Here is a 72,089-nt window from a genome sequence, read left to right on the forward strand (position 1 = left end):
CGGTGTTAAACATTCATTAGAAGTTAAAGTTTACTGATCTTTGAGAATATGTTCTTGTGTTTTTGCCAGTACCAATATGTTGGTCGAAAATGGTCTCAAAACAACAACGTTATCGTTCATCGCGATAAACTCTGGAACGATTTATCGTCCAGCAGAATTTATTGTGACAGGCCTACTGACATGTTGTACAGAATGGGCACATTTTTCAACAATCATGAAATTAAAATAAATGGGAATTCTTTAAAGACCATATATAATGCAGAAATTCACCGTCTAGAGTGAAATGTCATAGCATAGATACGTGTCCTTATTTTCCACCATGTTAGGCTTTAATGTATGACAGTGAAATTATGCTCCTTGGAGTTTACACCACCAAGTCATACTTCATTATTGAGTTATTGTGACAAGGAAAAGCATGATTTCATTGACCCAGAAGAGCTTTCTGATGGTATCAGGTCTGAACTTACTGGTAACAGTGAAAAGAGTTGGACTGTCACCTTTGGGGATCAATGGAAGCCCGACTGATCCGTCACAATCTCAAGGTTATGGATATAATTAGGGCTTCTAGAAGAGAACGACACTGAAACGGTGTAGTGGAGACATAATGAATGTGGGAGACATTAATCACCGGATGCTTGGTAATCATCACAAGGTGATTGAGACTTGAGGCTCAGATCCTTACTCACCTGCACTATTCTGCAGTTTGTATTACGACTGCTTTTATTTACTCAATTTTTATTTTTTTTTTACAGAAAAGGCTTATTAAACTCATTGTGGAAAGTTAAGTCTTCCTCAGAGGTTTTTGTGCTGATTCCATCTGTAATTCGTGATGCAGCGCCACCACAGGCGAGGGGGTGAAACGTTTTGTTTGTTTGTTTGTTTTAAATGCAGTGTGAAAGCGAACCGCACCTGCTGAAAATGAAACAAACTCCCCAACTGAACCGAGTCCATCAGCCTTTCAGGTGTGAACACACCCTCAAGATTCTCAAGCCTCCAACATGTCCAATTGTTGAAGGTTTCTTCATGCATCCCCCCGTCCTCCGCCTCTGCAGCGGCGGCTCATACGGCGCGGTTTAGAATTGATTAATGGCATTTGCTGAACTGGAGCTCAACAAGCCTGAGCAGGGGCAAAAGGAGTAATGACTCCCACATGCTGGCTGGCTGGAAGATAGCAGCAAGTGTCTCCATTAGCTGGGGACGAAGGAGTCAGTGATGCACTTTGGACATTATTCCCAGCAGTAAATCACATTTACAGGAGACAGGAGGGAGGAGGAAGGGGTGGATGGGTTTCTGCTTCATTTATAGTTGGTTTATTAAAGAAGCAGCTTTGACATTCAGCAATGACACAGAGAAAGAATGACACGCGGCTCGAGATGCAGCCATTCGCAACGTGTTCTCCCAGGAAGATTTATGAAAAGGCTGACGTGCGTCCACGCACGGGGCTCGCTCGCAATCTGAACCGAACCTTCTCAACCTTGACACCGGTTGTCCATTTCCCAAAATGAGACGCATTAGAGTCGTGAGTCATTACAGGTGTAATCAGCTGGAGTGCGTCGGCATCATCAGATAGAAGAGAGGAGGGGGCGATACACACACACACACACGAAGAGTTAATGAGGGTCTGGAGGGAAACGGCGATAGGAGAATGACCTCAGAGGGTGCGCTGTAGCAACCAACGGGTCACACAAGCTGGGTCTGATGAACCGCGTCCTGTCCGAAGCGCAGGACGCCTCGGTCAAAGGGCCGCTCGGATTTTCTCCCAGAGTTCCCATCCGTGTTTGGGCGAGCAGAAAAATGGCTTTAAATCTCGATTTCGCACAAGGAAAATGGTCAGATTCCATAAACGCAGAATGTGTTTGAAAGGATTTTCACCGTCTTGGAGTTAAAGTCCATCAATCTAAACTCTGACGGTGAATCCCAAATGGATTCATGAACCTTTAATGCACATTTTGTCACCTTACGTCCATAAGCAGAACAACAGAAAATAGCACATGATTATGAAGTGCATAGAAAATCATACAGGGGAGACTGTATGATTTAGTCACCCCTTGTTGCTAGGAAACGGTAAAAACCACTGATCAAATGACCAAATACTTAGGAGGAAGTAATTTAATGAAGTTTGTGAAGGTAAGAACCTCATGGTTAAAGCAGTTCGACTTTTATTTCTTAAACGTTTTTCCGCTCCTTAAAGTGAATTTAGTCTTTCAGCTTCATAAGAATTGTGTTTAGACTATAATCAATATTTTTATTTGAACTACAGCATGAGGTCATGAACCGTGGGCACAAATAATTTGAGCCATGAGGCAACTTTTCTTGGCCACGCTATATCGTCCAAACAGCTTCATTCAAACCATCTCTGATCGTTTGAATGGAGGCTCAACATCCTGAAATATGTGCAGATATGTAAATTAGCAAACTAAGGTCGCCCTGATGTAGAGATCCTAAATATGAAACATCTCATTATCTTCTTTCAACATTTTGAGCAAAATAATCTTGAACATTTACCAGACAAATGGAATCAAACCGTCTGATGCACTTAATAAAATCCAATGGAAACCAGCTGCCTTCAGAAGTTTCCTAATTGGTAAACAGATGTGTGGCACGAGGCAAATAGCATTTTTCAGTACATTTTTGCCATCGAATAAGGTTTTAAATTGTCACAAAGCGACACAGACTCATCAACCACTGTATTTCCAATCAAATATAGTTCTTTGCATGTTGCAGACATATTGAAACAGAACCACTGCGGCGCTCACCGATGGATAAATACTGGGGCAGGAGAAGGGAATATGCTGAGTGAGGAAAAACTGCAAGTAAAACTTAGAAAATGGATGTTTCTGGTTACAAAAAAAACCCTTCTTTCAGTGCATGCAGGCTGGATTTGTTGGGGAGAAGCACCTGTAGAGATACTGCAGAGATCAGCATTTTCCTTTTGTTGAACTTTTCAGAGATTTGCAGTCTGTAAATGCAACGGGCATAATTGATTCCTTGTAAAGGCCTCCTGGCTTTTTAATCAAAAAGAAAGGAGGAAGAAGAAATCCCTCTTGGTGCTTATTTGTATTTATGGCAGGAAAGTCCTTTTCAAACCAAGCCGTTGGCTTGCCGATACATTAGTCATAGCAGCAGAATTCAATCAACTCAATGAAGGTAAAGGTATTTTACATCGTCACAGACTTATTTAAAAGAGGCTCTTAGATAATTGTAGAAAAAGTTGTCCAGAAGAAATCTATACCCCTGACTATTGGTCTCCCTGGTAATGGTTTCATTATGCAACTCTGGCTGCTGCTTTTACAATCCAGTTGAAATTAGAGGCTGCGGTAAAGTTTGAATTAACCTACAATAAAATGTGGATGTCCCCAATCCTCTCCCATTTCCTTTATTATTCCAATTTGTCGACGTAGAAGCAACGGGCCAGCGTTCTCCATGGGACATTTCACACGATCGTCACATTCGTCCCAATTTGGTTGATAATGGAAGACCTCAAAGTGTTGAATTTATTATTTAAAGCCTCAGAGGATTCACACTTAACAGAAAATATCCCCTAAACTATCACACCTCTGACATTATTGACTCAAGGCAGGAAGGATCTATACTTTCATTTTGTCAATGTAAATGTTGAGACAAAAAGAATCGAGACTTCTTGGAAAAAATGTTCTCGCAACAAAATGTGCCTGTGCAGTTTTTCATTGAGAGTCTGACAGGAACGGACAACAAATAACCGCTGACCTGCTGAGGGCAGAGCAGCAGTTTATGTCGGCAGCGGCGCAGGTGAAAGCAGGTGAGGGAGGGGCAGCGAGTCAGGAAACATGGAAGTCATGCCATCAATATAGTTGGAGTAGTTTGGTTTTGTTTTTATTATTATTATTTTGTTTAGTTAATAAATCTTTGTAATATATATTTAGCTTCATCATTCACACTCCTTGCCACTAGGAGGCGGTAATGCACAAAAAACTTTGCTTGCTAACCGTCAATAAAAGGAAGGCGACGAACTTTTTTTAAACACATTTTTCGATAGTAGTTTTTGATTTAGCATGAGGTGGGTTTTCAGTCATACTAAAATGAATGTATTTCACAAAACTGCAATGGAACCACTTTTCTCTCATCACAAGAGTCACGCGATCAACAGCCAGATGTTGCTACCGGCGGAAAAGACGAAGACGACGACAGGAAGTGGCAGGAGCATGGTGTGTTTTTCAATGACTTATCGCGTGAACAAACTTATTCATGTGTGATTTTAATTGCATTTCTTATTTAATAGAAAAGGCATAATTGAGAAATTCTGTGATTTGTTTTTGGTTTGTATTGTTTGACATTAGGAGAATATTGGTAAAGGTTTGTACACATTTGTAATGGAATCTCAGCTACTGAGGCAACCAAGGTTTTTAGAGGCTGTTCTGGTCTCCTGGATGAGTCGTTGATGCTCTGTTGGAGTAGTTTGGGTTCACTGGTTTCTGCTTGGATTGATTTCTCTATTATTGCATATTGTTACTTAATGTCTTCAACCGTGGTTTGCTCAAGTCCCAAAATCTTAGAAACTGCTTTGTAGTCCTTTCCAGACTGAGATGCTGATGGCTTCGTTGTCGTTTCTTGAATTTTGTGATGTTTTCTGTTCTGAGATCTGTCCGCCTTCTTCATGTCGTCAGATTCTATTAAAGTTATTTCTGTCTTCCTAGGTTCTGGCAGTGACCAGGTCAGTGTGTGGCAATGGAAATTTAACAAAATACTATGGTGAACGACATTCACAATGGCAATGGTTATATTTTCACAAATTCACACAGCAGCAGGTTAGTTAGGATATAATTTCTTCCCTTACTAAATGGATCATCTGATTACTGCTTTCCTTGTGTTGTCTTTGATATTAAACTAAATTGATCTGAAATATTTCAGTTCAGCCAAAAAAAGAGAAGCAAATACTTTTTCATAGCTCTGGAAATGATCTAATTTTGAAACACAAACATGGGTTTGATTGTTCCAGGTATTTCAGGTTGTAGAGAAACGATAGAGGCGGGATACGCTCTACACACAGGTGTCTTCATTTGAAAGGAGTGAGGTGTGGTTTCTCAAATGAATGATTAAACATCCGGCCCGCAGGCTGGGATTTATGAGATCTGAGACACGGGGGCCACAAAGGACAATCAGATCGGCTCCTGCTTTGAAGTGAAACAGAAACTGCTGATCTGTTTTCATGAATTCAGCAGTACAGTGTGAACGAAAGCTCATCGCAAAAGGCTGGCAGGACAACAAATGTCTCGCCATTTCAAACACAGAAACAAAAGCTAACAAATATGTAAGAGATTTGTTTTTGAAATTAAACTCAATTTAGTTTTAACACCTAGTCCAGGAGTTGTTTTGCCACTTGTAACGACGGTACATTCTGAATTTGGCAGGTTTGTCAGCGTATAAAAGCTAAATTTAAACTAAAGAAGTAAAGTACATAACAGATTGAGTTACTACCATGCAGCTATGCAATGGGATGGAAGGTTCCTCATGCGTGCGGTTGAAATGTTTGTTACCTTGTGGGTGTGTCGGTTGTGGCAGCCATCTTGGAACCCTGCTCAAACCCGGCTGTTTCATAGAAAGAGCAGTGATAAGAGCTAGAGTTTAATTGGTTGAAGCTTAAAGTAGTTAAAAGAATGAAATGTTTTCTAAATTGTGCATTTGCATACAGAAAACATCTGCCTGGTATGTTATTATTGATATATAATTGTTAGTGTTTACATTGTGTATGTGAACGTTAACTTTGTTTCCTCTTTTTTCCTCACTCTGGATGGCTGAGGTGATTGGCCGATGTAAATTGATTAGGCAGGATTTAACTGGTATATAGGTATATAACTGATGGAAGGGCTGCCATTTTGTAAATCTGCTGTGTTGCACCAGACTTAATAAAACATCTTTGTTTGCTGTATAGCCAAGATCGACTGACTTCTCTTTCCATACCAAACCTCTCACTATAACAGAAGGGTCATGTAATTGGTACCCAGCAGAGAAAACATCTAAGGATATTGTTAAAACAACTAACATTGAGTCAAGACCCGTCCAATATATTACTAAAAACTGGAAGGACCGTTCTGCAGAAGAACTGCAGAACAGGGGGGAAACAAACCCCTAAATGACCACAATAGGTGATCACTTAAACATTTGGCGCCATTTAAGAGTAACTGTTTCTACCATTGTTAAAGAACAATAATGGTAGCACTCAGGATTATGGGGCTGCACAGTGGCGCAGTTGGTAGCACTGTTGCCTTGCAGCAAGAAGGTTCCTGGGTTCGATTCCCGGCCCGGGGTCTTTCTGCATGGAGTTTGCATGTTCTCCCTGTGCATACGTGGGTTCTCTCCGGGTACTCCGGCTTCCTCCCACAGTCCAAAAACATGACTGTTAGGTTAATTAGTCTATCTAAATTCTCCCTAGGGTGAGTGTGTGTGTGAATGGTTGTTTGTCCTGTCTGTCTTTGTGTTGCCCTGCGACAGACTGGCGACCTGTCCAGGGTGACCCCGCCTCTCGCCCGGAACGTAGCTGGAGATGGGCACCAGTAACCCTCCCGACCCCATTAGGGACAAAGGGTGAACAGAAAATGGATGGATGGACTCAGGATTATGTCTAATAGTGAAAGTAGGAGCATTTCCACATCCACATTGTGAGAGGAACTCAAGGGTTTGTGACTGAACAGATGTGTAGTCATAAAACCACTACTCAGTCAGGTGAACTAGAGAACAAAAGCTTTTATTTGCAAAGCAGCGTAAAGATTGGACTCTAGAGAGATGGAAGAAGGGTCATGTGATCTGATGAGTGCAGATTTACCTTCTGCATAGTACCTGGCTCATCAAAGTAATCAAGAGAGGCAGTGATGAATCCATCTTGCATAATGTCTACTGTATTGGCTATATGATCTGCTGTTGCTGCATTTGGTCAGGGTCAAGGTTCAACAACACTATAAGATCACCCAACTTGAATGATCAGGTTATTTCATCAAAAGGTTGTTTCTTCTCTGATGACACGGGGATATTCCAGGACGACGATGCAGTTTCAACTGGCTGAAAGTGTGAGCAAAAGTTCAGACCTGAAGTCCATAGAGAATCTTTGTGATGTTTTGGAGAAGTTTTGCTCGATGGTTAGTCTCTCCCATCATCAGTACAAGATCTCGGTGAAAAATTAATGCAACACTGGATGGAAATAAATCTCGTGACATTGCAGAAGCTTATTGAAACAATGTTAAATGCTGTCCAATGAAATATTAGAGCGTGACCTATCTTTTTTTTTTTTTTTGGCCAAGCAGTGTACATCTGGTGGGATGTTACTGTCAAGTTATCTGAGATGCTTTACAAATGTAAAATTCTCATGTTGTCCACATCTGCATATGACCTGCGCCAGGAATGTCACCCTTCCACACTCGCATGCTGACTATGCAAACCAGGGACGATGGCACCTGTCCAGATCTCACCCCTCTGCCTCTGTTGCTTCTCCCAATGTGATTCTCAAGCGCGAGTCGCTCTGGTCTCAAGGTCATCGCGTTTGATGGGATTGTGCTTCTTCGCACGCCCTTGGAGTTTATCCTTCTCGAGCTTTAAGGTGGGATGCGTTGGCCCCTCTCAACGAGGCATTCCACACGGAGCGAATCCTCCTGTTTCTGTCCCACGGCAACAGCATAGATCATCCTGAAGGTGACGGCTAGCTTTGTATCGGGATAACAAGGCCTGGGGATGCACGCCGGACCAAACTGTGTGTCACGTCCATGATCTGTGGAAAGAGCCGGCCTGTATCGATTGTATCTTTGCCCCTGGGAGACATAAAAATGCGCGCGCACACCCAGCAAGCGAGGTTATGAGGAATGTTATGGGAAGCTGCAGCAGTGCATAAATCACTCTTATTAATTACAATGATAAAAGCTGAACACTGGGGGGGAAAAAAAATGATGGGGAGCTGAAACTGGAAGACAGTACACCGTGTTCCAAATTATTATGCAAATGATATTTTCCCAGATTTTTCTAAATGGTCAATCCAAATGATGGTCAGTATAATTTTCAAGTCATGAACTATTACAGTATAAATCAAATTTTACTGAACAAAGCTCCCCATGAGAACAGTATTTTTTTCAAAAGTAAAAAACTCAAAATGCAAAATGTTCCAAATTATCATGCACAGCAGATTTTCTAAACATTTTATGGATTATAAAGAACTGCAAACGGTCATTCTTTGAATATGCAGCATTAGGGTTAACCCTAAAGCTATTTCAATCAAAAACATCTTAACAGACAGAGTTACATGTTAACATAGGACCTTCTTTGATATCACAGCACAATTCTTGATCCGTTGAACTGGAGTTTCTGGAAAGTTTCTGCTTGAATTTCTTTGCAGGATGTCAGAAAACCTTCCCAGAGCTGCTGGTTTGATATGAACTGCTTTCCACCCTCAGATCTTCTGCTTGAGGAAACTCCAAAGGTTCTCAATAGGGTTGAGGTCAGAGGTCAGAGGAGGATGGTGACCCCACCATGAGTTTCTCCCCTTTTATACCCACAGCAGCCAATGACACAGTGGTATTCCTTACAGCATTCATTGTCATGCATGAGGATGATTTTGCTGCTGAAGGTTCGGCTCTTCTTTATGAACCATGAAAGAAAGTGATCAGTCAGAAAGTCCATATATTTTGCTGAAGTCATTTTCACACCTTCATGGACTCTGAAGGGGCCGACCAGCTCTCTCTCTCTCTCTCTCTCTCTCTCCACATGATTTCAGCCCAAAGCATGACTCCACCACCTCCTTGCTGACGTCACAGCAGTGTTGGGACGTGGTGGTCATCCACCACCAATCCACTACTGCATCCATCTGGACCATCCAGGGTTGCACAGCAGTCATCAGTGAACAAGTCTGTTTGAAAATTAATCTTCATGTACGGCTGGGCCCACTGGACCGGTTCTGCTTGTGATCTCTGGTTAGGGGCCCAATAGTAGGTTCATGCACCGCAAGCCTCTGGAGGATCCTCCACCTTGAGGTTCCAGAGGCTCCAGCAGCTTCAAATAACTGTTTGCTGCTTTGTAAGGGCATTTTAACAGCTGCTCTCTTAATCCGATGAATTTATCTAACAGAAACCTTTTATCTGTAGAAACCCATCTTTGTTCTGAATCAGCCACAAATCTCTTCACAGTACGATACGCTTCAGTTTTCATTAAATATCTAATGTTTTCATATCTTGTCATACGGCACTACACTATCTGATGATTTTCGTCAGCAGAGATCCTTTCTCTTTCCCATATTGCTTGAAACCTGTGGTCTGCTTAATAATGTGGAACATCCTTCTTAAGTAGATTTCCTTTAATTGAAAACTCACCAGACAAACTAATCAACCAGCTCTCTGAAATTAATTATAGTGATTCAAAGAGCCCTGACACACAATACCATCTAGAAATTTAATAGCACAACAAAAAATTTAATCTTTATGACACTTAAATCCAATTTGCATAATAATTTGGAACATGGTGTATAAGCTTGAAACGGCTGCTGCTGTTACTTGTTTACACTCTGTTAGTGCGTTTCTATATTTTGATGTTCAATAAGACCAACTTGAATATGTGTAAAGGTGAAATCGCAGTCATCACAGGTCAGGAGGGACACTTATGGGACTGATGACTTCCAGTCACATCCAAGGTAACAGCATTCAAGTCAAGAAGTTGGAATTTCAAAAATGGTGACACTCATAAACATTGTTTGCAATACCTCGTACAAACATAATTTACTTTCCATTGGCAAACTCCACTTTTAATTTGTTCAGTTTAAAGTTGCAGGCGCCACATTGACTTTAACGACACACTTACATGTGTATCTTATAAAATAAAAGTCTTTCCACCACGTTTTACTACTGTCGATGCAGGAGCGGCCATTTTGAACGTCGTAAGTGGGGGTAGTCTTAACTGTTCTCACTTTCCCAGTGGCAAATCTGACTTCGGAGGGCGTTCAAATTGATTTTTCAGACATAGAAATCAGAATTTCCCAGTTCCGAGTGCAACTGGAACACAGCGTGAGATTTGGGTTGAGAAATAAGCTCAGGAAAGGATTAGGGTTATGGTCCCTGTGAGCAAGACGCTTGAACCTTCCAGACAAGAATGTCCTCAAAAGAAAGTCATATTTTATAAATTCAAACATTATTGAAAAGTTCATTTATTCCTACATATTTTTTTGTTGGTCTTGGGTAATATTTTACTTTCCTGAGAAGCATATTTTTAGGTTCTTGTTAAATGTCAGTCATAATAATCGATATTAGCAGAAATAAGCATCCCTTACTGCAATGAATCCACTGTATTTAACATATTATTTTAAAGTTTTGACCAGAATTATTGCGATAAAGGAACATTTACATGATACATCGAAGCATGAAAAATTGTCCCAAACAGGACAATGCATATTTTCACCTTCACACACAGTTTCTCGACCCTCGTATCCTTCCTGTGCATCACTATGACAGACGGAAAACCGTCCTGCCCTCCCACATTTAATACCAGCACTGCAATTTCCTGGGTAGCAATTACAAAAAGCTGCTATCTGTCGGTTTACAGACCGATAAACTTTTGCTGTCAGCAGATAGTTTTTCTCCTGTTTACAGAACGACCGGCTACGGAGGGGAAATGGATCCAAAAATAAACCATAAATCTGGGCAGGGAAATGCACAGCGTCTCCAAAAGGCGTGCAGGTGAGACCACGATAAATCGTTTCAGAACTATTTTCCCACTTTTAATGGCATTTATTCGGTATGACTCAACTTTAAAAAATGCTGGAGGCGAAATATATATTAAAAAGTTGCGACAACCTGCTTGTATTTCATGATTGTACACACCTCTGAACTAAGACTTAGCCCAGTGTTTTGATTCTCGTTCAGCATTCAGGAATGTGTGTGAAGACGGGCAGCGTCTCGTTGCACTTTGACTTCTGTTTCTACTGTATACTGTCATACCTAAAAGGGAACATTATTTATTAAAGTATAAAAAGTAACAAAGTCAAGTTCAACTTAAAACATTTTGCAAAAATATTAATAAATTAACATTTTGCTTTTCCTCATTAATTGCAGGTGGAAACTGCAGTTAATGAAGAATGTGTGTGTGTGTGTGGGGTGCGTGTCGGTGTGTGTGTGTGTGTGTGTGTGTATTTCAACAATGAGTTTGTTTTATCCTGGCAAAATAGTTTTGCTTCTGACTTCATAATAGTTTGATAATGACTTAATAGTTACTCCGATAAAAGCGGGAAAGGAAACTGGCTCTTTTCCGGAACCAGTTCAGAACTGAATCCATACCAGCCCTGGTTGAAAACAGGAACCTCTTTGGTTCAAACTGCTGTCTGCAACCTTTCTGTAGTGCCGCCCCAATTAATAAAAAATCTAAATTACACTACAGTCCAACACCAATCGCTTAAAATGGTTGGTATACTAACCAATAGCAAGAGGTGCCGACTCCCAATTGAACACATGCATGTAAAACAATAGAAAACTTTTTTGGCCATTTTTGATGCGTTAATGAAGGGGGAGTAAATGCTTTAAATCAGCAACTCGATGTCATCTATTGGGTTTCGTTTGACGAAAATCTTTTTTAATCGTTCCATTAATCAGTGTCACTGCTTTTAAACTGTTTTGCAAATTGTTTTAAACTTGTGTTTGTGGTTTAATTTGTTAAACTTTTGAGCAATCAGGTTGTGTGGTGCAGAATTTCTGCCCAGGTCCCTCTTAGAAATGAGATTTGATTTTCAATGGGATAAATAAAAATAAATAAATATAAATAAATAACCAATCTCAACAATAAAAATGAATTTGAATGTATATATTATCAAACTGTATTGAATTGACTCATCTTGTAAATTGCCTTGATTCACTATGTGAATAAACTTTTTTTTTCATATCTGTTGCTTTTTGTGCCCCCATTCCCTCATGCCGCCCTGGACAACTGCCCATGTGACCCACATTAAAAATAAAATCACCGCTGGATGAGCTTGATGTTGGTTTTTAGTTGGCGACTGTAGGAAATATTGAACGTACATCCAATATTACACTAATAACCAGGACGGCAGTGGCACACAGGAGAGTCGTATGAAGCTCAGGATTGTGTTCGTGGGGAGGAAGGGGGGTGGAAGTGGGAGTGGGAGTTGTGGGGGCTACAATATGAGAAGTAACGTCGCTGGAGGAGCAGATGTGACGGCCGAACTGTTGGTAGCAGATGTTAATTAGCGGAGGAAACGTTAACGGGAATAACCGGATTATGAGGATTTGAGGAGGAGAAGTCGCCTGAACCCGGTGTCAAGCACACACACGGCGGGGAGGATTAAGTCCCGGGCGCCGTCGCTCCTCTCACCGCGCTCCGGGGGTGACTGTCATGGGCATCGACCGGCGGCGGAGAGCCTCCCTGGCTCTCACCTTGAACTTCCTCGCGCTGCTCCTGGCCGTGTCGGCTCTCACCACCAGCTACTGGTGCGAGGGCACGCGCAAGGTGGTGAAGCCGTTCTGCACGGGTCTGGTGACCACCAGGCAGGCGTTCTGCATCATGTTCAACAGCTCCAACATCAACGACACGCGGCTGGTGCAGTACATCTGGGAGACCGGCGAGGACAAGTACGTGATGAGGAAGTTCCACACCGGCATCTGGTTCTCCTGCGAGCAGAACATCAACATGACCGGTGAGTTCCGCCGGAAAGGCGAGGGGGACCTCCGCGCGCGCGGAGAGCGGTGCGTCACGGAGAGCCCGGCACATAACCGGAGTCGGACTTGTTAGACACGATTTTAATCAAAACAGTTTTGATCAGCCACATCTCTGACGAGATTTAGAGAATAATCCGAGAAAATGTCTTTGCGAATAGATGAAAATATTAGTGTTTAAAGTCTGCGTCTCAGTGTGGTGCTGCGGGTCATCCAGCAGAAATGTGGAAATTTGGCGGAGCAAGTTGTTTGGAATTTTGTTAAAAAGAATAAAATAAAACAAGCTGGTGTAAAACTTAGAGAAAAACATAAAACTGTTTATTTAAAAAACGAGACAACCTAATTATCCCCTTCATGCATATTGGTCACTATGACGTATGTGTGTCGCGTGCGTGTGTATGTATTGGTGGGTTATCTGGGTATAAATCACCTCATTTGATTGTGGTGTCCATCTGTACAAAGCCCCCTATTGGAAAACCAGTGTAAGTGCACAAAAACCACCCCAGACATTGAAGGCTGGTGGTCATCAGAATTGCTAATATATCGGGAATATATTGGCTGTTCTGAGATATGAGATAAGGACTAGTATAATTATTTTATTTTCGAGGTGTTGATAATATCTCAGTGCAATAGCTATTAATCATCTCCTCCTTAAAGTGAATATCATGCAGCACTGGTCCATTGTTCTTTAAATCAACGTGACCCATTCTAGTGTAAAGATACAGAAAGCTGAAATAGTTGAAGTTGATGAGGAAGCTCAAGATTTTCCACCTTACAGACGAAGGACAAAAGAAAGCATAATATAAAGTACTGAAAGTTGAAAATGAACAATATTATTTTGTTGTTTTTCATTAAATTATCTTGGAAAAATACACTGCAAAACAGGAAAGACGATTTAAAACACACAAAAAAATGTATTGACATGGAAATGGATTTTTTTTTTTTCCTCTGAAAAGTATACTCTAAAACAGTTTTTCATGAATAGGATGGAACACATTTTAGAAAACACATCAATGTAAGATGTGTTTTATAAGAATAAAGTGTCTCTTTATTCTTATGAAACAGTATTTTTGAATAAAGAGAATAAAGTGTCTCTTTATTCTTATACAGCACCTATTTGAAAGTGGGTTATCTGCAGTTTTTCTTTGTCTTCTTCCCTACTGTGTGGAAATCGTCCACTGATGACTTACAGGACAGTTCCTCAGAGGTGTCTAGACCTCCAGCTGTGACTCTATCTGACATTACAGAAAAAAACAAAAACATTTGTATCTTCAGAGCACCATAGAAGCATTTTGTTTGTATTGACTCTGTTTCTGTGCTGCAAACTTCCTCAAAAAGGGAGGATGGAGGCGGGAGGCAAATCTCTTGGCAAATTGGATCATTCCGAGATTTCTTTTTCTTCTTCTTCTTCTTTTCTTTATTTTTTATTTTCATGTCACAGTTTTATCCCCTCAAAGTCCACCTGTAGCTCTCTCTGTCGCAGTCTGGGAAAATGCTGGAATACAGATGAGGTCCCATTTTTATTTATCAGTGATGCGCAGGGGTGGCTGTGCTGTCACCGGGTGTCAATTAAATGTCTCATTTACATTGTTTTTCAGGTGAAAAATGCCGGAGTTTCATTTATGTGGCGCCGGCGAACGAGAGAGGTGAGGATATATGGACACGTTTTGAGTTTTATGGGAAAATTCAGACCTAGTTAATGTGTGTGTAACACCTTGAATGTGTGAGACACAGGATGTCTCTGCCGGCTTTATTCAGAGGCTGGATTTATTGCGCGTTCTGCTTTAAATGACACAAGTCCAAACACATTTTATCAAAAAGGCTCTATGAACATTACTCAAACTACTCTCACAGATTCTGCTCTTAATAAGCACATGGATTTACACTGACATTCCTACACAAATAGAGGTGGAAAGACGAAAAGGAGCTAGCTACTTTGAAAATGCAGTTTTTTTTCCTTGTAGAAAAACTTCATAATTAAACACTTCTTTTTGTTGGACTCTTGCATAAATTCCAACAAAAACACATTGTGGTTTTTTGGTATGATGTGACAAAATGTAAATTGTAACTTCCAGGTTATCTGCCTTCTTTTTGCCCCACCAAACCGTTGGTTATAATTGGACTTTAAGGCAGAAAATCTGAAAGCTAGAGGCGTAACATTGTTTCAGGTAATGAGACATGCAACTTAGTGTTAAACAGTGCAGCAACATGTTTTGGGAAAAGGACTTTAGACGTCACAGTTATAGAAGAAGCTTGTTGCTATAGTAATTTTTACAGAATCTAGATGATGAGGCTAAAGAGCAACACAGTTTTCATCTTAAGAAGGCTGGCGTGTGCTTTGGTTAAAAACAAAAGCACGACAGTTTTTGTAGGCGAACGTGATGCAAAAGATTCATCCGTTTACCAAGGGGAAAAGCATTAAACTTGTTTCCTGAAGACCGGCTGTACCACGAAGTGAGATCAAGCTACTTAGGTTTTCTTAAAGAGATCTGACTATACTGAACCTGACAGCAACAGCAGCTGAGACCTGGCATCTCTGTGCTGCTTTAAATCTTCTTTATGCCAAATGATCTGCAAAAGTAAACATGACTCAATCCAGCAGATGTAGAGTCCTTGAATGCCAAGGTTACAATGTGCCGGGTGTAACGTGCGATATTGAACTCTTAAAAATGATACAAGTGTTTTTCATAGTCTTAATCCAGACAAATAATCTGCTCTAGATCCATCGTAAATTAGCATTGTGACGGAGTCGGGTAAGAGGTGAACCGACTTTATGACACTGAAATTTCTGATGAACTGATCCTGCTTGACAGTACAGGCTCCAGTCTTCAAACACGCAACATCAAATGCATCTTTTAAGGTTACGGCTATTTCCATCGCCTCCCTCCACCAAATGAAACTAAACATCACAACTGATCGGAGCCAAAAAACAAACACGGTTTCCCTGCTGCAAAAAGAAAATCACTAAATTTCTAAACAATTTGAAAATCTGTAACCAGGCAACTAACGGTTTATGTCTCTCTGAAGCATAAACTGGCTCAAACCGAGAGCTCTCTGAAACAACAGTTTGGTTGAAAAGCCCAATCAGTGGTAGAGCACTTGTTGTACGTCTGAGTGCTAAAGTCTCTCGTTGTGATTACATTTACATATCATGGTGGATGTTTATGGAGGGCACTTAAATAAATGCTTTTGATTGCAGATAGATTCGGTAGAATGTCTTTAAATATGCTGCGGTAATCGCACTCCATACTTTCTATTTGTCCATTTTACAGGTTTTTATTTGATAAAATTGTGTAAAATCACTTGTGTAGAACTCTCTGGGGTGTGTTTGGCAACAGGCTTTTTATTTCTATTTACCTGCTAATATCTCCTCGCATTTATCGTATCGTTCATCACGATAAATTTCTTAACATAATAAAAAGTTTTGATTTACCATTGTGACAATGAATTCCAGTTAATGAGTCTTAAAACCAATCAAAATCTGTCAGTTTTACGAGTTTCTGCTTTGCTTTTTTTCTTTTCTTTTTTTTAAACTTATTCTGAAGTTTATTGTTAAAAATCATACCTTTTATTTTTATTTTTTGCAACTGGCATCCTAAAGAATCGTGTTTACAAATGGGTGCGTTTTTAAAGAGCAGTATTAGTCTCTGTGGAGCTGTGATTGCTGTGCCTCTCAATCACAGCCATACAGTTGCCTAAAAAAAGAGAAGAAAAGCTATGAATAGAACCTATTGTCACTTTTACCGTTATCGCAACAGCACCACAAAATATGGTGATAAAACTTTAAGTCGAAATCGCCTGTCCCTACGGATCCATCCAGACGTGAGCTCAGGATGAGCTGCATTTCCTTACACATCACTCTGTGTGTCCTCCCTCTGTCTGTGAAGGTTAATGATACGGGTGAAGGGGGTCACCGATCCACCTTTCTCCACTCATCACGTCTCCTCATCCATCCTCACATCCTTCCCTGTCCCCTGTCTTCATCCTTGCTTGAGGATGTTTTCCCTAACCCCCTGCCTTCCTCTTCATCACCCTCTCATCATCCACTCATCCCCCCCACAGTGTGGAGGTGGGCTTGTTCTTTGTCTCTGTGGTTCCTTCGTACTAACCTCCTGTCTCCGTAGGAGTGCTGTGGCTGTGCATCGTGGCAGAGTGCCTGTACATCCTGCTGCTGGCCACAGGGGGCATCCTCATGTCTTTAGAAGTTTGTCACATCGGCAGCGTCATCGACGGCCTGAAGCTCAACGCCTTCGCTGCCATCTTCACCGTGCTCTCAGGTAACCCGGTTGTCATGGTTGCGATACGGCTGAGCTTGACCGTCAAATAATGAGTTCATGTTCTCGTTCCGTAAACAAAGTCAACTTGGTGTCACTCTGCTTAGAGATGGGCGATATGGACTTAGAATTTTACCACGATATTTTGTAATGTGATTGTTATAGCAAGAAAATAGATGGCAAAAAAACTGTTTATTTCTACTTTTTTAGGTAACTGAATAATGTAACGTTCATAGCACAACAAGCTGCAGCCGAGGAAATGATGTGACTCAATAAAATGATTATTAAATTACTAAAAACCTTTTTTTTTTCACCGGAACCTTCCATGATAATTCCATAAATTTATTAAACAACTTTTTCTCATGTTATGGAAACAGTAAAATCTGACTCACTTGCCACACAACACATATGAGCACTAGTCTGTTTTCTTCTAGATTACAGTTTGTATAAAACTAGTTGAAGTGTTAGAATAATGACTTTTATGGCAGTAACATAGCTTAACTGCGGTAAAATGTTTGAGGAAATGGTTAAAACATACGGGTCGGCTCCATTTTTAACCCACATGCCAACAAATGTAATGCTTCTTCAGGAATGATACACACAACTGTGAATTAAACTGCGCTCAGTGTTTTTCCTGTAACACTTGTTGCTGATCTCTCTGAGATGTTCACAAGTCATTTTTGTCAAGTCTAAGTTAAATCTCTAATAACTAGCATTTCAAAAGCTTTGCTGTAGGATTGACTTTCATAACTTTGCGATTTCTTCCCAAAAACCATTTAACACACGAATATGTCAGAGTACGGTTGTATCTCTGCAGACACGTTTGTCAGGGGAAAAAGAAACCACGTTCCAATTCCATCTGATTTCGGTTCTGCTCCAGAACAGGCGAGCGTTTAACTCTGCCTCCCCTGCTGGCGCTGATCCAGTCAGACAATCGGCCCAGCAGCAGCCCCACAGCCCCTTAGAAGATTTCCCGCTAGTTTACAGTCTGCCTCTGCCTCTCAGCGGAGGAATTAACAATGACCTTCTCTCTAATCCACTCTGTGAAAGTGATGCTGAGCTCCCCTCTCTGAGCTGTGAATCAGCAGTGAAAGATGTGCGGCTCCACGGCGGCGACTCGCTGCGTTTTACTCACTTGACAGGTCAGATTTAGGAAGGCTGTAAAAAGAGTCATTTTCTGACGAGCTGTTCTCATTTTACACTGGGGTCAGTCCTCAAAGCTAGCTAGCTAGCTAAGTTCAGGCCTTAAAAATACGGATTATACTCATTCATAATGTTGGAATAGTGTAAATTTTAACCGGTCTTCAAAATAATGTTTTGACTTACAATGTTTTCACACCTGATAGTCCGGTAGACTCGGTTCGATTGGGGACCAAAATTTTAACTATTCTTTCCGCTTTCACACTGCACAGTGTCAACCAATCCAAACTGAGTGAAAAAACCTGTCCCCCTCCTCGCCTGTGGTGGCGCTGCACCAAGAACCACTTAAGGAAACGACATGAAATCCTCAGAAGAAAACACTGAGTGAAACTTCCTTTTTTGCAAAATGCAGAAAATGGAATAGCATCAGATTTTAGCGGTTGTACGATTTCTCGTTTGCCCTTTGCCACTTCTCCCATTAGCACTACCAGTTAGCGCTGGTTGTATTTACCCAGAATGCCCTGCACCAACGTTTGTTTTCTGCTTTTAGAGCAGTCTTAGGTTTGCTTGCATTTGCGTATTGTGAATGCAAGCAGTAAACCTTACATTGTGTCAAATTGTCGAAACCACCCTTATACGTCAAATATGTTGCTCAACTTTCCATTTACTGCTAATCAAAGGCAACTCTAAACAGGTAGGTCATTTAGCCTCGATTTAAAGGAACTCAGCTTTTCAGCTGTTTCCAAACTTTCTGGAAGTTTCTCTTTCTCGGGTGTGGCCAACATGGGCTAAGCATGTACAGAAAAGCATGGAGGATGCTAGCTGTAACGTGAAGCTAGACAAGCTAGCTTCTCTAGCTAGCCAAATAGTATCTCATCAAACGGCCCGCTGTCTCCTCCGTCTCATTAAACCGGGCCTTGAAATTGGACAAACGCCTTTACGGCGCTCAAATGATGTCTCCCTTTCATCACAATCTGGTCAAACATAAAATACTCCAAGATGTTTCTCTGCCAGCTGTCGCCGTCTTCGATTTCATTATGTCATAACAGAGCTGTTGGCCATCCTTCACTCCTACTGTTGTGCTTGTAGACGATTCGTCTTTTCATTCGGAGCTGACGGGGCTTGAACTCGGCATCTCTGAGTTAAACTCTCAGGGTGTTTTGTAGCTGCTCTAGCCAGTCGTCTGGAGGAAAGAAGGAGGCGAAACCCCTTAAGGTTCGCGTTGTTTCTGTCCTGCTAGAGAGCGAAAATCACGTTTAAGATCTGTCACCGTGTGTTGCCTTCTAAACAGCTTCCCAGGCTAAGCTGACAACATTGCAGAGGCTTTAGTTCACTTGTAAAATGTTTGAATTAAGGAAACGTTTCCAGAAGCAGTTTCCTTTTTTTAATGGGATGAGTAGCAGGAGATAGACTATGGTAATGAGGTCTGGAGGAAAAATACAAGGGCGCAAATTAAAGTTTATTGCTGTTGTCAATCATGCATGATATGATAAGAAGGCATCTGAGTTTTCTTTTCTTTCTTTTTTTTTGGTGAGGTGATGATGGCAGAGGAACAATAAGATCATTTTTTTTACAATATGTCGAAGCTGGAGCCCATTAGAGCTATGAGTCAGGTTCCAATTTTAACAGCAAAATGTAATCTTGGTAGAAAAAAACAAAAGCATGATGTTTTGTTTTTTATTGTATCAACAACTGCAACCCACAAAGATTTGAGTGCGAGAGCAGCAGGAGGCATACGCCACCCTCTGTGACTATTGGAATCTCGGGTAAAATGCCTTAAAATAAATGGTTGCTATGGAGACCTGGTGACCAATATGCCATTATTTGATCTGGTTTTGGTGACAAAGTGCCAAATCCATAAGGGCAGATCTATACGCTCTAGCTCTATGCTGTGTGCTCTGAACGACATCATGCTTTATTGTTTATTTTACATTATATTTAGAATTCCTAATCACACTTTCTGGACTATTTGAACGGCTTGCTGCAGTTTATTCTTTACATGTTTGACCATGTTTTTTGTTTTTGTTTGTTTTATCAGTTTCTTATTTATTTTACATGGGCTGTTCTACTCCTAATTGTGATGAGTGAACAAATTAAAGTTCATGTTTGATCGAGCTTGTGAAGCTACTGGCATTTTTCAATGTGCTGTACTGGTGCAGAGTTGTCAGCTTTTGTTATTCACTGGATTTATGTCTGGTTTTTTTAAAAGAATCATTTTAAGTCAATTCAGCTCTGTTTTGCTGAATTGGATTGTATCGGCCAATACTGAACCTCAGATATCGGTATCGGAAGTGAAAAAAGTAGATAGGTGCTTCCATAGTCTTCCCATCCACTAAAATCCGACTAAACTAAGGTTTTCGGTGGAAAAGTGTATCCTAACTTGATACAGGTTCTGCCCAGACCTGAACCAGCTAATGTGCTTTCTAGTTTCAAGTGTTTGACAGTATCCCCAAAGGACGTTCGCAAATAAGACTGTATTATAGCAGCAGAGAGAGAGAGAGAGAGAGAGACGCTTCTGCAGAGCTTTTCCACCACACTCTGCAAAATGAGTCACCCACTCATGAACCTCCGGGAATCCCATGATTAGACTGCAAATACAAGTGACTCACTTAAGTGCAAAGCAGAAAATACAATTGAGAGATCTTTCCCAACATGCATGGGGATGAGTAGTTTCTCAGGTCCAATCAGCTTTCAGCCTGGAACGGTGCCTGTTGCTTTGATCGCTCTGTCGATGAGCGATTGCAGTTCGGAGACCAGTCGTCACGTTTTTGACTCACTTATTACCTGCTAAATGTAAAATACTTAACTTCAACCGAGCGTAACAGGAGGACGCCATTGTTCCGCGTTCATGAATACACATGGAGGCAGCGAGGAGAATTACTTGCACATGAGAGGGAGACTCGGGTTGAAGATTTGGAGGTTATCATCCTCCAAAAGAAAGTCTTGCAAAAGGACTTCTTGAACATTCTCACATCTTGTCACGTTGCAAATTCAGCGTATGTTGTTGTATTTTGTGGAATGTTTTACGACCCATACAAAGTAATGCATAGTTATGGAAAAATATTAAAAAGAAATGCTTTTTAAACTTTGGTATAACTGGAAATCTGAAAGGTGTAGCATTCATTTGTCATTGGTCATGCTAAATGCTAAACAGACCAATAAACCACTGATTTTACCTCATGATGAAGGATTCTGTTCTAGACACTAAATGCTCTCACTGTGTTAGTCCTAGTTTTTCTTTTCTGTTGGTGTTTAAGACAGCATGATGCTGCCAACACTATGTTTCTTATGTGTTTTATATGTTGGGCAAACTTTACATTTTGGTCAGTTCAGCTCAATTTATTGTGATAGGTGAAAAAAAATTGATTATTTAAAGGCACTTTATGAGGAAGTCCAAATAATTTCCAGTGACGTGTTTCTACTCTGGATGACGAGTGATTGACAGCCCTAAGACCCTCCTCTTGGCTCTGATTGGTTGTTTCTGGTTGAGTGGTGTATTTCTGTAGTTCCCCAGTGCTACTGGGAGCACTGGGAGAAGGCAGACAGAGGAGCTCGATTTTATTTTATTTTTTTCACAGATTACCAGTCTTATTACACCGTCACAACATAATGATAATTTTAACAAACATGTGAAAAGCATATGTTTTCATAAAAGTTAGATACTGCAGATTCAATACAAAAGCACACCACACTTTTCAGATTTCATTTAACAATAAAAACAAAACAAAACAATGAGTTGGAGCCATGTATCGTTTCCCTTCTTCACAATTATACACTGATTTCTACAGTCATAGTCTGTAAAATTTAAATGAAACGCAATGTAGGCTGTCATTATTTGTGACAAAATGGAAGCACAATATCATAATTTCTCTTAAATTTGTACTGTAATGTGGCACAGAAGTTTTGTTGTTTTTTACTACCCAGCAGACTGAACCTTAGAAAATACACAATTTGTTTCTGTGTATGTATAAATGTATCAATATGTATGACCAGCAGACAGGTCAGAGGTCATAGTGTGGCCAAATGTCTGCAGCCTTCCAGACAATCATCTAATCCATTTGTTTTGTTCGTCGCTGAAGAGACAAAATCGGTAATCGCGCCAAATGATTTATTCTGACTTTGCTGCCATCTAGTGGTCGATCAAAAAAAAAAACACTGGGAAACTAAATCAGCGTCTTCTGGAGTCTCAAAAGAGAATTAGTAGCAGTGTCACGTACCTGAGGCTGGATACATGTATGTTATGTATGTGCTTTATAGCACACAGAGGGACATTCATCCACTTCAGACGGAATGATTATGAAGAAAACATCCTTCATACCCACATGCAGGGGCAAGAAATGTCATTCATCCCGAGGCAAAGCCTTCCCTGATCTACAGGCATTATGATAACGTCATAATATGAAACTATGCTCATGTTTCATATTTTAAAATGAAACATGAGCATTGATAGGGAGGAGATGGGAATGTAGGCGTTTGCTGCTCTTGTTCAGTGGAGGGATTTTGGCGGAGGGAGGAGAGGGAGCTTATGCAGTAATCGGATTGGTAGGCTCCAGTTGTTTTCACACTTGTCCTCCTGCAGGCGTGCAATGGTTCATGTAAGGAAAGCAAGAAATTAAAAACAACAACAACAACAACAAATGACAGAAAGAAAGCAGGTCATTTTATGGCTTCTTTCTCACATTTCCAGATTGATTTCACAAGCAATCTGTAAAAACATGACATTAATTTATATTTTCAGCCCCCCGTTAAAGTTGATACTCTCCGAGTATCACCAATGCGACCGACTTCAGTCTTCAGTACTCGGGTTTATGAAAGAGAAGCGAGGAGAAAAGCATTTTAGAAAGAAAGCGACACCATGTCTTGTTCGTAAATATGTAAAATAAATAAATAAATAATATATATAAAGTCACATACTGCACCTTTAAGATGTTTTTATCTGTGAAAAACTCTCAGTAAGTTATAGATGAATGTGTCCCAGGTTTTCTTTATGCAATGCTGCCACCAAGTGGGGTCATTTTGGAAGTGCAGTAGTTTCTGTGTGTGAGTCACGTGTTCCCTCTCTCTGTGTGAGGCAGGTCTGTTAGGTATGGTGGCCCACATGATGTTCACCACAGCTTTCCAGCTGACCGTCAGTCTGGGTCCAGAGAACTGGAAACCTCAAACGTGGGACTACAGCTGGTCGTACATGTGAGTAGTTTACCTCACGGTGACGATTGTTGCCTGGTTGTATGAAACACATAGAAAAGTGCCACAAAGTAAAACTGCATTATGAAATGAATAAATAAACAATAAAATAAATGCATAAATAATCCTGGAATGAGATAAACAGGTCAACTGGGATTCACAAAAGAAGCTCTCCATTACAAAAAGGAAAATCTTTTCAATATTTTTTTTGTTTTTATTTCATGGGAACATTTATTTGAATTATTTATTGATAGTAGTCTTTATTTATTAATGCAATTTCAAATGGAAGTGAGAAGGCTCTGCATATAAGATGTGTTAATATTCTCAGTGGGAACCGTCTCCACGCTTTGGGGTACGGCCAATTAGCACAAAGGAAAATGAATGGAGTTCATGGATTGGCTGCTTTTCAAACGCCAGCCAATTACAGTCAGGTCTTTCAGCTTCCCAAAGTGGCTTTTTCTTTTGTATATTTTCCATATTTGATTCGTGAATAGGTGAATCCACAAAAAGTTGGCCATCCACTTTAACCCTTGACTGAAGCAACATCATCAGTTAAATTTAAATCAAACTGTTTAAGGATTTTTACCAAGAAAGTAGCGGTCTTTCTGGAATGAAAGCATTATTGAACGTTACAGTTATAAAATAATATGCTTAAGTAAAAGCTTGAGCCGTTTTACTGATTAATGTTTCTTATCGTCCGAGATTAAAGCGGGCTTTGTTCTCTGTTTCGTAGACTGGCGTGGAGCTCCTTCACGGCCTGCATGGCGTCCTCGGTCACCACCATCAACCGCTACACCAAAACTATCCTGGAGTTCAAGCACAAGCGCAGGAACATTGAGAAGAACCTGAAGATCAAGCAGAAGCTGCTGGAGCTGGACTCTCCGGAGCAAGTGTGGGACATGTACATCAGCTCGGTACCGAGCACCGCCGAAGAGCTGCTGGACCTGTCGACGAGCGGCCGCAAACTCTCCAACGCCTCCATCTTCCTGGACCTCAACGACCTGCCCGACCCGCAAGGAGAGGAGTACTGCTAGAGGAACCGGGTCTTGAGAGGCGACAACATGGATGTTACGCTCTGCATGATACAGTGTGAATACTGTAAAAAGGCTAGCTGAAAGTTTTAACTCTTCTTTTCCGCCACACGACTTTATACAATCAACTTCCCGCTCTGCTTTGCTCTCTGCCAGCTCTTAAGGTGTGAAGATGGATCCTTATCATGCTGATTCTGCTGGCTTGAATGAAGGTGTAGCTGGTAGGTCAACCTGAATTTAACTTTGGCTCTAATCCATGGTAGCCACTGTGGGACCAACGGGTCTGTGTGGATTTCACCAGCAGCGTATACTGTGTTATTTCCTTGTATTAAAACATCAGCTTTGCTTTTCAATGTATGCTTTGAGATGCTGTATTTTCTAATGTATGTGGAACATAAAACAGTTGAGAGTCGATACAAATTTGTACCAAATTCTTGGCAGTTCCCAGGATCCCACAGTCGCTTTTAATTTTTTTAGTTGATTCCACCCCCCCCCCCCCTTTGTGAATCGGCTTTACCAAGCAGACTTTACTGAACTTGGTGTCAACGTGAAGCACAGCAACAAAATGAATCTATTCTGAATCAAGAGGGCAACGCAGGGTAAGAGGTGAGCCCTAAGTCCTTTTAAACAACTATAAAATAAACAGTTGAGTCATAAGTAATGATGAAGGTCAGATTTTTAAAAATACGTATGTATAACCTTTATCTGCGAGTCAAACTTGAATTGTGTGTTTTTATTCGCTTTAGCTTGCTAGCAAAGTGAATACTCATGCTAGCTAGCAAAAAACCTCACGAGCTAACATGTAAATTGATGACTATGGTTTATGCTTTTTTGTCTCAGCTGACTACCAAAAGACCAACTTATGTACAAAATTTCTATATTTTCCATGCAGTTTGACATATGAAAACAAATTGATAGGTTTTTTTTATTACGAGGAATCAATATCGTCCCTCCTAGATATAGTCTGAAAAGTCAATAAATGCTTTGAAAAAGTGTCTGCCCATTTACAGATTTCTTTTGTTTTATCACAATCAGGTGTTTTAGATAATGGATCAAATGTTAATATCAGGCAAGGTTAATCAGAGATGGAAAATTCATTTTAAAAAATGGAAAAATACAATTTAAACCAGTCTGACCGTATATAAGACTGTGATTGATCCAAGAAGTCCTGGAAGACGTTTTGGCTCATAAATCCACAGAACAATTTCCCATAAGTCTTGGGCATCGAGATTCTTTGGGGAGCAAATGTGAGAGAGCATTTCGTGTTCCTTTGAGTCAGGACTGTTTTTTTTTTACTTTAGAAATCTTCTGGATGAGTAATTGAAGCGTTCTCTGAGTACTTTTGAACGACCTGCCTTCCCTGGGGAAGTTCACCTCTGACCCAGGATTTCTCCATTTGCTGTTCCAAAGCCTCATCTATGGCTTTATTACTGACTTTCTGATCTGTTTCAAATGTTTCGACATCAGAGCATGATTTGTTGCTTCTTCATCCTGTCAGACTGGTTGAATTTAAGTGATTTCTGGATTCCTCAGATCAAGCAGTAATGAGGCCCGGGTGTGGTTAGTGAAACTGGTTGGTTCAGATAGCATTTTCCCCTAGCAAATGAAAATTTACATGATTTTTTTTGATGATCTGAAACTTTGAAGAACTCTGTAAAAGGGCAACACCTGTTTAACGCCACTGTATCTAAGATGTATGGAACGCAACATAAATCTGGTTGAACCTTTTGACAAGTTGCTGAGTTCTTCATATTACTTTTCATTAGCAATGTACCTCTGCTAAGCATTGTTGCTAAGAAGGAAAACGACTTCTTCAACATGGCTTAATAACTGTCACGTTGTGGCACGAAAGTCATGCGAAGGAACAAATTGGATGAAAGATCTATGAATGAACTGACTTGATCCCCATCCCAGTAAACGCAACATAATCTAAAGCAAGCACACTCAATAGTTTGGACACCTGACTGATCGTTGGACTTTTCCGATTGATGAAGCACTGTGAGTCCGTGACTCTTCACAGCTGTAGATGCCGATTGCTGACTCTTCTTGCAGCAACTTATTTAACGTATATCTGAGAGACTAATCACTGCCTTCTTTTCAAGCGATCCAAATTTAGTCGTCTGAAACAAAAAAAAAAGTTGCACCGGACAGGCTGTGGACTGAGGAGGCATAAACAATCTCTAAGAAGTGAACTGAAAGACTCTGCTCTTTCACTCTCTGAGGCATGAGAAGCTGGATTCAAGAGAAGCTGCGTGGATGTGGATGTGGGATGCCTAAAGGAAACGTTGAGTGCCTTTACATCCAGAAGCATGCCTCTGATCACACAGTATGCTGAACAAGGGCAAAGCTGTTTCTCTGCCTAACCCCGATTCCAAAGCAGCGGGTAGCTATTCGTGCAAATTGCCAAAACTTTTCCTCTGGAGAAATGCACCTCTTTCTAAGCTTTCTGCTTGTACTTTCACATTATGTTGATGATGCAGAACTTGATACTTTAAGTCTAGAAGCATTTTAATAGCATTTTGACTTAATTTTTTGTGTAACTTTGATGACTTTCCAAGGTATTCAGCCTAACTTTCAATTGTTTTTTCGCAAGCTGGGTTTATAAGGCTTAGAGCACGAATCTCTTGTCTTTACTTGTGTTTCATATCTTAAGGTATTTACAGTCTCTTTGTGTGGTTTCTCTTTGTTATACTTTTGTGGGTGGTTATTTGCAAGCTATTATAACATAAAGGAGAAGATTTATGAACAGATTTTATTGAAAGATAAATGGGGAAAAAAGCATATATCATAATAAAGAATGGAATTTCATATGTTGGAAACTGTTTTTCTCTAGACGTTGAATTTAAAGACCACAAGGTGGCAGTGTTGCCTTTGTATTGGTCGTGAGCAATTTCCCGCCTCAACAAGAAGCAGAAGAATTGCATTAAGTCAGTTATAGAATCAAATAAAATAAGCTAAATCGAATCAGTCCCGAAATTAAAATCTTTATTTACATTTCTGTGGCGAGCACCAGGCTTTTTATATCGTTTTTGTAGGATTTTATGGGCTCATTCAACTGAGGTTCAGAGACGTGGACTACTGTTTCTAGATTTCCTGAATTTTTATTTTTTTTGTCTAATGTAAATGTTTCAGATATCCAAATAAATTAAATAAACTACAAAACCAAATGATTTCATTTTTGATCAACCTGGCCCCGCATGAAAATATGACTGCCGTACTTGTTAGACATGATTTAACCACATATTCACCACATATTTTCTTAGTGTTTCCTAGCCACACAGACCTAATTAATTCCTGATCATAAATACCCATAAATAGGACCTGTCTGACAGCTAGTAAACTAAAAAACTCAAAGGAGCAACACATGGAACCAAAGGCGCCCCAAAAACACAGACGGGAGATGTTTTTAAGGCTTTCTAACCCCAACAAACCACAGAGAGATCCACGTGGAGCAGAGGTGAACCTTTTAATGAGTGGCTGAACAAACAAAATTACTCCAAAAGGCATCAATAAGTTATCCTGGAGGTCAGAAAAGAACCCAGGATGACATCTAAAGCTCTGCAGACCTCAGAGTTAAAGTCACTGCTAATGATTCGGAAATACGAAACAGATGGGGTAAACATTGCATCCGTGGGAGAGTTGCAAATTCCATTACTGACAAAAAAAAAAAAAAAGAAAACAAAGGCCCATCTCATTTTTGCCAATAAACATCTTGATGAGTCTTAGGACTTTTTGGGAAAATATTCTGTGGACTACCAAGATAGAAAGTGAACTTGTAGAGTACATTAGAAAGGGTTCGTCACACTGACGTTTTTTTTTTTGCTTCATTATCTGGATGATTTGCCCAAACCAATGATTTGAAAACTGCTTTTCGTTACTCATTTTGTCCATGACTGATTAAAAAAAAAAAGTTTGTTTAATGGCCTAAAATATTTAATGCAAGTGTGATAAAATAGCAAGACATCGGCAAGGGGGTAAAGTAGGCCTACTTTTCCCAGCATCGTACTTTTAAAATATTCCCATGTCGTTTAATGTGAATCGACACATAGCAGAAAATAACACTGAGAAAGCAGCGTCTTTGCTTAAAAATATTTTTATTTTTTTCCTGTTGGACAACAACTAGTGCAAAATACATGCAAACTGAAAACGGAAAACCGTGTAAGCGGACGCAGCTCGGTACAAAACACCGGCTAGCTAGCTAGCTAGCAACACGCCGAACTTAACGGTGTTGATGTTCGGTTTTTCTATCCCGCCGCCCTCCGCCGGTCCGTTTGCTTTGCTCAAAGCGGGACACAGCAGGCTGGTCCCGCACTCGCTAACCTAAGCAAAGCATACAAATGAGCCAAGTGATCCATACCAGTTCCCACTACATCCATTTAACCACATTCATTATTCAAGGATACAAAAGCACTCAGTCAAATCTGAGCTCATAGACATATTCCCTCACTCCGCCCCGCCCGCCCCTCAACTCTGCTGCTTACCGCATGAAAGATTCATTCCCACCTTTTTGGAAACAATGCTTGCTGGACATTTTTTTTCAAACGCCGGATTGCCGTTAAATTCTTGAAATCTGAGTCTGGGGAGGAAACGTGGGGGGAAATAAAGGGTCTATAAATGAAAATGTGTTTGTTGTCAGTGTTGCTACACACCCTTGAAAAGTCTGGGAAAATGTGGAATATGTTAGGTTTGGATAGGTAGGGAAAGAAGAAATGAAGTGTGAGAAAATTATTGATTTTCCAGATATTTTTCCTTCTTCTAATGTCTAAAGACAAAAAGACACATTGATTCAAATTAAATGGCTGTGCTTCATCTTTGATTTGCTGCATAATGCCTTGATTTCAGCCTTGCTGTTTGACTTAATGACTGATTCCATACTCATTCAGAAATAATCAGGGACCATTTCACTACATGTTTGATCTTCAGACAGCTTTAATTCAGGCAAAACTGGCCATGACAGCTGCAAAATAAAAAGACTAAACGTTTTTTTGGGGGGTGAGGGGTTCTAAAGGGTTCCAAAGCTCACAAATTGTCATTTAAAGAATCCGGTTCAGTCTAGGACAGGGATCTGCAACCTTTCGAGTCTACAGAGGCCTTTATTTTCGACATAGAGCTCACTTAGAACCCCAAACGTTACATGGCTTCTTGGGAAAAAAGACAACTTAGGATTTTCTACTAAAGAAAGTGTCTAAAGAATCAACATTTTGTCTCTTTCAAGTTTTCAAATAATGAAAAACCTCAAACATTTTGCAAAAAGAGGACAAATACATTTTCTTTTACAGGATGTTGATATTTGTGGGGGAAAAAGAAGCAAATTTTCAAACTAATGGCAAGAAAAATGTATTTAAAAATATATGTTACTGGTACTTGTGGAAATTCAATGCGGTTATTCCATGAAAAACTGTTAAAACTTGCATTTGTTGTTACATCTGTAGTTAAAAAACATTAGCCGAGTTATTGTGGAGCCGTGCTCCAGAATATTCTATTCCTAATCTGACATGTCCAAGATTGAAAGACTTCAAAATAAATAAATCCAGAAGCTTCAAAAGCAGAGAAATTGTCCAAATTCACACTCTGACAACCAAAAGCCATGTCGACCATTGTCATGCTTTGTTTTTGATTTTGATTAAACTTTTTTTTTTTTTTTGGAAAAACCTACAGATGATGATAAGAATAGTTTGGTTCAAAGTAAATATTTTAAAAAGTAAATATGTTGTAAAAACTGCATGGCTAAAATTTGAGTCCTGAAATGTGTGGAATATTTATGGGACAACGTGTAGGGACCCTGAGTTCTTCACTTCCTTGTACGACTACAACTGATTGTGAGTCAGACACTAAAAGCCGTTCAGCTTTCACCGCTCGGCGTAAAACCGCATCCTACAGCCACCACGGTCTCACTGCATCTTCCTCAAAAGCACAATGAGCACATTGCTGACATACAAAGATGTCAACACGACTGATTGATCCAGACAGAACATATCGACACTGGGATTTCGGAGTGTAGTCTGCTGTGATGCTGCCTGGCTGTCTGAAGACATTGTTGACTCTGTTTTGCGCGCTTTGAGTCGTTTCGTCTGCCTCCGTCAGGCAGCAGATTTGCGCTGGAGCGGTGTCAACAGAGGCGTCTCGTTCCACGCAGGTCACAGATCAGTGCCATCCGAAGTTTTGCCCTGCGAGTTGGTAGAAGCGCTGGTTGTGAGGCTTGTAGAAATCCCTCAGTTTCCGGATCACCTCTGGGTCTATGGAGACGTGTGTCCTCCCTTTTGTCTTCCCCAGACAGTGGGGTTTACTGCTGCCCTCCGGCTTCTTTAGGCAGGGAAATCCTTTCGTTTTGTTGAAGTAGAAGTGCTTGTCTGTGACTATCCTCTGCAGGCCCAGAAAGTCCTGAACTTTGCCCAGTTCTCCAGCCGGATCAGCGATGAGCCTCTCCCCGCTGACCAGATGGATCTGATTCCTGGGGAACCAAGCCAGCCAACGCTCCATGTGTTGGGCGTAGAGGCCGATCCACAGTGGGCTCCACAGAGAGTCAATCTGACCTAGACATACAGGTAGGGAGAAAAGAGGTTGGTTATGATGTGGCAATGTTTTTAGGCTGGGGTCTGGACGAGGAAACATTTGGTTCTAGTCAACGGCGTGGCTGAGGTCAAAGTATTTGAGTTCTACAATTGCTACCAGGCTAACTAATCCAGACGGTAATAAATGACACTGAGTGTAAAATGAAGGTGTTGAAAATGTTGGATTCAATATACAAACACAGAGTGGTCTTGAACTTTGCAACATAGTAGCTTCTTTTGGTAGCATGCTAAGAACCTGTTAGCAAAGTAGCCAGGGATCGTAAGAAGATTTGATTTGATAAACAGCACAGATTGACCTTAAGTTTTTTTTTTTAAATATGGTTTTCCTGAAAGTTTATGAGCATAAGTAGCTGACTTGGAGCACATGACTATGTTTGCATTTTTATTTTTCTATGGATAAAACTTTCCTAATGCTAATGCTAAAAGCAGCTAATGGTTAGCTGAGCAGAGACAAACACCTAGTTGGATGCGTGTGAGCTTCTTGACAATGAAGGATCCTCCTGTAGATGTTACAGTTTTGTTGATACTGTTGAAATTATAGTTTTTTTATACAAACATGCAAAAAATATCAAACAGACTCTAATTTTTGGTTGCTTTGAGTACATGAGAACTCAAAGTCATGGATGATTTCTCAGATGATTTAATTTGCTTCATATCCCCTCCAGGACATACCATGGGCAAAGCGAAGGCACTGGTAATACTGTGAATGATGAAATGTCATTTCCCAATCATCAGCACCATCTGGATGGGTACTGGCATTGTTAGCAAGGTGCACTTATTGCTAACATTTCAAATAAAAATTAAAATCAGTAATCTTCCCTGTTTTGTTCACATTTCAGAGTCTAGATAACATCCTTAAGGTTAAGGTAATGATGGGGTTTTTACCTCAGCACACATTAATTTTACACTTTATCTCCTGCAAAGTCAGGATCTGCCATAGTTCTACCCATTAACTCCAGCTAGCTTAGCCCCAACAATGGTGATACTCTTCACTGTGACTCCCACAGCTGCGGGTTATGTTTACAATTATGCTAGACTTCACTGTGTGTAGCTTACTAGCCACACCACAAAACTGCTCATATATGCGCTCATATATGCTAGATGTTGAATAAAGTAAGAAGAAAATGTTGTAGGCAATTACTGTGGATAAATACGTCATATCAAAAAGCTAAAACACATTTTTTACGTAGATTACAAGCTTTGTCATGTAAGTTGTACATTGAAAAAACACAAAGCGTACCTGTGGTGCGGTTCTTGAAGGCCAGGCTCTCAAAGGACGGGATGTCGGGGGTCTTGGAGATGATCTGCGTGTAATCCGATATGGCTCGCGTCACAGGGTCACGAACGACCACTATCAGCTTCACATTCTGCGACATGGCATGGACCCGCGCTGGCGTGTCCACTGTGACAAAGTACCGGGGCGTCTTCTCCATGACGATCTGCCCGTCAAGGGCTTTGGGCATCATACTTCTGGAGGTAGAAGACAAAATAATTCAGGTTAGACGATTGCTTTCAAAAGTCTGTACACCCACCTCTGCTACAATAACAGGCTTTTGAGACCAAAGGGCTGAAAAAATTGTTAATAATTTCAATATAACTTTTTGTTTAGCACATTAGTGTTTTTGCTAACTTAGCTTCCCCTAAATAAATTTATCTAAACGCTAATTTACTTAGCTGTTTTCAGTTGAGTAAAGTTTGACATCTGTGCTGAAGTTTTGGTTATTGACTATTAATAATTCTTCGTTCATTTATTCCAGATGTCTTCAAATCAAAGCCTAGAGTTTCCCGCAACTTTAAGATGTGTTCCTGGTCTTGAATGAAATGGCCGAATTACTTCCCAAACATGCAGTGAAGCTCTCCAAAGTCCTGCTAATGACCTAATTACTTAATTCAGTTTAAAGTTTGAGTCAAGCAATTAGGCTTTCTGACTGAAGCCAATTAGGAAAAATTAGCAAAAGAGTTATAAATATACTTTCAATCTGAAACCATGAGTGAAATGTCTTCCAGAAAACAAATCTGGCACCGTTTAGGGCAATATATAACGTATCAACACAAGTGTTACTGACACATAATGAGTATCAGCATGGTTGAGTTTAGCACGTTAGCATTAGCTTCCACTAAATAGCATGTTTTTAGCGGAACTAATGTTTATGATCAGTCCGTTCAGGTTAGTGCTACTAACTTTTTAGTTCTAGTTCCCGACGAACACCTCTGCCTATTATTTATGTCGATTTATTTACACAAATGTTACATTAACAAGGCTAATTTCACATTTTCCCTTGTATTTTTAAATAAAGCATAGCACTATTAAATCTGGCTTTACCTCATTTGATGGAGTTATATTTACCACCTCACAGAACCGGAGTGTGGATAAAGGCGATACAAGTTTTTTTCTGTTTGTTCAGTATGTAGTAATATCCTTAGTCAACAGTGAGGTCACTCTCATGTCAGAGCGCACACCCATCCCCACACACCCACACGCCGTCTGCCTCATACAAGCCCACACCCCATTATTCACTCTGAGATTCATCATACTAAACACATGACAGCATGAGCAGTGACAGGGCATCGTAACCCTGACCGACATGCAGATGAAAGCAGCGCAACACAAATACAAAGAGTCTCTTCCTGATCCCGTCCAGCGCTGTGCTCCTCTGTCTCCACACCAAAGCCCAGCAGATGGGATTCATTTAGCAGTAAATGACTCCAGAGGCCCTGCAGGACCGGCTGGAGGCTCGGGGACATCTGCCAGCACACCTGCCACACACCTGGTCGGCCGGCCGAACACGCACAGCTCTGATTCAGCATCTTAGCTCGTACGGACGGTAGACTCGCCTAACATGACCTGGACTGCTGGATGTAGCTTTCAAACTTTTCCCAAAGAAATCATTTGAACAATATTGCAGAGAATGGGCAAAAATTGAATTCTTGGAAGATTTTTAAGGCACAAACCAACAATGACAAAATAAAACTTTGCACATAAACCAAAAAATTAACATCTTCATGGTTGTTAAGTCTTAATTTTCTTCTTACTTTATTCATCTCTGTCCATCCCATTGTAAGTGGGATAAAGCTAGCACAGCTTTTTGGGAAAAGAGTATCAAACTGAATTTTAATAACGGTGGTGGTCGTGTGATTGTCCGTTGCTATTTTGTTGTTGTCATGTTTGAGAACCTTCCAATGAGACTCAATTAAAACAATTCAGCCAAGGGAGGCACAACTAGTTCTTAAGTTTAGGGGCAAATTTACTTTTTCCCCCACATAGGAATGGGTTGGTTTGAATAAATTTTCCGGTTATTTTTGTCTGACTGAGGGGAAAACATTTTCCACAGCATTGTAAATGATTTAGTATGGAAGATTTCATGTCCTCTACAGGCAGATTTGCTCTGCTGTTTGGTGGGTCGGGGCTCTAACGAAGCTAGAAAAAAAAAATAAGACGAGGTCATAAAACTGTGCTGATGTTAGGATTCAATGTGTGACCCTGTCATAGCTTCAACCTGAAATCACCCTCACAAAAAGATGTAATAAATTAAACCCACACCCACTTTTACTTTTTTTTTTTTTCAGGAATCTTTGGTTTTTGTCGCTTTGTCCTACTTTGATTTAAAAAAAACCCACCTTGTTTACTGTTTTACATAATTGAAAGAAAAAGTTTTCATTGAGTTTTGAATGTGGCATTAATAAAAGAAGGACAAGCAGAGAGAACACACACACACACACGCCCCCATGCAGCTGATAAGAGCCAGGACAGGATGCTCTGGCAGCGTTCTGCTGTCGGCTCAGGTTTCAGGTGATCCTGAAACACAAACCTCCCATCAATATCTTCTCCCTTCAAATCTGACAAACACACACACACTCACCAAGCACACACACGCAGCAATTCCATTTGATCAGATGAGTGTGAGGTAGTTTTCACCGCCGCTTAGCCTGAAGACTTCCCTATGAGGGGCCGTTTAGGACAAAATTTACGTTTTGTCTCTCACACACTACCAAAAACTCTCGCATACTCCAAAAAAGTAGCCACGCACACTCCAAAAAATTACGTTTTGTCTCTCACACACTACCAAAAACTCTCGCATACTCCAAAAAAGTAGCCACGCACACTCCAAAAAATTACGTTTTGTCTCTCACACACTACCAAAAACTCTCGCATACTCCAAAAAAGTAGCCACGCACACTCCAAAAAATTACGTTTTGTCTCTCACACACTACCAAAAACTCTCGCATACTCCAAAAAAATAGCCTCGCACACTCCAAAAAATTACGTTTTGTCCCTCACACACTACCAAAAACTCACGCATACTCCAAAAAAATAGCCTCGCATACTCAAAAAATTACGTTTTGTCTCTCACACACTACCAAAAACTCTCGCATACTCAAAAAAATTACATTTTGTCTCTCACACACTACCAAAAACTCACGCATACTCAAAAAAATAGCCACGCACACTCAAAAATTACTCACGCACATTCAAAAAATACTCAAATTGCGTATACACACACTACTAAAATGTCACACACACACACACAAACGTTAACTTTCTCGCTCACATACACTACTATCAGCTCGCTCACATACACTGTACTAACAGCTCGCACATTCACAAACGTTAACTTTCTCGCTCACATACACTACTACCAGCTCGCGCACATACACACAAACGTTAACTTTCTCGCACACATACACTGCTAACAGCTCGCACACACACAGACGTTTATCTCTCACATACACAAGACTAAAGTTGAACACACACACAGTACTAAGACTCGTTTTATGTATGTGTGAGAGCGACACTCTTTATGAATGTGTGAGAGCGAGAATCTTTTTGAATGTGTGAGAGCGACACTCTTTTTGAATGTGTGAGAGTTGTCACGGAAGAGGCGGGGCATAATTTTTGGATCAAACTGCGCATGCGTAGATCCTAAACTATAAGTTTCGATTGTTGACTCACTGTATGTTCTATTACTTAGTATATTTGTGCTTTTAAATATATATAGAACGTTTAACTTTCTTGTAGATTAAATGTGCTATAGAAATAAATGAATCTGATTGATTGATTAAAAATAGCAAAATTCCCAGTGGACAGATTGTACTACAGCAATTTTGCTATTTTTAATCAATCAATCAGATTCATTTATTTCTATAGCACATTTAATCTACAAGAAAGTTAAACGTTCTATATATATTTAAAAGCACAAATATACTAAGTAATAGAACATACAGTGAGTCAACAATCGAAACTTATAGTTTAGGATCTACGCATGCGCAGTTTGATCCAAAAATTATGCCCCGCCTCTTCCGTGACAACTCTCACACATTCAAAAAGAGTGTCGCTCTCACACATTCAAAAAGATTCTCGCTCTCACACATTCATAAAGAGTGTCGCTCTCACACATACATAAAACGAGTCTTAGTACTGTGTGTGTGTTCAACTTTAGTCTTGTGTATGTGAGAGATAAACGTCTGTGTGTGTGCGAGCTGTTAGCAGTGTATGTGTGCGAGAAAGTTAACGTTTGTGTGTATGTGCGCGAGCTGGTAGTAGTGTATGTGTGCGAGAAAGTTAACGTTTGTGTGTATGTGCGCGAGCTGGTAGTAGTGTATGTGAGCGAGCTGATAGTAGTGTATGTGAGCGAGAAAGTTAACGTTTGTGTGTGTGTGTGTGACATTTTAGTAGTGTGTGTATACGCAATTTGAGTATTTTTTGAATGTGCGTGAGTAATTTTTGAGTGTGCGTGGCTATTTTTTTGAGTATGCGTGAGTTTTTGGTAGTGTGTGAGAGACAAAATGTAATTTTTTTGAGTATGCGAGAGTTTTTGGTAGTGTGTGAGAGACAAAACGTAATTTTTTGAGTATGCGAGGCTATTTTTTTGGAGTATGCGTGAGTTTTTGGTAGTGTGTGAGGGACAAAACGTAATTTTTTGGAGTGTGCGAGGCTATTTTTTTGGAGTATGCGAGAGTTTTTGGTAGTGTGTGAGAGACAAAACGTAATTTTTTGGAGTGTGCGTGGCTACTTTTTTGGAGTATGCGAGAGTTTTTGGTAGTGTGTGAGAGACAAAACGTAATTTTTTGGAGTGTGCGTGGCTACTTTTTTGGAGTATGCGAGAGTTTTTGGTAGTGTGTGAGAGACAAAACGTAAATTTTGTCCTAAACGGCCCCTCATACTTCCCTTTTAACTCTAATAACCCCAAGCAGGAGGAGCCATGCAGTCTGTTACACACACACACACACGCAGACCTGGCATGTGCAAGGCACACACACCCACACACAAAATGCAAAAACACAAACATACACTCATTATTCACTCATTAGTCAATTGCTCACTATCTTCCCTCGGCTCTCCCCATGGACCCATTTCTGGTGGACACACACACACATAACGAGAGGCATTTTTTAAAATCACACACAGACAATCGGCAGACTTAAGAGGCGGGTGTGATGGGAGTTTTACCACAGCCTTTTAAAGGCTGTGTTTATATATATATATGTATATTTGTGTGTGTCTGAGATCTTTTGCTGTGAGTGTTTCAAATGAAAGGGGTGGGTGACTGATGAAGGAATGATGGCAGTGGACGCAGACGGGCCTCCATTAGCAATCTGTTTGCAAGCAGCCTCAGAGCCGAGAGCCCCCACACCATTACCTAAGCACAAAGAGCTAATTACCGCCCCCCCTAAGAGCACCATCAAAAGAAAATGTCTCTTATAAATATGTTTCTACTATGAGCTTAGCGCACGCAGACCACGCTAATTGATGGACAAAATAGCCGTTAGCTTGTCGAGCAACAAAAACCCGTCTCCCACTCCCGGCATAGAAAACGCTTCCAAGCTAGAGGACACGTCTGTGACGTCAAATCTATTCAAATGAAAACACTGTGTTGCGTAAGGTTTACTCAGCAATACAATGCAGTTTGTTATTCATGTGTCGACTGCGTGTCACAGGAGTAGCTCGTAAAATCACCTGCCTTGTGGGTGGCTTTGCAGTGCCTTAGCAAAAACATTCATAACATACTCTTGTTCGCCTACAGCCGGCAACTTCATTATGATCTTACGTCATATGCCAAATCAAAGGAGTACAATAAATATGATGCTTCACTCAAAAGAAGGTAAACATTTACAAAATAAAACTAGTAGCATATTCTTAAAAAAAATGACTGTGTAGGTTACTATGCTGTTGTTGATTTCTCAAAATGACTAAGCAGAATTTAATAATATTTTATCAGCATTGAATGAGCCATCGATTCTCCCCAACGGGAACTTTAATTGCCGTACACTTCCGCCCCAGGGATTGTGCCACACAAACATAATTAAATCAATAGTTTTTACTTAAGGTAGAAGCTCTTAAAATCTACTCGGTTATATGAACCGTCACTTTTGTTGGCATTCTTTTTTTTTTACACAGCTGAAAACAGAACATTACCCAAGACACGTGATGAAACACAAAATGTCAGGTTAACATCAGATTTTGTGGTTTTGCCACAGCAGTGACCTCTCCTTGACTTCATCTGTAAAATAGGAGGTAAAACCTGCTATTGTGTCGTCTGACACACTAGCAGGTTTGTATCCCCTCCCAAAACAGGGCAGCCAAATTAATTGGCAGTTTAAATTCCAGCTTCAGCCACATCTCCGTGCTCCTCGTTTACTGCTTAGTGCGAGATCAAACGTACAACATGATGGGCAGAGGGATTATCCAGCAGCTTACATTAAGCCTCTGTTTGCCTTTGAGGAACCTCTCTTTTTGTCGTTAATTTTCCAATATCGCGGCAAGCCTCCCTCGTGAGTTACCTTGGGCCGGCCAAGGCCACGGGCTATTGATCCTGCGGGGTGGGGATCCCGAGTGTAGCCGTGGAGCTGGGTGGGATTGCATGTGTTTATACTGGGAGTGTTATGATGGGGCGTATGAAGCGAGGAGGTGATAGTGATGATGGAGGTGTAGCGGCGGCGGGGGCTCAGCTGGGACCGGAGAGTGGCAGGTGGAGGCTGAGGTCAGCCAGATCCCTCCGGAGCCCCATCAGTGGCATGCTGTGTCATGTGATGTGTGCCGCGTCTGCGTCTTTTAAAAAATGTGGAGCAATTACTTTGTCCTTCCCTAAGTCCGTTAGGGCGTAGTTGGTGGCGGGGGTGGGATTCAGTTTATCGCCGATATTTGTGTCAGGAATGAAACAGCAGCCAATCGAATTACATTTACTCTCCACAGGCGACCGCTGGTTTCTGAGCAGATTATGAGATTTGCGTTTGTTTCCTTTTTTTTCATACATTTGCTTGAGTGTGTTATTGGGAGAACCACTCATCCATTTCCTCTGTATGGGGGACTATTAAGGAATCAGTCCATTGTGGCTGTGCCCTGTCCACTTCCAGGAGACATCCATCATACAGGGGCCCCGGGTACACACCCCACACCCTGCACTTTTGGTTTCCAAAGCCCCAGGGGAGGGCCTTAATGAGGGCCGGATAGCTCCACCCGTCTGGGCCTTATGGTGATCACCATCAGTACAGTACAGTGACATGGCGGGTAGCTAGCACCTGAACCCCAGCACGGACATAAGTGATAGTCTACGCGACATCACATCTGTCGTTTAGTCACCTAGGGGATTAACAACGCTTTGAGGCACGCATTGGCAAGAGGTCCCACGTCATGCCATCAGAAAATGCTTTCGCACTGGCTGCTAGTAAATACGCATTGGACGTATTTACTAGCAGGTTTGCAAGCTTCTCCGATTTGGACGCTAATTACAATCTATTGTTCAAGCACACGAACACAAGAAACACCATGTGTTTTGTGTTTTGCGTAGCAGAACAAGGTTGTCAATGTATAGGTATGAATTTTTAAATCTCACAGGAGGATCTACGGAAATGTTCCACTGGAGCAACTGAATTTGAAAAGAAGAAAAATTCAGCTCAGATTTTTTTTACATACACATACGTATATCTGAACATATAGAGATAAACCAGGCCCAAAAATAATACCAAAAAACCCCAGACCAAAAAAGTAAATGAGACAAAAAAATAAATACATGATATTGGTTTCACTAAGATCGTTTGAGGTTTGTCACCAAAATCCCAGTTGAGATTTGATCAGTCTAAGTAGTTCACCTTTTAAACAGGAGATGATAAAATACAGTACAAACAATGAAACAGCCCATTTGTTATTCTACAAAGTTTTTCTACAAACTTTGATGCCAACTTTGGTGAAATTATTGGCCAATCATTATGTTGGGACATTGCTTGCAAATCATTTGTATCTTATCCATCATTCTGGCATTGTGTATTTTATTCTAATTTTGCCAGATAAAGGGTTTAAAGCTAAATGCCAGTCTTCCAATTTCAACATAACAGGACAAGAACTTAAGAGCTGCTTCAAAATAAGAGTCCCAAACAATCATATCATAATTATGTCCCATCATGTGTTTTACTTGAGATCAACTGAAATCTCAAGGGCTGGCAAAGAAAAGGGCTGTTGAAGTCGACATACCCACATTACCCCTGCAGAGGTGGTCGTACACCTCTAACCACAATGAACTTGTAAGGGGTAATGGAAGATAATGTGAGGCTATAAAATACAAAGCAAAGGAAGCAGCTGGTTAGTTGCAAATCTCGTCCTATTGGTTCCACAATCCCAGTAGAATGATCTGAAAGCATGATCTTCCATCCATCCATCATTTCAATCAATCTGTCCATCCACTGATTCATCTGTCTCTCCATCCATCCATCCATTCAACCTGGCTTATGTCAACCAACTCATATTGAGTGTTCATTTTTCTACAAGATTTTATTTCACTGTGACTTCTTGGAAGTAACGCAGTAAGTCAAATCTGTGCCTGTACCTCAGAGTCAATAATGTATTGATAAATGTTATTGTGCCTTAAGAGCAGAAACACTAGCCTGAGTCTATAGAGCATAAATCATTCCCCCTAATGTGACCTATCCTGAAGAAACACAACTTCGCACACAACTTGCAAGCGGGTTTGTACAGGTATCTTTAATTTACGTTTTTGTAGAGAGCCTGAATCAAACCCTCGCCATAACCCATTCTAAATCCAAACCTAACCCCTAACCAGGATCAAAGACATGATCTGCTTCCACACGACATGCTCTTGGTCCCCCTGAAGATTACTGGTCCTCACAAAGTCGATGATTGTTACAGCCAAGGTTCTAATAATGTACAAACAGGAAGACAGACACACACACTCACACAGAGGGCCAGCTCTGATGACAGTCCCCCGGGTTGAAGCAAAGGTCAGCAGAGATGTGTGAGATTGTGGTAACGCACACTTCACCTTTCTCACCCCCAGCTCACCCAAGTCTTATCTCGTCTTCCTCCGTTTTATTGACCTTTTTTCTCCTCAGTCACCCGTCATGTCATCTCTGGGCAGGAAGCACTCATAAGCAAGGAGCAAATTTCCACCTGAGTTTCAGTGAATTCCTTTGTAGCTGCACGGAGATAAAAGGCTGTGTGTAATATGAGCCCTTTGGGCCTATGTGAGCGAGCCGGGGCGGTTATGCCAACGTAGGATAAAGCTTCCTGCTAATTGTAACAGAAGCTGAGCTGACCAAAGCTAACCGCCCTAATGCTGAAGTCATCCCAAGGTCAACACGAGGAGATAACACAATCGATCCTAGACAGAAAGGGGAAGAAGGAAACTTCCAGTGCTTCTCGGGGCCCGTCGCAGTGCTCCTTTCAGATTAGATCTGGCCTTCGAGTGCCATTAGTGGATCTTTGTCGGGGGCGCTGATCTCAATTGCCCCGGTGGAAGCCAAATGTTATTTTACTCTCAAAGAAAAGAAGAGTGATTCAGGGGAAGATACACTGCTGCTGGTCCTCTTTAAATTAAAGCAATGGGGTTTGCGAGATAATCTACTGGCACACAAAATTCAATGACTCAGTTTGCGGTACAGCTGAACTTCAGTTGACCTTTTTATTTGTGCCGCCATAAGACATCATGTTTATGTCTCGGAATGTTCACTTTTATATTTGTAGTTTGTCGTAATTGATATACAAGAAATATTTACCGAGTGCATGTTTACTTCTACGTGTCAAAAATCCAATCATGCAAATCCTTTGTCTTTGGTAGAAGACTACAATCCGTTTCTCCCCTTAGCGCTCGACTCATGTATTTGTTTTAGTTGGATTTCCAGAATGCCTTGCACTATGGTCCACTTCCTGTTTTTAGAGCGGTCTCCAGTCCAAATGCATCCACAGATGCATTCGATCTGTGCCAGAGTGCACTTTAAATGTTCACTTTTTTGGTTGGCTTTAGAGTTTGATTACGCATTCACACTTTCCCAAATTGACAGAACTTTCTAGACAAATTAATTAAAGTGGGCTAAACAGGGCTGCTTTGATTACACCCTTAGAAATTTTGGTAATATCAGACATTTTGTGAGACTTTCAATGGTGTTTGATCCAGATTTAACCCCAAGTAAATGCTTGGTATGCACACATGAAACGCATTATGATTGTTGACCAAAGATTTCTGATACCTACAGGGCAGGTATCATATCGATAGCCCTTGTATTTTTTGAGTTAGAGGACATAGTTTGGGACCTGGTAATGGCAATTTTCAGCATTTTGTCAACCTCTTTGACTAAGTTTTGTGCCTTTAATATTATATTTTCAAAATATTGAGTAGGACAGGAATGTTCCTCTATTCGCTCTGAGAAAGAAAAAAATCAACTTTACAGTTTAGCTTTGTAAGCACTATTCTGCACCAATTTCTAATAGTCCTTATGTCGTGATTCTTGGATGTATTGGTTTGTGGTTTGGTTATGGGTTACATACGGTTCATAGTTTTTGCATTATTAATTATTTCTGGTACTTTTTATTATAAGTTATTCTGGTGTTAACCTTCCTCAGTAGTTTCTGTTATGTTTAGTTAATTCTAGTTTTAGTCGTTTCCTATTTTGTCAGGGTTTTTTTTGTCATGCCAAACCATAACCATAAAAAAACTAATGTAATATTCACCAGTAACATTCAGCTTACAACTTTTACACTTCAATTTTTCAGAAAATGTAAATATTTTTATTTCCCATTTCACTTATTTGTATTGTTAGTGTTAAAAACTATCTATTTTTAGTGTTGTTGGGTTCTTTTTGATACCCTCAGAAACAAACATGTGTGTCCTTTGTCTGCCAGTGTGTCCAGGGCGTGGGCCTCGTGTTATGAAGTGGTGTGAACACATCATTAACTCTCAGCGCAAAGTGACCCAGAGTCAGAGGTCAATTGACAGAGCTGACAGTGGTGTCAAGTGGTTCAACGCACAGCGAAGCCCATCTGGCCTGAGGGAGAGACGGGACAACCTGCTGTCACACGCGTGCATCACGTATGTACGTCACTGAATGTTTCAGAAACATCTGAGACACAATGATTGAACACACAATTAACCGAAAGAGTTGATTTCCAAAGGATTTTTAGTATATCAGATTTTTGGGCATTTCAACAAAGCGTGGCTATACTGGTATTGTTTTGGTTCTCATAAAATATATTTACTTCTGGTAGCTTCTGTGGCAACCAAAGCAAGGGAGGTCTGTCTATTTTATATATGATATGGTATTTAACAGCTCTCCATGCTGTAAATCTTGTGAGTTTTCTGCCATCTGATACAGACATCAGTCAGACAGGGTTTGAATGCTCCACTCATGCAATCTGCTGTATGGGATTTAGTTCTGTTTCCTTGTGTAGGCTAAACATGTGGTGGTGATTTTAAAATGACAACACGAAAAAAGGGAGGTCGGATAGATATAGATAATGTCAGGCACAGCCGATCTCTACGGAATCCCAAAAGGGTCATAATGGGTTGTTTTTTTTAGGGTTTTTTTACAACACCTCGTGGCATCTAATAAAGTCAAAAACACAACAGCAGGCTTATAGCTGAAGTATGTAACTTTTATAAAAATATGTTTTTTACATATTTGTTAAAATTTTACATGAGCTTGATTGACAGCGCTAAGATCTTCCTCCTTACTTTGATTGGTTGTTTCAGAGCAGGAACATCGTATTTTTGCGAATTGCAGAAGGACCCCAGAGAGCAAGCAGAGCTTGATTTTTTATTTTTTTTAAACAGATTATCATGTCTTATATTATACTGTCTGGACGTAGTGACAGTTTTAGCAAATGTGTAAACATATTTTTACAAAAGTTATATACTGCAGCTTCAATTAACAACATTCAAATTTAGCTATTATTTCTGTATTGAATGGTGTTTTGCTTGATGTTCAAGTACAGAATCATTAAAAATAAGCAGCGGAGTACATTTCATACTGTTTCCTGAAGTGTAGCGATACCTTATGATATTTTTTTTAAATCCCTGGTATTTTTTAACAAATTAAAGTTTATCTTGTGCAGAGCTATCCAGGACTGCAGGCTGGGCTTTCATCTGATCCAGTGAGTAATTAATAATAATTAGTAATTAATTTGGCGCATCTAAATATGAAAATGAGAGTCAAGTTAGTTTTGGGCTTAAAGCCATAAACTGTCAGAATGGTGTGTTTAAAAAGCAGAATACAGATTATCACATTACCAAAGCCATGAAATGTTAGGATGTAACTAAAGGCACAACTTATAAGAAGTTCCACGTACAACCAGTCAGACCGTACATAATTTTCCTAAAAGGAAAAATGACTGAGCTTTTGTTTTCTTTCTGCTCAGCAGTGGGATTGTTTGGCCTTGGATCTCTCCTCTTAATGACACATTTGCCCAGTTTATTTCTTGTTTTACAACCATGAACACAGACTTTAACTGAAGGTGGTGTTTTTAGTTGTTGCTCTTGGAGTAGTTTTGGTAGACGCGGGCCACTCCTGGGAAGATTCACCCATGTTCCATGTTTTCTTTGCATGCGGTTGGCTACTGGCTCTCACCGTGTGTCGCTGGAGTCCCAAAGCCATGGGAATGACTTCAGCTTCAACTTTGCTGCTTATCTTGTCTTGAATGTCTTTATGTGACAGTGCGTTAGCTTTTTTTGACAACTTTCAGTCTGTTTAAAGTTGTTAGTGTCTGTTCAAGTCATTTCTTGATTCTCCAGATCCTGGCAGTAATCAGACCTGCTTGGCTGATCGATTAGTTTTTACCCTAAGGGTTTGGTTGGTTTAATTAGCTTGTTTTTCTCCTAACAAGTGAACTTTTTAAAAAAAATTTTAGCAATAATCTGAAACTTTCATGATTTCATGTGTTTCATTTAAGGCCAGGTTGAGCCCTGTACTAAAATATACGCCGACGATAACTTGATTTCTCTAGGCTACATCAAGATTGTGAGCCAAAGATTTTGATTTGTTGGAAGATTAACTTCAACTTCAAGTCTTGGATACCAAAAGATTTAAAAAATTAAAAAACATCTAGATGTTTTTTTTTTCTTTTCTAAAAAAAGTTTCTTGTAAGAATAGGATTATTTCTTGATGGTTCCAGTTCAACGTTTTGCCAGTTGGGATTCTCATGGTTTGCCATTTTGCTCCTTTCTACTCCCATTTAAAAACCCCTGAGCAAACCATTAACCATCGCAAATCAGTTTTTCCTCTCTGTCTCTCTTTGTGCGTCTGAACATAAATTACATCGTATTTCCATTTAATGTGGTTCTGGTCCTATTTTGGACCAGATGGCTTTTATGAACCCTGGTCAAACCAAAATATCTCTAAACGACCTTCCTCTGGTAGAAAATCGTTTTTGAGCTATGCAACCACATTTCCATGTGGTAGAGTAAATTGGAGAACGTTTCTGTAAGCTTTGGTTGTCAAATTTCCTATAAACATACCCTGGAAAGTGTACAAATGAGTGTGGTGAGTTGGTGGCGAAACGTCCCGCGGCAGGCTCAGTCCAGAAAAGTTATACCTGAGAGGACAAAGAGGCGGGAAAAAAAGGCACCCGTTTCTAACAGAACTGTTCCAAACTTTTAGCTTAGACGACTGTCCTGATGGGCTTCGTTGGTTTCAAATAAATCTTTTCTTACTATTTTAATTTCAAAGAGAAGTCAGCATGTCAAGATTTTCCACGTGACATCTTTGAGGCTTCCAGGAACTAAGTTCTTTGTACAGTTATCCCTGAAATCCTCCAGTCCACACAGTTGTAAAAACTTTAATAAAGCACTTAAATCTGAGGAAAACATTTTTATATCCCCCTTACTATCTCAAACAGAACTGAGTCTCCATGTGTGCCTTCTCGAAAGAATTCCAAGTTTTCAATGAGCAGGCCGAAAGAAGAGCCACATGACAACAGTAACATCTGGCTCCGGCTTCAGAGATGATTACTCTGCTGCTCTCGGAGAACTCATCCTGCAGGCCTGACTCCATGGCTCTCTGTCTCTCCATACTGTACAAACACGCGCAGACCGCCCAGCAGGCACACACACACACACACACCCCAACACACACCCACACACCCACACACACACCCACACACACACACACACCAACTGAGGCACAGATTGGCAAAGCTGCCAGATGGCGGAGTCTCCCTGTCACCTAAACCACAATGAAAGAACTGCAGATAATGTAAGGGTATGTGTTTCCACAGGAGAAAGAGGGGGAAATGTTGAACAGAAAAATTAAAAGTGCCCAAACCTCGATTAAAACTGAACACTACAGATATTTTAATCAGTTTAAGCAGTGATGCTAGCAAAGGTCGGCCAGTTCCCACCCCCCACCACACAGCTTTTATTTATTTATTTATTTATTTATTTATCATTTTTGATTGTCTTGTGAGTCTTAAAATTATGTAACAGACATTAAGGTTAAAAGTTAGTGTTACAATATTTTAAAAATCATAGTCGCAGAGTTTTGTTGGTTCTCAATCGCCATTTTCTAGCATATCTGATCAGCTAATTCTATACTTGAAAACCAGAATTTACAGACTGTAAGCAATTTAAAAAAAACAAATAAATACGCAATTCTATAATTGAAAATCAGAATGTTCAAGTGTAGGAAACATATACTGTACTTGAGTATACTAGAGCAATAATTTAGCTCTCTGTTAGGAATAACAGCTAACTGTGCGGAATAACAGTTAGCTAAGTGATGCTAGCAAAGGTCGGCCAGCTCCCACCCCCCACCACACAACTTTTATTTTATTTTATTTATTTATCACTTTTTTATTGTCTTGTGTGTCCTAAATTAACTCATTTCTTACAGTTTAAAGAAAAGGTCCTGTTAGCAACTGTTGTTTAGAACTATCAGTTTTTATTGGCCGTTACCAATAAAAAACATCCTAAGGTATATATATATATCTATATAGATATATATATATACCTTAGGATGTTTTATATATATATATAGATATATATATATCTATAGATATATATATATATATATCTATAGATATATATATATATATCTATAGATATATATATATATATAGATATATATATATATATCTATAGATATATATATATATATATCTATAGATATATATATATATATATAGATATATATATATATATATCTATAGATATATATATATATATACCTTAGGATGTTTTTTTCCTTAGGATGTTTATATATATATATTAATTTGAACAAAAACACACTTACATGAATCGCCTGAAAGTCTACAACTTTTACTCATATTTAAACCTGCTCCCCCATCCGTCTGCCACTTAAATAAAATCCCCTATAGGTTCTAGTCTGTTCTTTTAAAGAATGAAAAAGTGCACTACAAACTTTTTAAAAACATATATACCGCATCATGGGCGTAGGTTTGGGTATGGACGGTCGTGACATGTCACGACCAATATTCAAGGGATATAAAATAGTCCCGACCAATTTTTTGCCATATAAATAAAAAAAAAAACATATGTATTTTTTTAACAAAAACAAAATAAATAAACGAAAATCTACATTGATTAGTTTAATATTTCAATATACTACGCAGTGGTAGCATTCATTTTAAATGCTGGTGAGTTGGTGAGTAAGTTGTAAGGTCCCACCAAAACTTAGACCAAACCTACGCCCTTGTACCGCATATAAAAACCTAACAAAAGAGAGCGATTGAGCTGGATTCCGGTGTTACGCGTGCATACCTGTACCAGTCCAGCCCGCGTGCGTAATGCCGATCAAAGAAGTGCGGCTCGGACCCCAGAGCCCGGATGTCCGGGTGGAGCCGCAGGAACTCCAGCAGAGCCCTCGTGCCGCCTTTCTTCACCCCGATGATGAGAGCCTGGGGCAGCCTGCGCGCGGCCGTCCACTCCTTCCCCGAGCTGTTGGTCTCCGGCGCGGCGTGGCCGCTCCCCAGCGCGTCGGTTCCGTTCCCCTCCTGCCGCCATCCCGACGCCCTCGCGAGGAAGTCGCGCGCGGACGGCTTGATTTCAGAGTTCTCAGCGAGTTCCGACTCGCAGCCTCCAGTGAGAAGGTAGACCAGGGAGAAGCAGATGATGCTCAGAGAGGAGGCGATGGTGAGCCGGTGGAAGAGCCGCCGCAGGTCGGTGCTCGGGGGGTGGAGGTGATGCTGGCTGAAGTGGTGGTGGTGGTGGTGGTGGAGGCGGTGGTAAAAGGCTGCCATCCCTCGGCTGTCAGTGCCACATGGCCGGCCATTCTACCGCGAAGTTCAGCTCACATCCTAACTCCTGGAGAGGCTCTCTGTCATTGCGCTCAGCTACTCTCTACCTCCTTCATGTTGTGCGTCTGGAGCGCACCGAGCAGATCCCCCTTTCTCCCTCCTTCCTGTCGTTGACCGAGCCCCAAAAAGTAATTCAGCCAAACTAGTTTTTTGTTGTTGTTGTTGTTGTTTAAATCACTTACTTTCCAAGATGAGAGAAAATAAAACCGTGATATCCGAGCTGCGCTGCCGCGTCTTTGCACTTCGCGGGATTACTCGTCTCATGTCACGAAGATCCGCATCCAGGCATCTCTCTCTATCTCTCTCTCTCTCTCTTTCGCCCTCTTTCTCTCTGCCTCCTCCTGTCTTTCAGTCTGCCGCTTCTTCCTCTCCTCTCGGTTTCATTGGGGGGGGGGGGGGGGGGGGGGGGGGGGGTCGTGGCCCGAGGCGAGTTTAATTCCATTATTATATCAGGCGATCCTCGGACTGAATGAACCGAGTGCGCAAACCCGCTCACAAGTGCCTCTGTCGCGCTCGTCTAATGTGACTTTCAGAGCTTTGCAAATATATAACATGTAAACTAAAAAAACAAACAAAAACATTTTGTAAACTCCGATATATTTAATTGAAATTGCATCAATAAAAAGTGGAGTATGATCTGGGTTTGATCATGGTTTCAAAATATGGCACCTCTTCATCCCTCCACAAGAACTTTGCGTCTTTGCCACATATTCTCTATGGATGCAGGTATGCACTTTGACTAGGCAGGTGTAGCACATGAATTTGCTGCAGAGCGTCCTCCAAAGCATGTTTGTGTGCCGCCACCATGTTAGACTGGGCTAAATAGCTCATCGTTGCACAAAAACATTTAATCGAATGGTTTATATCAGAGCTGCATGTCTGTCCGAACGGATTAGTAATAGTTCAGGAAGTAGATAAACACTTAGTTTCCACAACTCCCAAGCAATGAATCTAGCCCTAAAAATGAGTGAATCTCCAGCCAAAAAGACAAAAAAAACAAAAACACTTGAGGAACTAAAATTGCTCATGTAACATAATGATGTTTATCTCCATGAATGTATATAAAACTAAAACTGACTTGTTGTTGTTTTTGTGTCAAATAATTGTGTCAAACAAATAATTCAGGTCATTTTTCAAAAAATGAGAAAAACAAAACATTTTATGGCCCAAAATGCAATAACATAGCATCCCTTCATCTGCAAATTGTCAGTATTTTTTGTACAGATTTGCAGCTGAGACTGATTCTCCCAACTAAAGCATGAAGAAAGATGCTCTGAGTGCATCTTTCTTGAAGCAAATGGCCTTTTTTCATAGACTCTGTCCACCCCAGTTAACAATTAATAGATTCCTGAATTACTTGACGATCATTTTAAGAACCGATTAATCACAATGAATTCAATTAATCACAATTTGTTTGATTAATCGTTTGAACCCTAGTTTAATTTGATATTATAATTAGTGGTTATAATGTGAGGAAGTGGGAAAACGTCTTTGCCGGTGCAAAGGTCAGGTGGCACTGGCAGGCACTACTCCTGCCAGTGCCTAAAACTCCGAGATTTGTGCCTCATTAAAGCCAACGCAGTGCCAGTGCGTATGATAGATGGCCACATAAACACCTGTGTTTATGGGGCTTATTGGTTTAAGGTTATTAGTGCCATTTGGACTTGGGCTTATCGCATACAGCTGACACTCTGCACTCTAAGACCTATGGCATAATTGGCTTAGTAATCAGTCATTATTAGGCTCTGCAGTCCACCTGCCAATTGTCTTCTAATCCTGACCTCAGACCACCGTCTGCACGCGCCCACATTAAGTAACCATTCACAAAAGTCTCCAAACTTCATCAACAAGACGGCGTTTGACACTTTTTTCTATTGTTGTGGTGAGGAAATAAAAACAAGTTGGTCAAGTTTGCTGATTTTAATCCAGGTAAAAGGTTTGCACGCATATGATGAGTGTTTGCTTTAGCACCTGCACCAGGAGAGCAGCGATGCAATCCTCTGATAGGGGAGTTATATCTGCAATGTTGCCTTTTATTATTGCAGAGTGTGGAGCTAAGGTGAGGGTAATAGCTCATAGGAGACTCATTAGTTCTCCAACACTGACACACACGCACACACCCCAACACACACACACAGAGGCATTTTATGTTCCATTTGGCCTACCCCTGTCATTATCGCGGTGCAGATGTGACCCGTGTTGTAAAACCACTGCATTGTCTTGCGGTGAGTAAACAGATTTTCTAAAAAATAAAAAAAAAAACAAAAGAAACAACTCATATAAACTAATATAACGCTCTGTGTTATTTGGCCTCTCCTCTTTCCTTTTTGCTGCTGAGGCAGAAACAAATCACCGTCACAAACGATGAGATTTATTCGTAATGTGGTACATTTACATAATGATGCAATCAATTTCTTGACAAGGAAGTCGAATTTGCATCTTATACGACGAGCGTGCTTCACATACCTAAGCTGGGAGAGGGGGAAAAAAATATTTTGTGGTCTGATACAGTGTTCAAAACATGTGATTATTTAAATATGTCAACAACAACAAAAAAAAGAAAAAGAAAAAAGCAAACACTCCTAAATGGAGGTTACTGTGAGGGGATGGGTTAGGGTAAATGAGCTCCGATTCAATTCAATACTATCACATTTAGAGATGATTCATCGCAGTGTGTTGTGCTGCGATAGTCAAAAAAAGAAATGAAATCCACTGGTTGTTCTTAATAAATGGGATTAGTGTTTTTGTTGGCACTTTGCCTTGGAGTGTTAGTTGAAACGTCCAACCCTGATCAAGGTATTTTACAAAGTTAAGTGTAAAAGTTCTGGAATATTCTCAGTTGTAGTTGGTTTACTGACTGGGGTTTTTCTGTCAACTACGCCACACATCCAACTATGACCTATATCATATGACGCTGCCTTCTCGGTGTGTTCAGGTTTCGCTTAAAACAAATTCCATGAAGTAGGAGAATGACTTTTCTCTGTTTTCTATACACAATATGATGACAATGACATGTAAATATGGTACAAAACGTAACACGTGTTGCATCAGAACAGGAAGAAAACATGCTAACATCAGGCTAGCATTTAAGCTAACTGCTCTGCGTTAGCATTAGTAACAGAACAGACTGTAGAAATAAGGCTACGTTTTGGGAGGCGTGCTGTGGGGAAAGCGTGACCCACGTTTGGAGGCCTTGGTTCGATTCCCGGACCCGGCGATATTTGCCGCATGCCTTTCCTGTTTGTTGTTGGGTTTTTTTGTTTTTTTTTCTCAAATACAATTTTGCCTGGTGGTTCTTACTACTAATTCAATGTGAGCCAAATCAGACTTCTGTGTGAAAGTTTTACTGTACAACCCCAAAGTGAACCGCAAGTTCGGAAGGAGAACGTCGACGTTTCCTTCTCAACAGCTGCAGACTCCGGCACAGTGAAGAAAAACAGCAGCAGTTTTTCTCCACTGTGAACAGTAGGGGTCATGTGCTGTAACCCAGGGTCATAAGGGCCAAACATAGATGCACAGAACATTTGTAAACAATGAGAGCTGACAAACAGAATCAATTTTAAAGTTGATTTGTTGGCTGTAGCTAACCTTATGGACAAGCAACTTTTGACAGACTCCAGCAAGTATTTCTGCAGACTTTTCATCCATTCGTGTCACTTTTTTTCCCCTCCCACGTAACAAAAGTCAGACGGAGGCACGATTTGAGTTATAAGGAGTTCAGTCTTATACGTTTGACCTAGAAAACAAGTCTGACAATCCCAGTCATGATGGATGCTAACATGGGTGCACAGAGTGGAAAAAAAAGCACCGACAAGAATGATAATTGATTTCAGAACTTAAACCACTATATTTATTATACATAATGTTTATTTCATTGATTTCTGTACATATTTGCTACCATTTTCTGTTGCTTTAGCTTTAGTTATCTCCCATAGCAACACAATAGTCGTACAGATTAGTAACAAATCTACTGTTGCACTCGCTGAAATGCTTGTCACTCATTCTTTGCAACATGTGTAGTTGCAGCCTGATTGGGTAGTTGGAACTTGATTGGGCACCAATATGTTTCTTGTTTCAACCAAAAGCAAAACAGAAAACGTGGTTCCCACCGATAGCTTGTGTCCTTTTTCTCCTACAATGTGACACTTACGACTTTCCAACTTTCTTCCGTTACAGCTACAGATTGCGCTTCCAATTATTTGCTGTTTATTTTACTCCCCAGCCTTCCTCCATGGATCATCGGGCAAGGTCATCAGGTGAGGTTGTGTGTCTTTTGTCTGCAGTGGCCCAGCAGATTGTTCCGTGATGAAGTGGTCGTCTATAAAAGCGTGACCCCCCCGGGGGTCAGGGCCAGAGCTGAGACGGTGATTCATTATCCAACATGGAGGGGCCGAGGGGGTGTGTTTGGGTGGGTGACGGTGCAAGATGATTAATAAACTCCTGCATCACCATGTGTGAAACGAAGAGCTTTGAAAGTATTCAGCCTGCCAAATGTGAGGATGAGTCACATGACGGTTCTGATTTCCGTTTCCGCAGGTTTTCCAGTTTGTGTCGTCAGTTTTTAGTCGTGGCGGTGGCAGCGCGGTTGGAGCTATTTACGAGCCAACGGATTTGTCAGCTGGCTCGACTGAATCCTTCATCCGTGCCTGTGGTGACAATCTAATTAGAGATAAATAAATGGGATATATAATCAGGCTTAAATTACAGCCATCCGTCACTCAGTGGAGGACCTTACACCTGTGAGCCGGTCGCGGTCGCAAACTAAACAAACACGCCTGACTCCGTCATAAATCTCAACACAAAGACATGAAATCAACACATCCGAGAAGCATTACTGAAACCGTTATGAGATTCCTCTGTCATTCTAATCAGATGAAAGCTCAAGCTGCCGTTTGATAAAGTTTTCCTTCTTCGGGAACATGTAAAATTAGAACAAAAATCGAAAGGTAGACGATACCTAAGCCTACCGGAGGTTGTGTGAGCGCATCATCGGGTTCCTACGCAACAGGATCACTGAGGTGAGCTCCACAAACAAAACAGGAAGGCTAATAAACGGATGAACATTCGAAGCTGGGCTGGTTGTTGAGATAATGGATGGGAAACGGTCCAGTTTCCCCGAGAAGGAAACACGCCTGTTCGGCCAAAGTTCACCGTAAGCACCAGGAGGCTGTTCAGGGGTTTGTTTCCTGCCTCGTTTGGAGGAAGATTTGAACAGAAACTGCTGAAAAACTGTGTTTAAGACACTGTTAATAAGCCACAGGGACACTGCTTATCAATACATGAGTACTTCTGCTGTACAAATGTGTTTTTATATAGAAACATTGCTTCCACTGTAAATTCTGTTATTGATTTTTTTTTTTTAATTACTTTGAAAGTGCAAAGAAATACTCGTTTAAATTATCGCCTCTGCAAAGATGGTGCCTCCTTGGCTCAGATGAAAACATTTGTTTTCTCTTTGGAAATGCTAAAACATTTTCCCATGAGATACTTGAATGGTCTAATCAACAAATGAAAGGGAAAGTGTTATGTATTTTCCAGGTACCTACTGCCATTTTATAGCACAATCAAGTAACGATGTTAATTTTAGCTGTTGTAAAAAATGCTATATCTACATAAAAAATAAATTTGCCTTCGTAGTTTAATATCTCTGTCAATTTAAAAACTCCTGCTCTTTCTTAAGCTCTGCCTTTAAGTCATCGTAGCGTCACTCATATATAAAGTTTTTTTTTTAACCAGCGCAGCTCTGAGAAGTAGCTCGTACAAAGAGCTCGGCAGATGTGCTGTTTCCCCATGCGTCTGCTAATTGCTGCTGGCTAGTCTGAAGGAGCCACGTGGGGGAGTTCGCTGGAGAGGGCTGCTCTGTGAGGTGGAAACGTGGTCCAACCAGGCGTTTTGCGTTTAGTCTCCCGGTTGCCACGGGAGACTAAAGGATTTCTCAAACATGCATAAAAGAATCAGAGCAACACTCCAGGTATCTTTGAAGAGTAAATAACATTATAATGTGATGCAAAGGTCAAAAATAGTCGATTTTTACATACCACTACCCCTGTAAGAAAAGCATCCCATGTGTCACTATGTGGTCAGGGTGATCTGATCAGCGCACCTCCTTCCACCTCCTGTGTATTTTGCCTTGTGATAGACTAAACGTGACTTCATGTGGCTGATTTCTTTCAGCAATGGCTTTACTTTGGCCAATCTTCCATCCAGAGAGACTAATTACCGTCCAGTTGACAGATTTTGCAGCTCCTTCATTGTCTTCATAGACCCATTGTTCTCAGAGGGCCATCTTTTGGTTTGTTTGTAGCTATGCTTCCTTCTGCTAATATCTCAAGCCTGGAGACTAATTAGTCTACGACGCAAACGAACAAAAATCACATTTCTCTATTTTTGAAGTGTCAACTGTAAATAATTTTTGAGGCGACTCCTCTCGATGGCCCCTCATCTGGACCTGTCATAAAGCAGGTGACGAATTGGCGTCTAAGCGACTGCCCTGCGATTTGTCTCGACCGTGCTGTTTGTTCTCCCCGGTTCAGAGGCCCGCTGGGTCGCGGAGTCCTGCCAGAGCCACACCCTCATCAGAGCGCCGCACCCGCTGCTCGCCCAGTGCCGTCCCCACCTGTCATTGACCCACATGGCGCAGTGCACGCCAGGAGCGTGCACTGCGCCGCCGCAAAGAGAGAGAGGGCGTGCGAGCGTGTGCGTTTGACCCACAGGGCGCGCGGGAATCAGAGGTAGGTGCCAGATCAGATCAGAGCTCTCCTAGAAAGGATAAGCTCTGCTTATGCTGCTCTTGGAGGCGTGTGTGTGTGTGTGTGTGTGTGTGTTCATTTCTTTTGTGTGCCCCCTTCCCTCCTCAGGGCTTTTCTTGCGTATGTGCTTTTGGTTTTAATGAGCAACGTGCTCGTTTGACCCTCTTCCTGTTGTAGTTGCAATGAGGTTATTGTGAGGCATGAAATGCGGGTCGTGGTCTGCTGGGTCGAGTAGCTCTTTCAATTAGGAAAGTCTGTAGGTTATCACGAAGTTTTATTAGTGAGCTCTTTCACGCGTACAGGGAATTAGTCCTTCATGTTGACGGCACTGAGGCAACAAGCAGCAGCCTTAGTCAGAGTTCATCTCCATCTGTCATAATAACGAACTTAAGTGCACTGGACTCGGATTTTATGTGAGAACCAACACAAAGTAGCTCATGATTCTGAAAATAAATACATAAAACGATGCACGCTTTCAATTAGTTTTGGAAAAGGGCGACTTCCTTCTTCACGAAACAGAAACAAAAACAGGGTAGTTAGATTTTAGCAGTCGTGAAAAGATCACGAGCCATTTCTGCCGCTGACGTCTCGCGTTTGTTTTGGTTGTATTCACCCAGAATGCCCCCACGCGATACTCCACCTTCTGTTTTTGGAGCGGTTTTTCTTGCACTTGCTTCTACATACGCATTCAAACCGCACCAGTTCACTTCAACTGAACTGAGACCTACAGGTTTTTAGACGTAGCATAGTTTGATTATGCATTCTCACCTCCCAAAACGAACCGGACTTTCTAGGCAAACAAACCAGGGTTTGATTAAAGTGAACTAAACGGAGGTGGTGTGAATGCACTCTTAGCTTTAGCATCCTGGAAGAACCCTTCTGTATTTTTGCTAAATAAAGACTCTAGGGGAGTTATCTACAAGTCTATGGACAACTTTCATAGACTCTCCTTAAAAATTAATAACTATTCCTTTAACGGAGAACGATGTCCTCCGTGGGTGCTTTTTGGTTTGTGATGAAATCCCCTGCTAGCTTTGCTAACTTTAACCACCATTCAACCACATGTTCCTCGAATGGCTCTTGACACAGACAGCTTCCTCTCTCCCAGACCTCACCCCGACCCGTTAGCCCGTTTGCATCCTGACCGCTCCGAGTCTTCCTCAGCGGTCAGCGCGCTACCAGGCCTCCTGCAGGACTCTAAAATAGCAAGGAGGGTTTAATGTGCCGACTAGGCCGACCCTAATCTCCCCTAATGCCCTGCTGCAGGGCGCTAACGCCGCTATCGGCATAGCTGCGTCTTCACTACAGCAGAGTGGGGCTAATCAGCAAAGCCGTGCCCTTTAACCTCTTTTAAAAAGCAAGATTAACGCGTTGGATTGGGATGAAGGTGTTTTCCATACGGAATGATGAACAACATTCCTCAGTTTAGCGGCCGGAGTTGGCCCGCAGCTGCCGCTCGCCTCTCCCTTTTTTATCGACAGAAGTGTTCCTCTATGGATCTTAATGGAATAATAATGAATTGTAATTGCAAAGAGCTCCCTCTCTCTCTCGCTGAGTCTTGATGCACTTTTTTTTTTTGCTATTGACCCGTCTGCAGTGAGCTGAAGCATGAAACACCCCCGCGCTCCATATCGATTTGGCCTCCTGAACGAGAATGTATTTTTTTTACTGCCATTAAAACGTATTATCACACACACACACACACACGCATGAACGAGCGCTAACGCACACGTCTAACCGCTGGACTCTAATCGCCCGAGACAACAGGTTAATGTCGCGGCACTGCGATGGGGAGAGAGTGCGTCCGATAAAGTGCAGAGATTAGGACTACCTGCTGGAAGGCCTGTCCTCAATACCACAGGCTTCTAAACACATCTGCTAGCATTGTTTAACATCCCTGTTGTACAGAGAGGCGGATTACCGCTCGCCACCCCCCCGGTTTGCTTCCCCCAGAGGAGGAGGGGGAAGAAGACCGTGCAGCAACATGGACCTTATCCCAGATAAATCTGTTATCTGGAGGTTTCTGTTGGGAGATTAAAGATGGGGAGGGAGAATAGCAATATGGGAATAATCCCATCCAGTTTCAAGTTTCACCTTTTTCTAAAACCTCCTGCAGTTTGAAACCAGGCAAAAAAAACAACAAAAAAAACATTAATCCTGACCACCACTCAGAGGGTTTCGTTTGGGATTATTCTACCTTCTGCCCATCCATGACAAATGTTAAGTGTAGTTCTCTTTGTCACATCTGCTCCGTTTATTTAGGCCAGTCTCTTCTTTTTTTTTTCATCCAGTCTTTCTTAAAAACCTAATGAAAAGGATTTGGTGCAAAATCCGTCGGAATGAGTACCAAATTTCATCGCCCGTTGATCATAACGGGCATCGTCTTCAGTCAGAGGCTTCTTCACAGTCACTGTAGTACAGACTGCTATGGGAGATCCTTCCTGGCAACAGCCATCAGCATCCACTACCACTCTTTGAAGAATCTTGGTTAATATGAATTACAGTAACATTTAATTTCCCTCTGGAATCCATAAAGCATTTTTGAATATGATTTTGAATTAAAACTCATTCTATAGATTCATGACACACAGATAGATATACTGTATGTACTTCCTTTTTTTGCCAATTCAAATTATGATGGCGCACAACAAATCAAAGTTTACAAAAAACACCAATAGAAAAAAATACAGAAATATAACCTACTGCGAAGTATTATCGTTTCCACCAGAGCGCACTGGAATCTTGACTTAGGAACTTTAGGAAGTGCAGAAAACATTGGATGAGTCCTAAAGTCATGGAAATAGGATCTAAGAGAGAACTAGGTGTGGGTTGACGCTCTGGCGATTGGAGATTGTCTGGCAGTTCCTTAAATGAATGCAGCCTAATGAGGGGGGGAAGCTCAGGTGCAAAGACAGCTGCCTGCTGGGCCAAACCCTACTAGGAGTGGAGAGGAAAAAATACCACAGAGTAGCTGTTCCCATTGCAAATGTGCTCAAAACATTTTCAATATTATGCTAGTATAGGAAAAAACACAATTTTGCAATTGCAGTGTTTCCATTAAAGGAGAAAGACAATTAAAAACGTGTGAATAGGTTTGCTCACATGATGTTACACGTTACATGTTTTTCAATGAGCCATCAAACGCGCCATCATCGTCCAACTACTTCCTGTCGTCGTCTTCTTTGCACCAGTGGCATCGTCCAGGTTGCTTTGACATCAGCCCTCAGGTGTCTCTGGTGTCTCTCATCTTCCTCTTGGCAGAACACCACGGATTCTCAAAGCGGGTCTAGTTCATGCTAGTTTGCTGACCAGTGCAGCACAGTGGTACTATGGGTAATAAAGCAGGTACTTGTATATTCCGGCAGTGTGGCCAGGTGCCAAGTCCTGCTGCTTCAATCTGGTTCAGGAGTGGTTGCCACGGTGATAACCCATGTTCTGGCTGTGTCTGTGTGTGCCGACTCTTAAAACTCAAAATCTGCAGCTGCAGTCCATACTTAGTGAATCTCCACCAAAATCTAGAAAAAGGTTTTTTTGATGATCCTCAAGGCTGCAGTTCTGCTGTTGGTTGAGTTCCTTTTTTATTACGCTTTTTCCTTACACTCAACTTTCGTTGGATACAATATTTCGTAAACCAGCAACTTACCTCTTTCATAGGACCATAAAACTATTTCTGTTTTTAAAAGATTTTTTTACTAGTCTTTTTTTTTTAACTGAACATAGAGACAAATTTCACGAGGGCATTCCGATTGTTTCTCATGATTCTTTTACTACTTGATTGGTGATGATTTTGATATTTATCAAACAGCCTTCTGTCTTTAATGCAATGATAATTTCCCCCAACACTACGTAGGTAAAACTGAAGGAAAAGCTGTATAGCAGGAAACTGGGCAGCCGGTCCCGGAGCGAATCTTCGTAGAACGCACATACAAAAGACAGGGCTGCCTAAAAACGCAAAATATTCAGTTCACTAGTTTCAAACTTCTCTTTGTCTCGTAGTTTTCAGATTAATTAGGACAGTTTGTCTTTCTTGTTTAAACCTTTTGGTTGTTTGGTTTGGGAATTTCCTTCATTCAACTAATCGGTTGTAAAGAAATGTTCATTTATATCCAATTTTTGACTCCATTGGTTATTATCTCTTATTGACTGCAATCTTCCGTTCAACCGTTCATTTTTAAAAATTTAATGTTAAAATCTAATCTTGAAAAATATATAAATGTCAATATGCCGCCCAGTATTATATCATGGTAGTGAAAAGAATTCCTTCTTCTGATTGCTTTTTGTTAATGAACATTAAAATCATTTCATATGTCTACAGAAGGTAACGTCTTTTTGGAGCTGCAGCCGCTGCGTCACACCAAAGTCTCGAATTCGGTTCTTCTCCTAACGAGTCCTTGTCATTAACCCTTCATCAGCATCATTTTTTATTACAGCTCCGGGCATTTTACAGTATTCCCCAGTGCTGACTGAGTCGTGTCAATGCCATCCTCAACCTAAATGTCGCTCGCATCCCCCCCCAAATCGCCGTCGTCCCCCTCCGTTCCCCATCCCCCCCTTTCCTGACAGCAGCAAGTAGCCGGAGACTGATCACCCAGTTCATTTCGCCGGCGCCCTGGGGGATTCCCTCTCGTTGGTAGGACTCATATGGAGACTCAAACACACACATGCGTTCAGTTTAAAATCATTCATGGCCGTGTCAATTTTGATTTATAGTTGCCTTGTTTTTGATCAATTGCACAGGCCCGGCATTCTGAGCTGAACAGCCCTGGAGCTTACAGCAGATGAAAGGTACGATTACAGATGTGATCGCACATTAAAGCCTAACATTGTAAAAAAAAAATAATAAATGTAGAAGAACACCTTGCATAGCCTTGAATGCACCATAGTCAGTCATAATATTATTTTAAAGAGGCTACAGTATGTTGTAGACCAGAAAGGAACGACACAAGGTTGGTTTAGATCTTATTTGTCCGAAACATTACAGCTCATGTTTGAATATTCACACACCGGAATCAGTTCTGGAGTTCAGTGCTTGGGTCAGTTTTTGTTATTTATTTTATACAGCCACTTGAGCTTGTCTATATTTTTGTCTCATAACGTTAACAAAGAAAAATATCATCTAGATTTTATACAACAATAAAAATCTGAAATATATCCAGTACTTGGTAAAAGACAAAACTAACATAAGAGTCTCTCTTCAGCATGAAATATGAGCTTGTTTTAAGTAAATAATTCCTTAATATTGATAAAAAAGCTACTTTTAAGTTAGTTTTGCCTTATTTCAAGTGTACTGAGGTATTCGCACTAGAAACAAGAATAAAAAATACTTGGCACGATCAAATCTGTCAGCGTGGTTAGTCTAGCCACTGTTTTAATGAAAGGAACGACCGTTTCTCACTGATCAACGACATGCTAAGGATAACACCAAGCAGCCATGCACAGCCAGAAAAGATCATGTTTCGCATTAAATTAAAAAAAAAAAAAAAAGTAGCACTCTTATTCCAGGTGGTGTCACTGAGAATCTGTGGCAGAAACTAGAGCCGCTGTAATATCGGTGCCGCACGCTGAGAGCTCTTCCAACGACAACGCGAGCAGCCGAGTCTGGGACCAGCTGAAGTTTATTGACAGATTTGTGTGTTGGACCAGAGAGAAGAGAATTGGCTCTTAAAATACAATACCATAATCGATAAAAGAAGTAACAGGAGCACAGATTAGAGTGGCTGTGCTGATGTCCCGTAAGTGGACTACTAATATGTTGCTGGGATGATAATTAAAAAAAAACCTTGGGTCTTGGAGCACAAAAAAGAAAACTCACTGCATTCGGTTTAGATTGAACCAATCTGTGAAGAGCTCCAAAAGGATCAAACAACAGAAATGCAGCAGTAGATTTTGGAAGAATTATTCAAATACGGTAAACACCCATGATTATAAGACAGCTGTGTTTTTGTTTTGACGAGCTCCGTAGCAACGCCCACAAAAACCAGCTGGATGTCCTCATAGTGCTGGCCTCTGGCATTGTTCTGTGCAGGCAGCAGCGGCTGTGCAGCAAGTCCTGCTGGTGTCTAACATGTCTTGGTAATGTGGTGGGATTGCTCCCACCCATCGCCCAGCGAAGCAAATGGCAGGAAGACAGCCATAGAAGAGAGGCGCTGCTTTAAAGAGTCACTCGGGTCGGGAAGGACATAAAATTTGTCTGCTTTGTCAGGACGGTACTCTCCCCTGAAAATGTGTTCAACTTACTCATCTCTGTATGAAGATGCAGGTTCACCCAGACAAGAATGAAGGCATTTTATTTCAGCACACATTTTAATATAAAATTAAACGTCAGTGGATGTACTGGAAAAGATTCCAAGCACACGGCCCTGGGGAACGCCACCGTTAAGGGTGATGATTGGAAATCTTTAGACTGAATCCGACCGAGTATGATGCAAGATTGTGGTTAGTAGTTTACTTACACTTATAGTAAATACTGTATGTGTCATACAATTTTATGAACTTATTTTTACCAGCTCTTTTTTTAGTCCAATAGAGACTCGGTAAATAAATAATCGATTAGCAGAACTGCATTGAAAATGTTGAAGACGTAAACTTCAAGTAAAAAACAATTACCCCATTTTGAACGTGTTTAGGAATTCTCGTCTGAGAAACCGTCCCTCATGAGGGCTTTTCATTAAACCCCAAAGGTCCAGATTTTATGTGGCATCCTGTCGACATCTAATTATACCGTGAAAACAATCCCGTCTTGTAATCAGTTTAAACATGACGGACAGCTTTACACGTCTTTTGTTCAGTAGTTTGCATATGTGTGAGTGTCCCCCCCTGGTCTCGTGTTGTGTGTATTCCCACTGAGACAGAAGCCCATCTGACTAAGCCGGGACATATGCTGCTCTCATGTAATGGGCCCCCACATACAGACACAAGTGTCTGTACAGAGCAAGCTGGCGAATCCTGGGATTATTTGAACTTTTTACTGCCTTTATTAGCACACACAGAGGAACAGAAACAGCCCTTTTCATGTTGACTAGCGCAAGTAACGCCAAAGTGCTAATTTCACTTTGGCGTTACTTACATTACAAATTACACCCACTTTAAAACCATGTCACAATGTTAAAAGAAGCAACCTGACATCCTTGCTTTTTATAACCTGAATATTTTCGCCTACGTCTTAAAATCTAGCATTCATAACGGTCTTAAAGCTGGCACGACGTAATCGGATCCAGGCAGAAGTCGTGACGTTGAGCCACATTAAGTGCATGGGAGTTCAGAAAATGGTTTATCTAGTGGACTGTATTCGGGTTTTAGCGAGAACTGGAAGCAGGAAGTGATGGCGCAGCACTGCCAAGAGAGTTGTAATGACTTAGCTGGAGGAATGTCAGAGGCGGTGTGAGTGTGACGGGGTCACGGCCCTGGCATGAGGATAATCCTGCTTCAAATGATCAATGACCGAGTCATGGTAGTGCACACATTGTAGCAGGATCATCACCCAGTGGGAAGGGGAGAAACACAGCTTCATTCTCTCTTTTTCCGTGTAAATAAACTCCTGAAATACGTGAGGTTTTAATTGTATTAAACCAGATTTGTTTATCAACAAAATGTAGCCACATTATAACTGATGGAATCGTTTTTTACTGCTTAAAGTAGTTGGTACATTTCTGTAATTAGTAGAATTGATCAATAAAAGCCAGAAAAGTGACCTGATACTGGACCCGATGTAAATCATGTATTTATAACATGATTTATGCATTTTTACTTTTATAGCGAAGGAAAAACATTTTAGGATGTTACATCTATGTATGTGTAAGCCTTATTGACATGTTTTGTTGTGACAGGGAACCCAAAGAAATGCAGAAAAGACAACACGAGAATCGTCATACGCATGAAGATTTATTTTTGACGTTCTATTTTTATGTACAAAGTTGAAGAAAATCTAAAAACAAAACTAACTAAATGCTGAGGAGGTGATTGGGTTGAAACAATCAGGTGAGAGTAAGAAGCAAAGTGTTTATCAGCTGAGCGGAGAACACAACTGGTTACATGACTAACAAAACTGAAACCAGGAATGATCCCAGACAATAAACCGTGAAATAAGTAAACAGAACAGAAATAAATAATTAAAAACAAGACATTTTAAAACCAAAGAATAAGTAAAAGTCCCATAATTACAACAAAATGATTACATTTCTAACTCTATTTAAAAAAATAATAATTTAAAAGCAATATAAGTAAACTGGCTACAAATTGTTTTTCATACCCATTATGGTTGGGCTTTGGATATTGGTAATATGGCTCATCACCCAGGATGCCGTTATCCAGGGTAAAAAGTTATCTGTCAGTTTGACCAGAATGATCTCCAGTGAATGAGACTGTAAGGAAATATGTGTTAATTAGTGTTAAATTTAAGGGTTGTTTTTTTTTTCATTATCTTCATTGTATTTAATCAAATCATATTTATCTGAACTGGATAGTTCTAACCTGGATGGAGGTTCTCTAAAACACACATAGGTCTAAAGCCTATTTATCTTTAATGGGGTTTTTGCCGTGGGGTGCACCATGAAAGACATAATATTGTGTTTAGGCTGGTTAAACCAGGTATAGTTAGTGAAACCTACTTGTGAAAACAAAAACATAGTTAAAACCTATTTGCCTCCTCATTATATGTGCAGAGGGACAGGTTCACCTGAAAAGAACATCCCTGTTCATTGGTCTACAGACTCAGTGGACCGCTTCCAAGTCCATCACTGGGACAAAAGATACAAGGGACAAAAGACTATTCACACCCACACACACACACCCACACACACACACACGTGTTTGCGTGGCTACCTTTGTGGGGGCTTTCCATTCACTTCCATTCATTTCTCCAACCTAAACCTTATCCTTATTCTAACCATTACCATTACATACCTAACCAAAACTCAGTTCACACCTTAGTCTAAATCTAACCTCTGACCCCAAAAGTAGCACTCCGCCTTGTGGGGACCACGCTTAGGTCCCCACAAGGAGCAGCGGGTCCCCACAACGTAGTATGTGTCAGGAAAATGGTCCCCACAAGGTATTACAAACAAACGCACACACACACACACACACACATTGGGTCACCAACTGAGAATCATCAATTGAACTAAGACATTTTTGGACATCATGAGACAAACCGAGGACAGGAAAAAAGTTTCCGAACTGAACTGAACACCTAATTACCAATAAAGTGACTGCTGAAGGTTGCACTGTTGAGTTGATTTATTTATTTTTAATAACTCCAGGAATAATTGTAGAAAGGTTCAAAAGGGTCCTTTTGCAAGACACGATAAACTACTACTTAAAACAGTCCTGCTATTATCTACGCATGATAATACTCCCACAGAGACCAGAGCTGTCGGCCATTATCCGAGTTGAACAGAGGCGATCACAGCCAGCAGGTCCTCCATTGATCGTGGAAGTCCCCGGAGCCAACGCAGCTGCTGTTAATGCCTCTGAGGTAACCACTGGCAACGCCCCGATCAGGTCTGGTCACAGTCCTAAATTGACCAAATGATAATTGTGCTAATCCAGCGGCATCTAATGTCCTTTCTTACGTAGCAGGACACAGTGTTGACTCAATCACAGTTCAAGCTATGGGTCTTATGAAGCTGTTTTTTCTTTCACATTTCTGAACAGTGGATCTGGAACAAACGTCCAGAAAACACAGAGTTCCTTTAAATCAAGGCTAAGCCTGTGTAGAGTTGCTTTCGACCCATAATCACTGGAATATTGACCAGCATATTTGATGTGCATCAATGATTTTCTCGTCAAAATGCAATGTTTGTTACTGGTTTCTCAATTAGTGACTACATGTTGTTTCTATTTTTGTGTTTTCATGATTTAAAGCACTTTGAACTGCATCGTTGCTGAAATGTGCTACATAAATAACATTGATTGACCTTGTCAGCACACAGCCAAAGTTTAAAGTTTAAATGGCATCACAAAGTTGGTAAACTTCCACTGTTGCTCTTTCTACTTTCTAATGGACACAAGTCAGGCTGTGGATGTACAAAACATACTCTGAAAGACAAAAAAAACAAAAGTTTGAATATCTTTCCGTGACAAAGTCGGGTTCCGAGTACAGGCGCCCCACATTTTCAATCCGTACCTTGTGACTGGCGCACAGAGATTACCCAACATGCCCTCCATTCACAAATCCAAAATAGCCCTTCCTTTCCGCCGGCCGAGCACAGCCAATCAAGAGACCAGCACAAACGCAACAGTTACCAGCCGCTCCTTTCAGATCTACTGATCCGAGACCTGTTAGCATCCACTCCCACAATCGCACACTGGACCTTTCAGCGGGGACATAAAGAAAATGCTGTGAGTCCTACACAACAGAACAAAAAGTCTCCTTAGCGAACAATTAGGATTCCAGCCTTCCATACCTTTTCTCTCTCGCCCTGTGTCTCTCCGAAATCCCCCGAAACCTAAGCTGATGTTTAGGGTGAAAGTGTGAAGAGGTGCTATTGCAAGAAACAAATATTTTAAAAAAAGCACCTGAGGCTTTGATTAGGCCGAATAAATCTGCAGGAGTTAGGGGCAAGCGACAGTGTGTAAATTGGATATGACAGGCAATCTGGGTGCCATAAAAGCCGCTTCACCTTCCGTCCTGATGAGGTACTCCAGTGAAGACTTGTTTTACGGATGCAATTTTGCCTTAATGTTTCCCCTGCTGGCACTAAGCCGCCGTGTTGCGCTCGGCAACCTGAACAGGGGCCCCTTATTATCGACAACCTTTAGCAGTTCCCAGTATATTACGCGCTCCTCGTCTCGGGGATGGATCGCGCGGTTTCTGAAAGCATCTATTTCACAATGTAAGCGTCAGCCGGCTTTGTGGATTACAAATTTTTCAATTTCCCAGAGGAGAATCCATGTCTTTGTGCAACAGATTTATTTATTTATTTTTTTGTTTGTTTGTTTGTTTTTTGACTCATCTAGTCTCTAAATTGAAACTTTTATAAGCAGTGACAAGTGGGTTGTTTCAAGGACAAACGACCCACACAAAAAAACGGGTTCTCGTTTTTTTGTGTGTTTAAATGTTATGTAAGGCAGCACACACGTGTCACCCAATTACTTTGTGTGGCTCTAATTACATGCAGGTACAACGATGAGATGCTGGTTTTTGTATGGGTTTTTTTTTTTGCCACAGCAAGAAGGATGTGAGGCTTCAGGTTCAGTGCAGAATTCAGTTTTATTTGAAAGTACGAGCTTTTGACCAAAACAGCTCTGGATATGAAGACTAAATAGAAACAAAAGGGAAAAAGTTATTTAAAAACCTGGATGTTATTCAGAATTAGATTTTTTTAGAAATCAACATATTTTTCTGTTTTTTTGTTTGTTTTTTTCAAATGTTTTTGCAAACTATTTTTCTGAAGCTGATAATGTAATTTGGATCAATAAAATATTTTTGAATTGAAATTTTGAATTTGATTTTTTCTTCCAATCCATGATTTACGACAAAGAGAAGTTTTCTCATTTATAGGTCCGAAACTGACAAAGTTAAGAATGAAAGCAGAAATATAATGTCACACCAGTCGTGTAAGTTTTAAAAAAAGTCATTACACTAGTTGGCCAGTAGGTGGCAGCATACGGAGTGATAAACAAGATAACGCGATACTTGTATTATCTGCGTTATTTGTGGTCCAAGTTCTCTCACGCGCCAGTGCGTGCGTTCGTCAATGAATGTCATGGAAACGACGTTAGCGTCCTCAAGCCTATAAATGACGCTGACCTTCTGAGTTCTTTCCCCTTTGCGACGGGACTTTTGAGAGAGACGCCTGAAGGAGCCTTTACAGCCTCGGAAGGTTTGAGCTTGTTGAAAAGTCTGCTGTGCAAAACTTGCTAAAGAAGCACTTGCTGAAATACGCACTTGCTGAAGAAGCCCGTGGATAACAAACCTGCGACAGACGGTTCCTGACCAGAAGAAGAAGAAGAAGGAGGAGGAGGAGGACCAACAGGGTGACCAGCTGGAAGGTTAAAATCATTCTTCTATTATTTTTAATAAACGAAAGCAAATTATTACTAAGATATTAGTGACTTGTTTAGTTTATTTTGTGTTTGTGTGTGTTTTAAAGAAATACTGACTTCTGTAGAAAAAAAAGACAAGTAGCATTCTTTGCTAGCATAGATCGTTCTTAACTAATGAGCCTTTTTCTGAACTGAATTTCGCTGGAAATGTCAGGAATGTTAAACTGTGGTGTAGTGAGTCAATAAATATATGTATTTTACTTAATTATAGTCAAATTAGTTAAATTAAATGTCTCGAAAATGATCTTGGTTTTTGACCGTTATTTTTTGAAAAATGCCATGATAAACATTCCGTTTCCATGGATACGATAAATGAAATACGTTAAATATTTAATATTATTTTTGAAAAAACATTCAAAAAAATAGAATTTACTTTTATAATAGCCTATATTTTAATTGTTTAATTTAATTATTTCTTTCAAGAAAGGGACATGTTGATCTGATTTGTATTATAATTTTTTTGCATAGCCAGGATACATGAATTGATTTGAAAAAACAACAATGGTGATATTTAATCTAAGAGTATCAGGTTTGCTGACTTTGGTGTCCAATTCTTTGAAATTTTGATGACTTCTTTGAAATATATAGCTTTAATAGGTCTCTTGCATTTGTGGGGTGAAACAAATTTGTGAGTTAATTTAAATAGTTTTGTGACTTATGTGTTAGCTTATTGACATTTGTGGATAAATGTCTGGGATATTAACACTGGTGTTTGAGAAAACTGTTGTGCTTGTTTGGGGAAAAAAAACAAACGGTAAGATTTCTGTCCAATTTTTTGAAAAATGCCCGGACAAACACACGTGGTTTCCATGGTAATCACATCAGACTAGCGGCTTATTAGGACACTCGAAGACGCTTTACATAAAATTTCCATTCATGCACACGTTCACACACTGAAGATAATAAGCTAATGGATTGTACCCACCGATGTTATGTCATGCCAACAATAAACTCCAGCTAAAGGTGGGAGAAGTGTCTTGCTCAAGGACACAACGACAGAGGCGGACCATTGCAGGGCAAACTCCTACCACTGTCGCCCCAGTAATAAGCATTATAAGTGTGTGTGTGTGTGTGTGTGTGTTTGATTTTAACAAACAAAATAATGATTTCTTTGTAAAAAATCAGTTTTGATGACTTTGGTGTCCAATTTTTGGTAAACTGGATGGTTCTTTTTCATTTTTTTAAAAAAAGCCCAGAAAAACATATTTAGTTTCCATGGATACATTGGTGACATTATTTAAAATGACTTCAATAAAAAATTAAGAAACACTTTTCAAACGTGTGCCTCCTACTATCTAATGATAGACTTTAATATATGCGTTTAGTTTTATTACATGGTGAACTAAATGTAGTGGTATAGAAATATACATATTCCTATACAAATAGTTTCCAGGTGTGACGCTCCGGTTGGGTAAAGTGGGCGGGGTATATAAGCGGCCGCTGTGCCCAGTCAGACATGTGTCTTCCTCATCATCCACTGTGTGGCCCGCGTCTCTTGGGTTCCGGCGGAAGAAAAGGCAACATATCGCCAGTGTGGTGCATGCTGTTTTGATTCCCTGGTGGTAGGTTTCCTCTCTCCCTGCACTATTGCTGATCTTTGTTAGAAAATCTAAATTTAAGTATGATTGTAGGTGAAACGCTATTGTGCTGCTCTCCTCTGCTTCCTCGTTCAGCGAGTGTGTGTGTGCGTTTTTGCCTGGATTGACAGGTAAATAAATAATGCTCATTGGAAGCTCCAGTTTGTTGCAGTTCTGTCTAAAATGATTAACTTTCCTAGGTTTCCCCATATTCGAACCATTGCTGCTCTTTTGGATCCCGGATTGTGCACGTCATCAGTTGAACTCGGACTGTGGTGGCGCCTGCACGCCTTAATTGAAGCGGTGTTTGGGGTGTGGCATCGGCGCGCCGAGCTCGCCTCCTGCTGTGGCGTGACCAGAGCCACACCGGATCTTAATCTTCAACTTGGATTTTCTATTTTTTTCTTTATTTAGTTTCCAGCCCTTTAGTTCCTTTAGATAATTGTTTATTTATTTGGGCGGATATTGTTTTTCTTTTGTTGTATTAAGTATAAGGTTGTTGTATTTGGTTAACTGTTTTTCTGTTGTTTGCAGTTGCTGAGGCCCGGTGGCGGTGCTGGTGTGGTGACGGTGTCTCCCTCTTTTTTGTGCCGTGATTCCTGAGTTTTGGTTGTCTCACTGCGTCTGGTGCTTTTACGGTTTTTTTGTTTGCTGTGTTTGGTGGATGCCGTCCCTATAGTGGCCCCTTCTGCCGGTGACCTCAGCTACTATAGTTTTTTTCTGTCTTTCCTTAGTTTTTTTGTTGTAAAGAACTGGTTTTAAAAAGAGTTTTAAAAGAATTTAATAAATAGCTTTTTGTGTATTTGAAATTGCCTCAGATGTTTTAATTCATGCATAACCGAACCTGTGTGCTTTAAAAAAAAAAAAAGAGATAATATTCTCTGGGTGAAATTCCCAGGGTGGCGCTGTGGAGCAACTTAATTGGGTCTAGAAATTTAAATTGCCCAATATTCTTGATTTTAACCTAGTCTCGCCACATTTTTGGCGCTGCGAGCAGGATATGCTTTTTATGAACATCTGAGACAAGTATTTGTTTGAGTTTTTAATATTTGTGTTGTGTGTGTGTGGATTTTTTTCTTTTTTTGTGTAGATTGGCCAATCCGGCAACAGAGCAGCAGTGGTTCCGTGCAGATCTTCAAAGTGGTGGGTGAGGTGTTAACAGTTAACCTTAGGTTGTAGTTTTGCACTGTGGTAATCACAGGAAATAGAATAAGCTTGTGATTATGGAAGAAGAAATTCAGGAACTTAAAAAGCTGGTAGCAAGCTTACGAGCCGACAATGAGCAGTTGCGACAAGGACAGGCTAGCTTACGTGCTCAGCCGTCCACTTCTTCAGCTTTGCCTAATGCCCCTCCTACGCCTAGTCTCCCTGTAGCAGAGAGACTGATTTTTGTACCTAGAGATAGGAAATGTCCCATCTTCAGAGGGAGGACAGGTATAGGTTTGAGTGAGTGGATGGAGGAAGCGAAGGTGTGTATGAGAGCACGACATCTGTCTGTGGTTGACCAAGCGTTTTTCCTATTCGATCACCTGGAGGGAGAGGCTAGAAATGAAATAAAGTATCGCTCTAGTGCAGAGAGAGAGGACCCTGCTAGAATATTTGAGATCCTACAGGAATTGTATGGTTGTTCAGAGTCCTATGTTGCTCTTCAAGAGGCCTTCTTTTCTAGAAGACAACTAGAGGGAGAGAGTCTTCAGGAGTTCTCCCTTACATTAATGGGCCTTATGGAGAAGGTAAAGCAGCGTGCACCTGCTGGTATGCTGAATTCTGAGACGTTGCTAAGAGATCAGTTTGTCGAACAGGTGTTAGACAGTTCCCTGCGTCGTGAGCTGAAGCAGCTGGTACGCATGAGGCCGGACAGCACTTTGCTTGAGGTTAGGGCTGCAGCAATCCAGTGGGAACGCGAAGGGGTACCTCATAGTGGGAGGAGTCGTAGCCAGTCGGTTCCCTCAGTTTATGGTGTCCAGTATGGGGTTCGTGGTGGTCCTCAGGTAGCTTCTTTAACATCAGCAACGGAAATGAGCCAGATAAGAGAAATGCTAAAGCGTCAGCAAGAGCAGCTCCAGCAGCTTAGTGCAAGCATTTCTCAGTTGCAGAATTTCCGCCGTCCTAACCAGCCACGCTTTACTGGCCCAGTGATCTGTAGGCGGTGTAACCAGCCTGGTCATTTTGCACGAGAGTGTGATGGGGTGCGTGCCCCCCATCGAACCCAATGCCAGTCAGATTCAGCTGCTCAGTCCCGTTCTGCTTCCATGGCGGAAAACTAGTTCCCGCCGGACTGCAGAGCCACAGTTTGGGTGGGGATGTTACTGGCTCACTAGCCACTATTGGAAGTTTGGGTGCTTCTAAGTTGGTTTCAGTTTGCCCTCATGCGGATGTAGTTATGGGTGGAGTGACAGTCACATGTTTGGTGGATACTGGTTCGATGGTGTCCACGGTTTCTGAAAGTTTTTTCCGTCAGCATATGGAGTCTTGGGGTTCGGAGCGCCTCCAGTCGTGTCATTGGTTGGAGCTTAGAGCTGCCAATGGTCTGAAGATTCCTTATATTGGCTATTTGGAACTGGATGTATACCTCTGTGGCAAATTGATTCCCCACTGCGGTGTTTTGGTTGTGCAGGACCCTTGTGGAGAGGTCCCAGCCAAAGTCCCAGGTGTTTTGGGGATGAATGTGATCAGGAAGTGTTATCAAGAACTGTTTGGGCTGCATGGTGTAGCTTGGTCTTCTGTGTCTGGTGTTGCTGAGGCCCCTCAGTCAGTCATGCAGGCACTGCAGCAGTGCCAGTTTGCCGACTCGCGAGAGTCTCGGAGTGGTCCCGGAAGGGTTAAGGTCAGGGGTAAAAAGGGCTGTCGGATTCCTGGTGGAGTCATGAAAATTGTGGCTGCCACATGTTCTGATGTGTATGCAGGCTCTACTGTTTTGTTTGAACCTTTAGAGTCCGGATTGCCTTCTGGTTTGCTTGCTTCCCCTGCCTTGGTTCAGGTAGTCAAGGGTACAGCTTATGTGCCCATTATTAATGTTGGTACGACAGAGCTGGTGGTATACCCTCGCACTGTTGTTGGCACCTTAAATGTTGTCAATGTTGTTAGTCTCCCTGCAGGAATTACTGAAGTCCCAGCAAAGGTAGCTACGATGGTGTGCCAGACGGCTTCAGTTAATGTGCAACAGCAGGTGGAGGACTTGGATTTGTCCTCCTTGTCCGTGGAAGGACAAGGTCAGGTGAGGTCATTGCTCAATCAGTATATGACAGTTTTCTCATCTCACGATGGCGACCTGGGCTGTACTAATGTGATAGCTCATGACATTCCTCTGATTGATGATGTC

At 41.0% G+C, this 72,089-nt stretch overlaps 2 protein-coding genes and 1 long non-coding RNA gene across 3 annotated transcripts; 2 read left to right on the forward strand and 1 right to left on the reverse strand.

Moving 5' to 3' along the window:
- The first annotated feature begins 11,883 nt into the window (after nt 1–11,883).
- gsg1l2b (gsg1-like 2b) lies at nt 11,884–27,461 on the forward strand. Its single transcript, XM_032574953.1, has 5 exons — nt 11,884–12,646; nt 14,264–14,311; nt 16,790–16,942; nt 23,155–23,266; nt 23,997–27,461. The coding sequence occupies exons 1-5, from the start codon at nt 12,346–12,348 to the stop codon at nt 24,295–24,297; spliced, it is 915 nt and encodes a 304-aa protein (XP_032430844.1). The 5' UTR covers nt 11,884–12,345; the 3' UTR covers nt 24,298–27,461.
- Nucleotides 27,462–28,371: 910 nt separating this feature from the next.
- hs3st3l (heparan sulfate (glucosamine) 3-O-sulfotransferase 3-like) lies at nt 28,372–48,732 on the reverse strand. The gene is made up of 3 exons (XM_032574951.1): nt 47,861–48,732; nt 32,107–32,336; nt 28,372–30,827 (listed from the first exon to the last, which is right to left on the reverse strand). The coding sequence occupies exons 1-3, from the start codon at nt 48,337–48,339 to the stop codon at nt 30,439–30,441; spliced, it is 1,098 nt and encodes a 365-aa protein (XP_032430842.1). The 5' UTR covers nt 48,340–48,732; the 3' UTR covers nt 28,372–30,438.
- Nucleotides 48,733–68,542: 19,810 nt separating this feature from the next.
- On the forward strand, nt 68,543–69,481 carry LOC116726598 (uncharacterized). The gene is made up of 3 exons (XR_004340624.1): nt 68,543–68,752; nt 68,822–68,898; nt 68,968–69,481. It is a non-coding gene; the product is annotated as an uncharacterized LOC116726598 (long non-coding RNA).
- Nucleotides 69,482–72,089: the final 2,608 nt, after the last annotated feature.

This window comes from Xiphophorus hellerii, chromosome 10 (genome assembly GCF_003331165.1).
Source record: "Xiphophorus hellerii strain 12219 chromosome 10, Xiphophorus_hellerii-4.1, whole genome shotgun sequence".
NCBI lineage: Eukaryota > Metazoa > Chordata > Actinopteri > Cyprinodontiformes > Poeciliidae > Xiphophorus > Xiphophorus hellerii.

Bases quoted from the DNA above. Each gene is read 5' to 3' on its own strand.
- hs3st3l (XM_032574951.1), bottom strand. From the start codon at position 48,339: ATGGCAGCCTTTTACCACCGCCTCCACCACCACCACCACCACCACTTC. The intron at 32,337-47,860 runs GTATGCACGCGT...TTCTACCTCCAG, and splicing joins CGCGGGCTGGACTGGTACAG to AAGTATGATGCCCAAAGCCC. The intron at 30,828-32,106 runs GTACGCTTTGTG...CTGTATGTCTAG, and splicing joins CTTCAAGAACCGCACCACAG to GTCAGATTGACTCTCTGTGG.
- gsg1l2b (XM_032574953.1), top strand. From the start codon at position 12,346: ATGGGCATCGACCGGCGGCGGAGAGCCTCCCTGGCTCTCACCTTGAAC. The intron at 12,647-14,263 runs GTGAGTTCCGCC...ATTGTTTTTCAG, and splicing joins GCAGAACATCAACATGACCG to GTGAAAAATGCCGGAGTTTC. The intron at 16,943-23,154 runs GTAACCCGGTTG...TGTGTGAGGCAG, and splicing joins CATCTTCACCGTGCTCTCAG to GTCTGTTAGGTATGGTGGCC.